The 72,089-nt window shown below is 38.5% G+C and overlaps 2 protein-coding genes across 7 annotated transcripts in view; both read right to left on the reverse strand.

Annotated features, from left to right (window-relative positions):
- Positions 1-16,546: 16,546 nt before the first annotated feature.
- Positions 16,547-55,191, reverse strand: LOC134205571 (RING finger protein unkempt). Of its 6 annotated transcripts, none has more exons than XM_062680922.1 (12): positions 55,052-55,191; positions 54,747-54,956; positions 40,179-40,598; positions 39,911-40,113; positions 35,341-35,501; positions 34,960-35,253; positions 34,536-34,650; positions 30,840-30,974; positions 30,513-30,780; positions 30,092-30,452; positions 18,259-18,414; positions 16,547-18,195 (listed from the first exon to the last, which is right to left on the reverse strand). In XM_062680922.1, the coding sequence occupies exons 1-12, from the start codon at positions 55,114-55,116 to the stop codon at positions 18,001-18,003; spliced, it is 2,583 nt and encodes an 860-aa protein (XP_062536906.1). In that variant the 5' UTR covers positions 55,117-55,191; the 3' UTR covers positions 16,547-18,000. The 6 variants fall into 6 exon arrangements, with proteins under 6 accessions (XP_062536906.1, XP_062536905.1, XP_062536908.1 ...); XM_062680921.1 differs by having other exon boundaries at positions 34,960-35,274; XM_062680924.1 differs by lacking the exon at positions 34,960-35,253 and having other exon boundaries at positions 30,840-30,923.
- Positions 55,192-63,650: 8,459 nt separating this feature from the next.
- Positions 63,651-72,089, reverse strand: part of LOC134205572 (alanine--glyoxylate aminotransferase 2-like) — a 22,285-nt gene continuing 13,846 nt past the window's right edge. Inside the window, exons 3-7 of the mRNA XM_062680925.1 lie at positions 70,948-71,182; positions 67,758-67,851; positions 67,402-67,604; positions 64,398-64,617; positions 63,651-64,338 (exon numbers count right to left, since the gene is read on the reverse strand). Coding sequence (XP_062536909.1) covers positions 63,820-64,338; positions 64,398-64,617; positions 67,402-67,604; positions 67,758-67,851; positions 70,948-71,182 — 1,271 coding nt within the window. The 3' untranslated portion in view covers positions 63,651-63,819. The remainder of the gene's footprint in view (positions 64,339-64,397; positions 64,618-67,401; positions 67,605-67,757; positions 67,852-70,947; positions 71,183-72,089) is intronic.

Raw genomic sequence — 72,089 nt, forward strand, 5'->3', positions numbered from 1 at the left:
AGATAATTCTTCTCTTTGATAACTATGGGGAATTTCCCCAGGAAATCTTCTCCTATAAATGACTCCTTTCGATATGACTTCAAAAAATTTCATTCTACAAGAATTACAGTGAAATTCTTTTCCAAGAATTCTTTGGGAGGAATTCAAACAACGAACTGTTAGGCAGAGTTGTAGATAAACCTTTGCACTAGAAGTCCACCATACAACACATTTTAACATTTAGTCTCTGGAATGAGTTATTGACAAACTACTAAATGACCGAACGCAGATTACTAAATGATCGATAACATCCTTGGCAATAAGTAGATATTATGCAACTTATTACATGTTTATTTAATACTTTTTTACTGCTATGGCATGGCAGCAACAGATAACTAATTTGTTTAGCATTCATCTTTTTTACGCTTCACGTGGCAACTATTGACTAACAAAAAAAGCTTTCCAAAACCATGACGAAAATAAAAATAAAATGGCTTATCACGAGTTTCAACCAAAAAGCTAGATTCAAATTCCACAATTAGTAATTTATTATGCACATAGAGATGATGTAGTAATTGTTTTATTCTTCTGAATTATTAAATGTGTTTCGTTATTCTAAACATCGTTTTCATTGTTTTAAATTTGAAAATCCTAATAGTGTTTATATTTCAATTATGTATATATATACTATTAATTATAACTGTATATTCTACTTTGCTTCTCTCTTTCCACATATACAATATAATTTTCTTCAATAATGTTTCTTTGTTTTGTTATTTCATTGATCACCGTTTGCGCTTCGGCCTAACGTGCCGTTTTATTTTTTGTTATCGTCATGAAAATGGTTGTGATTTGTAATACAATTCAATTTGTTATCATAATCTAGTATATGTTTCTTTTAAATTTGGTTGTTCATGAATCTTGTTTTTTTTTGCCTACACTTGATGTTCATCATACCAAAGTTATCTATTGGGTTTATATGATGATAAGAATTTAATAATATGCTAACTGTTATTGGTTTTAGTGATTTCTTTTCACCTTCACATAGAGAAATTGATTTGATTCTTGTCCGACGTAAAAAGCTATTGCTTTCATAAAATCCCACCATTTTAACCTAAACTTTACATCTTCCATTGCGTTATTATAGGAGTTTTGGTTTCCTATTAGATTTCACAATGTCATTGCAATTATGTATAAGTTTACTTCGGTTTTGTTTCAAGTAATATTTCTCTTTCATCTTAAATATTCAATTTATTAATCTCCTATGCTGATTTGTTCTTATACATCATTCTGTACATTCAACAAATATAGCGTCCGTGTTCAACTCTCCACGTTTATAGTTTTAAAACTGCCGATATTCACATTTATTATTCTTACTTCCCAGCTCGATAAATATTATTTGCATTTATTTTTTAAATCTTATATTGATTTTAAAGGTTTCAAAATAATTTGTTGTGCTACCTACCTATTACAAAATAAATTGAAAAGAATTGTGAATAGTAGTAGCAAAATGATCTCATCACTTGAAGTTGGTTTGGTTGGTTGGCATTTTACAGCTTGTAATTAGACTGAATATAGCAATGTTGCATTCATTAAGAATTCGACTGACGAAAACATATGAAAAACACAAAAGGTATTAAGAAGCCAAGAACAAATTATTGTACTTTAAAATTAAGATTTAACATAGCTTCAACGTTGGGGGTTAACCAAAAATTCTTACAATTCTGTATAATATCTTTACATATGCAAAGTAGTAGGGGTTTTATACAATTTATGTTTATGCAAATTGGCATCCGCTGTTTGGGTGTATGATAAGACAAGTATTGTTCAAATCATCAGACTGATCGAAACCTACTTTTGCTGTTGATACATCTGTAGTATTGGAATTTTAAAATTATTTATGTTTTACAATTGCACGAGTTTTAATTATTCAGTTTAAGTATTGCTTGGGTGGACAACAGACGTACTTGAAATATTCAGTTGTACCTAAGTCACATAGGTTAGGTAGAACCATCGAAAAAAAATCCTTGAATTGTTTTGCTAGCTATTTTCTATCGCTGGGATATGGAATGTGTTTGTATCATCGAAAATAAAACTTTTATTTCAAGAATCTACTTTGGTTCTGTCTCTCATGAAATACGAGGAGATATAGGGGAACGGTTCGGCACTTCATCCCATAGCTCCTATTTCCATCCCATCAAAAGCAAAGCAATAAAAAGGAATTTGATTTGTTTCATATTTTTGTGATTTTTTTCACCAGTGAGCACGCGTGTTAGCAAAAATAAGCGACAATATTGATGTTGTATTTCTTTGTTTTGCGATGAGATGAATATATGTTCAGTGAGATGGAAATCGGAACAGTTCCCCTATTTGAATCTAATTTAACCATCGGCCATATGATCCAATAAAAGTGACTTCATGCAACAAGTGATGCTATCATTTAATGTTAATACTATTGTAATTATTAACAAATAAGAGAACTGTTTGTAGGTGCTTGAAGATTTTTAAAAAATAGTAGCCTATGATTTAATGATTTTATACAAAACTACATTCTGTGAACAAGGAAAAGGAAGTAGAAAAAATAGTTTCATTGTGAAAAAATAACTGATAATTAAACACACTCAAAATTGATTTTCAAAAGTTTCTAACATTCGAAAATTTGTTGTCAAATATGTAAGTCAGTAATTAAAAAAAAAGATTTATTATAGTGCTTTTTGAATCTCTTTTCTACCATTGTCAAGGGCAGTATTTCTCATACTTTCACGAGTTTCATATTCTTCTTCTACAGCCTTCATTATTTAATTTCCAAAGAGTGGAGATATGATGCAAGATTATGCGCGAGTACTTTTCGATACCAGGGTGCAGCGATGTCACTATTGGGCCGTCCAGAAACCACGTGGTTACACAGGGGGAGTGGGTTTGAAAAATGACCACGATAAGCCACATGGGGGGGGGCGGGTGTTGCTCTCGAACCACGTGGTTTTTTTTAAAAACGAAAAACTTTTGGTGAATAACAATAGCGGTGTAAAAAAATATAAATCATCAAAATTTAATGATTTAATTATTAAACGCAAAGGGCCGATGCCCACGTAGCGTCTTTTCAACTCAGTGTTAAAAAGAATTTAGCATTAAGCATCGAGAAAACCCGGTAACGCAGCGTTGGTCGCAACGCCGATGCATATCTGAGTTATTTGACCAAATTAGCCTTAGATCCTATTTCCATAAAAAAATAAACGAAAAACAGGTTGCGTTTTAAGTCTCAATTTCCACAAAAAAAATTTGGGAAAGAAATATGAAAAAAAATTTTTTTTATATTCCGCCGCAAATGGTTTTTGGCATCACGCCGCCAACACTTTTGCATCAGCGGACTACAGCTACAATTTTGAAAACTGTTCATGTTTTTACAATAATTCAAGAAAAATCTTCAAAATAATTTCTTGTGGATATTCAGGAAAAATCCAGTAAAAAAATTTCCTGTAAAAACTTTGACCTTACTTCATACAATCCTGATAAAGTGCTAGCATTCAGAATGTTTTTTGAACAATTCTCTCTGGAAAATTTTGCTTGTAAATTTTGCTACAAATTGGTCATGAAAAAAAAACAAAACATCTCCAGTGTAAATGCCGAAAAAAATTCCATGTGAATTCTGTCTGAAAATTCAAAACAGTCTCGTGGGAAATACATATAATAATAATTTTCGGTGGAAAAAAATGTTCATATTTTCATATTTTTTTTACATTCTAATGAATTTCTTCGACAAGTTCTTCCGAATCTTCACCAGAAATTCTTTTTCATTTCCAAAATAAGTTTTACGAACATTTTAGGGAGTGCATTTCAAAATGTTCAGTCTCCAGTTAGCCTTACGAGCAAAGGCGTAGGATTGCCAATCCGGAGATGACGAGTTCAATTCTCGTTCCTGTCTAGGATGTTTTCGGGTTTCAAACATTGTCGACACCCTAGGTATAATGTATCCATCGTACTTGCTAGACAAGATATATAATCGTACAATGGCTGGCATTTAAAACTTTCAATTTATAACTGAGGAAATGCTAATAGAATAAGCTAAGTTGAAAAGCAGACCAACTTCCAGTTGGAATATAGAGCCATAGAAGAAGAAGAAGACTTAAATTTTTCAAGAAAACAATTCTCTGAATTTTCATGAGAAATTAAATAGCCAATGCCACATGAAACACTTTGATATTACCGTTGATTTTTTGTTTTTGGATTTTTGTTTTCAAATTTGGAATTTTGAAATGAATTTTTTTACGCTCTTTGTGAATTCTATCACATTTTTTAAATTTTCCAAATATTTTTTTTTTTTTTTATCATGTTTTTTTTTTAATTTGCTCCATAAATTCTTTCAAAATTTCATGGGAAATTCATTCTTCTTCGGAAAGTCATTTTGATTTCTTTGTAGGTTCAGCTAAACATTGCTTTAAATCTTTACCATGCAAAGAAGCACAAGAAATGATTTAAAAATTTTAAGGAATTTTCACATCAGAAAATCTTTAAAATTTTGATTTAATTTTCTAAGGAATTCCTATTGGAATTGCTTCTAAAGTACAATCTTCACAAGTACTACAAAAGCGCATTTTTTTCGTTTTTTTCGTCCACTTGTAAAAACATCGAAATATCCTTGGGAAATTCATTATTGGTGTTTTAGATGAACTTTTTTTCGATTTTCTACTGGAAAATCTTAAGAATTTCCATCGGAAATATGTTGGTATATTCCAAATAATTTCTTTTGGAAATTAAAAAAACTGCTGAAGATTTTTTGAAAACGAAAAAAAATTCCATTGGAAATTTAGAAGAATTTCCTTTGAAGATTCATTAAAGATGCCCAGGATTTTGAAAAAAATCTTTAGAGATACTGTAAAAAATTAAGCTGGATTTTTTTTAATTTAATACCGGAGATTCTTCGGAATTTGATGTTTATTGGAATTTTCATCGTAAATATGCATTTCGGATCCTTCTACGGATTCTTCTAGTTCTTCAAAATTTCTACGAACATTTTTCGGAACTCTTCAACAGAATTTCGGAAAAAAATGTCGTTGAAAATCTAAAGATTTTCCGGGGAGACCCCGAAGAATTTCTTATCAATATTCCGAAGGGCTTCCCTTGCTACTCCAGAATAATTATTCTTGAAAATTAGGCAGATCTTGGAATTTAAAATTAATCCAAGCAATAAATGTAGGCAATTATTTAGGATTAAGAAGCCTAGTTCTTATGATATTGAACAATTAGGCTAATTGATCGAAGAATTTAATAATGCACCTAATTAGAACATTTAGGTGCATTATTAAATTTTTCGATCAATAATGCACAAAATTCTAGTAGTGCGTATGAAAAAGGTTATGACATAGAGAAGTTTGCATTTAAAAAACCAACATGAAATTCTAAATAAAAGGCTTTTTAAATTCATAAAAGGGTCTTAGAACTAAGAAGAGTCCTGCGATATGAAAAAAGTGGCAGTGTTCCAGAAAAAAAACACTCCAATTCCTAAAACAATCTAGGGTAATAAATAGTGTTATAATAACGATTGAAATTGAATTTCAAAACAAATCTCAAACCTTTCAGGACGGATGGGTCATATATGCCCATCGTTTAAGATTGTCTATTAAATCACAAAAGAGAGCTAGACCACCATTTTCTTCAGTAAAATTGTTCATCTAGATATTGGCTTTACAGAAAAAAATATGGGAGCTCAAATTTGAATGACCCTGAAAACTCAGTTATCCGAAACCTTGGGAAGATTTCGATTCTAAGAGCATGTAAATGAAGTTGAAATGTTTGAATCATTCTGAACACTCAGATAAGATGGGTCATCCTAAACGTTAAGCCAGTGATTGCTCTCAAGTTCAACCCACGACTTCTCGGGTGACCAATCATGACAATTGTAATGTCCTCATCATCGGTATGTACCCAATCCGATGAAATAAGCATATGATCCTAATTTCCATTAACATGAGATCTAAGAGACAAGGTACCCAAAATTATCTTGAGTCAACATCAAGCTGCACAATGACTATGACTTTTTTGTAGGGCCTTAGAAGCACTGGGTTCACGGACTTGAATGATTAAGTAGTTCAAACATTACGACTTCCAGGACGTTTTTTAAAACCTAAAAGTTTTGTATAACCTAAGTCGAGTCAAGTACGAAAGACTGAAGACGACCTCACTGTTGAGGTCGAAATACGTATCTGTTAAGGTACAATCAAGTGGAGGAATTAAATGGGAAGGTACAAACTCGTCTTATGACAAGTAAAGACATTCCATTAAAAAGCTCAACATAATTTTTTTAACTAAAAAGTCTGTAGTAGCTTGTACAAATAACAATTGTCATATCAACCCAATGGACCTAATGGGATATTATATCATACATCATTCATAATTTGGTTAATTGGATAAATCGAATGATCCGAACTCCAAAATGATAATTGATCTATAATACATTAATTCTTCTATGAGTCGCTTATGAAAGGACCATTGACTGAAGCATATTCAAGATATGGAATAGAAGTTCATTGGGAAATTATTCGAAAGATATCAGAGTGACCGAGAAAATATGTTTAGTATGGCATCATTGGATTCCACGAGTCAATATCAAAATAAAATTTCAATGAAGAATTAGAAATTTTGAGAGATGAGCCAGCTCTAGATTATTTATTAGAGAAAAAATAGAAATTTTCCATAATAGAATTGGAAATTGCCAATAAAGAAATCAGGGTATGAGTATTAAATAAATATAGAATTACTGCAAATAATGCAAAATTTCCATAAACAGTTGAAAATTTTCCACAAAACAATAATAAACTTGTAAAAGCAAAAATTGCAATTATGTATTTAAAAAAATCACCAATAAAGAAATTAAAAAATATAGGGATATTTTGGAAAATTTCTAAACCATTACAAATTTTCTCGAAACTTTTATAACATATTCGCGAGTTCGCATTTTTTTGTATCCTCCTGTTGCATCGAAGGTATGCGAGTTCTAGATAACCTAATACCTGATACACATTACAACATGATAACATCATAAAAATTTTCGAAATAATGAAAATTTATAATTTCCATGCTGGGTTTTAGTTTAATTTTGAATCAGTTGAAATTGTCCATCTTCAAAATAGATCGGATTAACCATATGTTTTAGTTACAAAGGTTTTTTTTTATTAATTTTGTACTTGAAAAAAAAAACCACGTGGTCAAAGGGGGGGAGGGGGGGTCTGCCAAATGACCACGATAGACCACCAGGGGGGGGGGGTTGAAAATCTTCAAAAATATGACCACGTGGTTTCTGGATGGCCCCTATTTTCTTCACATAAGTTTATCGTAGCGCGGCAAGTTTAAGGACAAGCCTCCTAGAAATTCAAATTTAAATCTACTCGCGTTTTCAATGGCACACCACTCAATACAGTAGAAGCATAAGCTCTAGAATGCTAGTGGTGATGTAGTCATTAATTGAATTTTTCCGAAATTAGGTTTAATAGGCGAAACTACGTGGGCAGCAGGGACCATGTCCAAGGGCTTGACGATCCATCCCAGGCCATCTGCGAGTTGGGCTTGCCTAGAATGTGGTGGGGTTTGACAGTGGGCCCTGTAAAACTCTTATAAAAAGCTGCATGTATCCGCAAGTAGGCCCCACCAAAGCGACCGGAAGAGGCTCAAGAGATGTCAATGTAAGTTACCCACCACGAGTTTGCTTCGGTGGTGATTAAATCGAGGTGGTCGTGTACTTGGGCTCACTGGTTACCGCCGATAACGATACCAGCAGAGAAATTCGGAGAAGCATAATGGCAGGAAATCGTACGTGCTTTGGAGTACGCAAAACGCTCCGATCGAATAGAGTTCGCCGCCGTACCAAACTGACTATCTACAAAACGCTTATTGGACCGGTAGTTCTCTACGGACACGAGACCTGGACGATGCTCGTGGAGGACCAACGCGCACTGGGAGTTTTCGAAAGGAGTGCTGTGTACCATCTATGGTGGGATGCAGATGGCGGACGGTACGTGGAGGAGGCGAATGAACCACGAGTTGCATCAGCTGTTGGGAGAACCATCAATCGTTCACACCGCGAAAATCGGAAGTCTGCGGTGCTCCGGGCACGTTGTCAGAATGTCGGACAGTAATCCGGTGAACATGGTTCTCGACAACGATCCAACGGGAACAAGAAGGCGAGGTGCACAGCGGGCAAGGTGGATCGATCAGGTGGAGGACGATTTGCGGACCCTCCGCAAACTGCGTGGTTGGCGAAGTGCAGCCATGGACCGAGTTGAATGGAGACGACTTTTATGTATTGCACAGGCCACTCCGGCCTTAGTCTGGTAATAAATAAATAAATGTCGACGACCAAACTTTTGAAGCTGTGCCCCTATAACCATTTCCATCTGCATTATTTAGTATTGATGCAATATGCAATACCTATTTACTAAATATTTCCTTGTTTATTGTTAGAACTATAAATGTTTGCTCGTTTTCGGTAATTACCGTAATTACTATGTTATTTTAATATATCGCGACTATCAATTCAAAATACGCCCCAGACAACGCTAGTTTGGATTCTGATGATGAACTGCTCTAATTGAGTTATGTTTGATGTTTCATATCTAGTTAGAACTCATAAAGCGATGGATCATTCGGGACATGTTCTGTTTAATGATGCGACAGCTGCATCTTAAAGCTTTTGTTTTGTGTCGATGAAAGTTCAGTGAAGGATTCTATTGTTAAGAGTATTTGGTTCAGTATTTTGCGGGCTGCATATGGGAGCCCTGATGCCGTAGGATATTGCTGCCCTTGACACGCGCGGTGGGAATAGTGAATCGAATTTTCTCCATTATAAAGTTTCATGTTCCCAAATCACGCTTTTTATGTGAGTTTATAATTCGTTCGATTGCTAGGTACGATTACAATAGCTATTTTAACACCTAGAAAGCTTCCATTTCGTGTACTATTTAAGAGGACAGTAAACGAATGTTGAGGATAGTAAGTTTCAGTAAATGCTTATCGAAAATATATGACTTTTTTTTCTTGTTTATGGTTTTCTGTTGTTGGAATCTCGGCAATCACGTTTCTTTCTTTTCTACAATGTTTGTAACACTAGAAAAGTTGTGATTTTTTGTTACACGAATAATCCTGTTTTTTCTCTCAAAAAGTTCTTTTGGATTTGTGTAGGGATTTGTTAGGCTGCTTAACTACGGTTCTAGTATTTTATTTTCATTCGAAACACTAAACTGTTGTGAGTTTCCATACTGTAGCACAATCCAAATTAAAAAGAATATATTGATGGGATTTTTTAAATCTTTTTTCTCATTTTCGAATCAATGGTTGTTTTAAAATCTATACATTTCTTGACACGAAGACTTATTGTTGATTACTGAAGAGAAAATGAATTACGATAATAAAATAAAACAAATAGAAAAAAACTTTAGCAAGATACTTTACCTACATACAATTATTTAAAAAAAATCGAATTATATTATACTGTATACTATACACTTGCGTAAGGGCATTTTCAGTAATGAAGATAGTAGTACCACACACGCTGTTTAAGGATACTCCTCACGGAATCCAAATTCCAAAGTACTCGCGGTTTCAAGGGCACACCTCTCAAAACGGAAACAACGCACAACCACAGGGAAACAGGGACTAGCATGAACATAACTGGTTTCCATTGGCATGGTGTTCGTAGATTTCTTCGTCAAAATTTGCATATCGTCTATCATCAGTATAGAGGCCACCTGAGAGTCGCTAGAGATGTTAAGAAACATATTGTTCATACTTAGTATTGTCAATGCTAACTCAGTAACTTTTTTTTCTCACTGAAGTATGGATGCGACGCATTACCCGCGTCAACTCCGTAGCTCCATCATTGCAGAAGAATGAAGCAAGAAATCCAACAAAGTTCGCATTTCAGCAGAGATGCTCAAAGCTGACCCCATATTATCAGCGCAAATGTTGCAATATCTGGGAAACCGCAACTTTTCCGGCCAACTGGATATAAGGCGTTTTTGTGAAGGCCCCCAAAAGGGGATCTGACTCTGTGCGACAATTGGCGTGGCATCATGTTACTCTGCAGTGTTCTCAAAGTTATCCTAAATCGGATACAGAAAAAAATAGACATAACTCTACGATGGCAGCAGGCAAGATTTCGCCCCGGAAGATCTCTGTCTGGTATTCCTTGACTACGAAAAAGCTTTCGATCGCCTGAACCACGGAAATCTGTGGGGCGCCATTAGACGCAAGGGAGTTCCGAACAAAATCGTCGGCCTCATCGGAGCGCAGTACAGTGCTTTTACGTGCGGAGTCCTACATAACGGAGCTTTGTCTGACCCCATATCACTGGAGTGAGGCATGGATGTAGTCTATCTCCGCTACTGTTCTACATCGTAATCGACGAGATCACGGTGGGTGCGATTGACCGTGTACTAAACCGTGGGCTACTCTGGCAGCCTATTACTATGGAGCATCCTAGCGACTTCGATTTGGCTGATGCTATTGCTGTACTAGCACAACGGCGCTCTGATATGCAGTACAGAGTAAGCTGAACGACCTGGTCGAATGCTCCTCTACGTCAGGTCTTACCATCAATGTCAACAAGACCAAATCGTTGGATATCAACACGAACTCCAACTTTACGGTAGCCGGGCAAGCAGTGGAGAAGATCGAAAACTTTCAATATCTTGGCAGCCAGTTAGCGTCGGACGGTGGAACCACGATCAACATAGCAGTACGGATCAAGATGGGCTGGGACTGCTTTTGCAAGTTTACGTAATATATGGAGACCAAGTCGGATTAGTCAACGCACTAAATTTCGAATATTCAACTCTAACGTTAAATCTATATTGTTATACGCAGATGAGACTTGGTGTGTATGAGCAGAGATCACGGAGAAACTGCAAACGTTTTTTAATTCAGGTCTGGTGGCTTCACAAGTGGATCCCGAAAGCTGATCTTCATCGATTCTATCAAAAAACGATATCAACAGAAATTCGAGTGCGTAAATGGAGCTGGATCGGCCACTCATTTCGAAAGAGCGGAGACGAAATCTGCAAGCAAGCGTTGGACTGGAATCTGACAGGACGCAGTGGGATCATGGATCGGCCATGTAAGTCGCTAAAGCAAGCAGCCGCTCAGGACGAAATCTACCAGATTTTTTAGACTATACCGACCTAACAGCAGCCTTTGACAAATTAAATCACCGCATAGCTATTGCTAAACTGGATCGCCTCGGAATCAATGGTTCTCTTTTACGATGGTTTCAGTCGTATTTAACCGGTCGCAGCCGTACCGTGGTTATTGGAGATCATCAATCGAACCATTTTGCAGCTACCTCAGGCATTCCTCAGGGTAGTCACCTGGGACCACTGATATTTCTGATCTATTTCAACGACGCCATTCTGACAATCAAGGGACCACGGCTTTGCTACGCAGACGACCTCAAACTGTACCTCCGAATTTTTTCAATCGAAGACTGTCACTCTCTGCAACGCCAACTGGATGGCTTTGCAAGTTGGTGTGTGCTTAACCGAATGGATGTTAACCCATCTAAATGTTCGGTAATCTCTTTCACGCGGAAAAGAGAAACAATAATTCACAAGTATATCTTGTATAACACAGAACTTGAACGAGTCAATCAAGTTAAGGACCTGGAAGTTATTCTAGACTCAAAACTCACCTTTAAGCAGCATGTTTCCCACGTTGCCAGCAAAGCATAAAAGGTTTTGGGTTTCATCTTCAGGATTGCCAAAGAATTCACGGACATTTATTGTGTAAAGTCGTTGTACTGTTGCCTGACTCGTTCCGTTCTGGAGTACTGCTCGGTCGTCTGGTCTCCACATTATAATATCGACGCAGAAAGAATTGAATCCGCCCAGCGTCGTTTTCTGAGATTCGCATTGCGCAGATTACCAAATCCCCTTCCGTCTTCCAAGCTATGAAAGTCAGTTGACAGCCAGACATCATCAAAGTCGGACGCATTTCTATCATTTAACTCGATCTCGCTTTAAATATATCCCGTGGAAAATGTGTAGCGTGCGGAAGAATACATTGGTGGTGGACTTTAGTGTTCTCTCAGTACGCCCTGATGCTGGGAAAGTGAAGCTATTCCTGGAAAGCCAGTTGAAGCTCCATTATGATGATGTTTCGAGCATACAATTGCACAATAGCCGCAAATGTGTGCTTATTGAGATGAAAAATCAAGAAATTGTCACACGCTATCAATTAGAAAATAATTGGAAATGTAAAATGGTGTGTGCAGACAAGGAATTCCGCATAGCGGTTTATGCGGATTGTGAGGCAGTGACCGTGCGGTTGCATGATCTCCCCCCGTCTATGAGTAACAGTGCAATAAGTGATTTCATGCTGAAATATGGTGAGATAATCTCTATCAGAAACGAGGCATGGCGGCACTATTTTCCCGGAATTTCAAATGGTGTGCGAGTGTTGAGGATGAATCTGCTTCGCAATATCCCCTCGTACGTAACTATCGGGAACGAAACCACTATGGTAACTTATTTAAATCAACCAAAATCCTATCGTCAATGCCTTTTACCAGCCCATCCTGGTAAAAAGTGTCTGGAATCGCGAACTGCAAACGTTGATAATAACAAAACAGCTAGACTTATTCTACGAGTCGAGTGACGTGAGGTGAGTCGATTTTAGCAATTCTTACGTGAGGTGACCATGTTATTCAAATGGGGCTATACGACTCTTCTCACGTCATTCGAGCAATCTCACGTCACTCCACTCGTAGAATAAGCCCAAGCAGCTTCATCACCCGACGGGTTGTTCACTCAAACCGACTTTCCACCAATTAATGAAGCACCGAATCTATCATCCTCTCCCGTAAATGTACCTATTGCTGAAGAAAAACAATTACATGATGACGAATGGACTGATATCGAGGATAATACATCCAGCTCTTCAAATGAATACAACGAAGTCACACACAAGCGACGGCGGTCAAAGCGGCATATCGTAGACAATAAAAACCAAAAAACTGTGCTCTCACCAGTGGTCTCCAAGCACGGAATAGGAGAAAGCTGTTGTCGACAGACCGTCGAAACGAGACACTTTAGTATTAAATAATAATACCAAAAAAAGTGTTCGCAGAAAACTGTAAAATTAGATTGTCGGCTATGTAAAGCTGAATACGGCGCGTGAGCCTAAAATAAACTAGTTGAATAAAAAAAAAGCTATGAAAGCCGTTGCCGTTTGATTGACCTGGAATCCCTTTCCGTCCGCCGAAGCACAACGAGGGCATTACTGATAGCAGATCTACTTGCCCTTCTCTTCTGGAACAAATTAACTACCACGTGCATCATCGATCCCTTAGGAATAGTTCGATGTTCAGGGCTCCTATGCACCGTACGAACTACGGTATGTTCGGTTCTATCGGCGGTCTTCAAAGACTATTCAACAGAGCTGCATCTCTTTTTGATTTTAACTTGTCCCGTCAACTAATTCGCGAAAGGTTCAGTTCTTTTTTAGGAATAGTTGATAATGATACTTGACCATATAATGTAATCTCGCATTTTGTAATTAATTATAAGTAAGCATCATTGGGGCTAATACAGCCTGTTGATGTATCATATAAACAAACTTGTATACAACTGCGAGAAAACAAAATCAGATAGGCAGCCCCCTCATTTTGTGTTGCCGACCGCACAGCTGTGTAGAACAAGTTGAAATGCATCATCAGAACCAGTGCTCCCCGCGTTTGGAGCTTTTTAAAAGAAATTTATCATGAAATATAGCCTCCCGAATCAGTTCTTTATCATGGCAGCTTGCGAAAAAAGTCTCTCACGGTATGCTACATATCGTATATGTATACAGAGACGTTAAGTGAGAGACTTTGTAATTTTCTTTTGGATTCAAACCCTGACAATGTTTGTTCTCTCATGTGGCCCCAGTATCGTCTTGGTGTCGTGCCCGTAGAAAACTACCGGCCTAATTAGCGTTTTATAGAAGCCACTATTTGTATTGCGGGGTCCAAAGAACATACGATTTCCTGATACGGTTCGTCTCTGGATTTCTCTGATGTTCGGCGATCATCAATGAGCTCAAATACACGATCTCTTCAACCACCTCGGTTTCGTCACCACCGATTACATCGCCCTCTCAAGAGCCTCTTCCTAACATGTACTTCGTCTTCGCGTGTGACTAGTCTGTAACGCGTGACTAGTTCTGATGTAGGATTCCTCCATCTTCTCAAAGTTACGTGTTATAAAAGTGCTGTCTAATGAGCAGCTTGAAGTAGCTCGACGTTTCTCCTGTCCTGCTCGTTCTTTTTTGTCAAAAAATAGACATGAGCGGGATGGGAATAACTTAGAGCTACTTCAAACTGCTCATTGCACAGAACTAATATCATCAATGTCGTTGGCGAAACCTCTGGCATACGGCGAACACCTGGTCCGTGGAGCGTTCGCCCTTGAATCCCGCCTGGTCCTACTGCCCCACTAATTATCTCGCAATTGGTGCTAGTCGACGGCATCTGAAGCTCGGAAGAGTACCTTGTAGGCGGCGTTCGGCAATATAATTGCGCGGTAATTGCTACAATCCTTGTTACCCTTTCTTGTAGATGCGACACACGACGCACATTGCATCCCAAATAGCGGATCGTGTGACGTTAAATTCGCGTGGTAGGTTCTTCATTCTATTCGCATTTCCTCAGTTATTAATTAAAAGCTTTTCAATGCCCGCCAATCAATGCTTGAGTATGTATCTTGTGTGGCAAGTACAATGGATACAAGAAAGTTTCCAACCCGAAAACGTCCTAGAGTGGACCAAGAATCGAACTCGTGAAAAAAGTGTTCCACACTGCGGTTCACTTGCGAATGATACTTTCGAACGAATTCGATTCTCTCTAACCATTTCCCTGTTTTATTTTGCTGGCGTAAACGCACCCAACAAAAAAATTTGGCTGAATAAGCCATGAAGCTATTTGTTGAAGAAGCCTATTTTCGACGCAATAAGCGCTTTTTCAGCTTCAAATGTTTGTAGGGAAGTGTCCGAATGAGCATTTCGACGTAAGCAAGAATGCATACCCTAACGGCGTGGTATTGCATCGTGTTATGTGTTCATCAATGTGGAAATCGGGAAAAAATCTTAAGAGAAAATGATTAGGTATTGGAATCCATTGGAATGAAAAATTGGTAATCAGATTCTGAAGCATAACATTTCTTTTTTTTTTGTTCTTCGTCACGATATACAGCGTTTTACGGTGGAACCAGAGTCGAAGCGTGGATTCCCGGCGTCTCTTGGCGAAATATTTTTTGGGCGCCCCTCTCTTACTAAGGAAAATGTGCAATATTTTGCATTCCAATAACATCATATACAAATATCAGATGGTTGGAACAAGGAAATCCAACTCTGAAGTGGATCGATCGATGATCGAAATCGCTTTCGGATTCCGAATCAAGAAAAATCAAACTTTAGAATGGGTCTGTCAGTGGTTTAGAGGTAATGTTTTACTTTGTTGGGTCAATCCAACTTTAAAGTGGTCGGAATCGCCATCGGAAGCACTGCCACGAGGCAACGTGAGGCTATTAATGATAGCACATGCTGTTTGCATTACGGGTAATCTATGAGGGTCTTGAAAAATGATTACCAATGTAGTCAACAGTTTCGTCTTTTTCCTCATTGAACTCGTACCTATGAGTTTCTGGTTTGGTGGAATCGTGAATGCCGCCAGATCAAATGCGGATGATGATCATTTTTCGGATTAAGTAAAGTTTTTTTATGAAACGCGCAAATATATGTTAAATCTACACCATCCTTACCCTTACCCATAAGCCGATATATGTCATTGAAGCGAAACGTCTTTAAACATTTGATCAACAGACCTGTGACAGTAATTGTGTCCAAAAATGGGAACAATCGACAATTTTTGAATAACTCTTTAAATATGAGATTTTTAGATTTTTTCTTAGCTCCTTAGAGAAACCGAAATGGCGGTCAAAACTAAGACCAAACCATTCGATACAATTATTCGAGACAGAAGAAAAATAAGATTACTTTGAAAAAAATGACTTTTTATTCGGTTTATTACTATTTGGCCATGTAACATAAAATTGTTCTTTGTTTTATGCCGCAATTCTTGATTTCGGCGCCCCCCTGACGTCTGAGGCCCTTAGCGGGGGCAAACCTAGCAAACCGCACGCTACGGCGCACGGTGAAACGTATTAATAGGCGTACTTTTGCGTAAGGTGGAAGGTCTGCAGTTCTTGCTTCCTTAGCATAGCAATAAGATGGATGGCTAAGAAACAAGATTATCCTGAAGATGTCTGGATTTGAATCCTGGTCCGGTCCAGAAAAAAATTGTTGAGCTGGTTATTTTCTCGACTTTGCTGAGCATAAAATGAGAATTTGCCTTAGAAACCTTAATTTGGTTACCTGTGGAAGTGCCTAATGAACAATAAGCTGCAAGGTGACAATATCCCCATTAGGTATAATAAAGACAAAAAAGAAAAATAAGCCTTAAACCTCAGCTCGTAATCGGTGGTCTTCTTGAAAATAAAAAAATATAAAAAGGAACATATGTGAAATGAAATAAAACAAAATACACACATTACTGCTTCTGTGATGGTTATAATCATAAAATCATTCTAGATTTTAATTTCAACATAGTTTGATTCGTTAGAAAGGATAAATAATCAAAAACTCGGACCGTTACAATTCAGTTTTAAGATAACTTTTCAACTGGGAAATTTTTGGATCCGTACATGTACACTTACTATGCAGAGAATTTCAAATTGTAAATCTAAGAGCTTTGTGTAAACCTTGCTGTTCTCGCTTAAGTTTGACTCCTACCGATCAGCTTTCATTATTAGTCATTTAGTTGTCTACCTATCAAAAATAATAATATATCAGAATAATAATATTTGTTTAGTTCAAATTGTGTTCAGCCGTTCATAGTAATAGTGTTTGCTCTCTTTATGTAAAGAATAATAAGGAATACGTAAATTTATTCTAATGTTTCTGCCTAGCGTCGAGCACACTTCTTTCACTTTTCATCTGCCTAATATGAGTGTATGCATTTTTTTCCATCATGCTAGCCAGAAACTTTTTCAAAAATGCTAGAGGCAAATGAACAGAAACAAATTGGGTTATCCTAGCAGTTAAATAAGATCGCAAAAAAATAAATTATAAATACATATCCTCACTTTTGTTTTAATTTATTATATAAACGTCTCTCGTACCTACTGGTTCTCACTGTTTCTGCGCATAGTTCATTTTTATATTTGTTTCTATAATTTGTTGAAAGTAAAAAATGCAATCTTTCACATGGATAGCGAAATATTGTTCGCTTCTAAAAATTAAAAGCGAATAAATCGAATGTTGTCCCTTCTCTATTGTACAGAACAGATTGTTATATAAGTAAAAAAATCACTAGTCAATATAAGCTATAAATTATCTGAATACCTTCCATCTCAAGGTAGAAAGAAAAATATATCCCTGTGCTTGACGACGTGCTACCGTTCTGCTTTATTCGTTCCAACACTTGATTAAAGTTGGAAGCCTGACAGTTTAGAACGTATAAAATACTATAAAAGACGAAACTGATCTTGCTTTGTTTCTCTGTCGCCTCATGTATCAAACCATGCGCGTCTATTGAATGTTTTAAAGTGAACCTTTCGTCACTATCATCATGTAAATTACTTAATTTTGTCCTAAATGGTAGTCGCTGTTGTTCAATGTGGTCACAAAAATATCACTGTTTTTCATATTAGTTACCCAGAACTGTAAACATTATCAACATAAAAAAACTTTGACCAAAGTAAAACAAAACAGAAATACATTTAGGTTTTTGAATGTTCCAGGCGAATTCTGATCAAGTTTAGTCTTGATAAGTTGCGATTTGATGATGCTCGATGTGGGCGTACTAGCTTATGATCAGGGGGTAAATGTAACATAGTAGTTTCCACATGTATTTGTAACTATATCGAGGTGCGATTGTATTCATGCTCTAGCGTTGATTGACGCAGACAAGATCACAAAGTTTTGTGATCTCACTACTGCTATTTACGCTTGTGACGTAACTGGCGTCTGACAGTAAGGACATTCGCGCTGTGTAGCTGCGCAGGAATCACAGAGCACATAGTGATTGCACGGAACAAGTGTTACCGATCGGTTGTTTTCTTCACACTTCATGCACTTGGTAGCCGTTTCGAGGTAGAGTACCTTTTCTACCTCCTCGATTTCGGCGCGCAGCTTAGCCTGTCGAAGAAATGTATTCAATTAATTTTTGATCTAACAGTACATATCATTAGTTACGCTTACCTGTATATTCTTCAATTTTGGCAAAGGCAGTCCACGCAGATCACTAGCTCGATAGTTTGCCGTGCTGTTGCTACCAATATTCACTTGTTCTAACTTCTCTTTGAGGGCTTTGACATGTGATAGAGCTTCATCTCGTTGTTGTTCAGCCAGCACAGTCTTGAAAGAAACAAGTTAAAATACATAATTTATTCACTATTATTTTTCTTCTTCGTACACACTTTTAGAAGTAATTTTTAGCCATTTCGTTTATTTATAGACACACACGCCGTAACCAGCTTTACAGAGTCACAATCATGTTTTACCAATTCTGGTATCTTTTCTTCATTAGTATGAACATTGGCGGTTTGCGTCATTACTGAGATGATGCCGACAGACATACATACTTCTGTAGAAAGATGTGGAGTGCTTTAACGAAAGGTGCAATGCTACGTGTCAATAGAGCAGGATCGTTGCTCAAATGGCAAAGAGCATGGGATACCGCAGTCAAAGGTCGTTGGACCCTTATTCCGGATGTATCGTGTTGGATCAATAGAAAGCATGGTCATCAGATCAACTTCCATCTTATACAGCTGTTGCCTGAACATGTCTGTTTCAATTTGAACTTGGTTCGCCCACTTAGCTTGCTGTGCTGTGTATCTGTCGGGTCGGAAGCGAACACCATCTTTGTAGGGTTGCTGTCCGGCATTCTTGCCACATGCTCTGCCCATCGTACCCTTCCAGTTTTTATTTTTTGCACGTCAAACATCAAAGTGATTGACTGCTAGGCAGGGTTTGCAGAAATGGCTCTCAATAGATAACGAACAACGATAAAAAAGAGGCAAAAACTGTTCCAAATCATAACAAGCCATGACAACAAATTTATCAAACTTGTATACAAGTGCGAAAAAACAGAATCTGATAGGCAGCCCCCACAGAAAAATGGTGATTCTCGCTTTGTTTTCGCTTCTTTCCTGTTGGTTACTGCACAGCTGTGTAAAATAAGTTAAAATGCATCATCAGAACAAGTGCTTCCCGTATTTGGAGGTTTCTAAAAGAAATTTATCATGGGGTATAGCCTCCCGAATCAGTTCTCTATCATGACAGCTTGCGAAAAAAGTCTTTCGCGGTATGCTACATATCGTATATGTATACAAAGATGATGTCAGAGACTTGTTCTTTCTCTTTAGGATTCAATCCCTGCTGCTAGGACCTGTGTACGCGCAATTCCGTGAGAAAGTCAAGGGCAATAAATTTGAATTAAGTGTTAGGTACGTAGGTTTGTTTGTTTTGTTTTAAATGGTCGGGGTTTTGTCAATCCGCATCGAGCGCCCCACATGTGGGGTAAGTGAATAAATGATTTTAAAAGAGGATTTTTCAATATAAGAACACATTTTCTGTTCATATATATCATGCAAATGATAATTATACTGAATAGAGCATAACTGTGATCTGTTGTGAAAAAGCATCACAAAGTGCCTCCATTAAATGATGTTTATGTTTTTATGTTTTCTTTACTTGAATTTTTTGAGATCTAATATCTCATCTCCATTTGTGTCTAACACCACTTTCTATTTCAGGTTTATAGTAAGATAATAAACCTTGGCGATAATGCATCTTTGAAATATTCATCAAACCTGGAATCATATTGTTTTCATTAACAATCCATTTATGATTTCAGTAGGAGAGGCTACATTAACAAATAAATAAATTTTAAAAAATTCAACTAAATAAATCATAATTGTTGATATATTTGCAATACAAGATATATTAGTAGTGATTCTTGTATTTAAGCTAAGGTACACCGGGGCAAGTTGAAATGCGGGGTAAGTTGAAACGGAAGCTGTAATTCGGAAACGAAATGACCGAACGCCCTGATTATTTTTTACAACAAACTACTCCCCTGAACGCACCTTCTGACGGTGACCATTCCCAGAAGATTGCAGCTACAAAGAAACAATCCCTGCCTATGTTAATTTTTCGCCCTTTGCAAAATTTTAATCAACTTTTTGTCGTGCCAATAAAACAGGTCTCAAAATGATATCGGTCTCAAAAACCCATCGGGGCAAATAGAAATGTGTGATGCGGGGCAAGTTGAAACAAAGATTCAAAACGTCACCCTCGCATTTTTTTTCTAAAATTTATAAAAAGGTCCAAACTGCTGAAAACTAATTTAATAAATTTCCGCCCATCCCGTCATGATTGCAACCCGTCAGAGCCGCGCACATAGGATACGTTTGCGTTGGGTTTGACACATTTCTCATGGGAAAACTGTCAAACGCAACGCAAACGTATCCTATGTGCGGGCTCTTTCTACAATCTCGACTAAAAAGTAAAATGAAAAGGGGTCATGTTTTAACCGCATGATCTAGTTTTGACATTCTTAATCTACTTTTCCTCGTAGTGAACACTGGTTCTCAAAAAAATAAAACAAAGAGCTTGTAACTTAAAAGGACTTAAAAGACTTAAAAGGTAATTTAAAAAAATCTTAGTTGACGAGTGTAAAAACGATAAGTGTTATGTCTTGCCTCGCGTTTTATTAGTGACCTTGTAAGCATTTCGTTAACTCCGCCTTTCACCCTCCGCCCCCCTTTCTCCAGTCAAGGAGTTGATGAGATGAGAGTTGATACGCTGGTTAATTAATGTGAATTTATCACCAGTAGGAGGCAATCAATCTGATAAATTTCTAGCGTAGTGCGTTCTCTAGAATTTGGTCCCTGAAAATTACCGTTGTGAATTTGTTGTATACTGCCCTTATTCGCAGAAGTGTCCAATGTCAGTTTTCTCCGGCTTGAGTAATTTGCCGTTGATTTTTTCAAACATGTTTTGCATGAAGAAATACAAAAAAAAATGAAAAAATTGCGATTTTTCCATAAATAATGCATAATATTCTTCATTTGTATATATTGATATGAGACAATTGAATGGACCATATTTAAGTTTATTTTTGAGTAAAAGAGTATCAATATCTGGAATATGACTTTTATGCGAATAGATATCAAGATAAAGCAACACAATTTGGGATTTCTAAGAAGAAAATCAAAATCTTGAAAAAATTACATGTGACTTTTATGCGAATTTAGTCACCTTTACAACCTCGTGCATCTTGAGTATCACTGAGTGCATATATTGTGATTTTAATATGGAAAAATAGCTTATGTCTGTATGTAGCGCAGTGTTTCAACTTGCCCCGATACGTGGGGCTAGTTGGAACGATGCATATAAAAAGTAATTTCAGTATATAAAATATATATATAAAAAGTTTGGTGAGGTTGCTTATTTTTTATGTATTATCTTTGGCTCGAGCTAGCAAACACAGCAAACGGATTCAAAATTTATCAAAAAGCGATTTTTTTATAGCACTTCAAAGATCAACTTTGAAAAAACCATTTCAACTTGCCCCGGTGTACCTTATATAAATAACATTTTTTCACGAATTATTTATCAAACATGGATTATTTAAAACACTGACACGCTTGGCACTTCGGCAGGCTTGGCATTTACCGTGATGTGCCCTAATTTCACGCGCGCCCTAACTTCGCGCATTACAAAATCTTTTTTTTTTTTCAATTTTTAGGTACCAATCAAAATTGAAAAATCTGGAGGACTACAAAATATCAATGTTGTTAAATGTTTTTCACGAAACCATTTGAAAAACAAACTTGGTTTAGTACACCAAATCAAATTATTTTAGTTTGGTCCTCCCCTATCGACCGCCATATTTGCTTTGCTTAGCACAGAGACGATGAACATGACCCAAGTAAACAAATGATTTTACTGTACAAAAGTGACTACTTTTTGGAAATATTTGTATCCATTATGCTCTGTTGGATATGTTTATTCGTCATAACTATTGAAAAGTGTGAAATTTTATGTATTTTGTGTTTATTTAGACTTTCGCTTTGTGCGCGAAATTAGGCATATGAGAGTAATTAGGGTGCCTAATTTCGTTTATTTTTGTTGCGTAGTTTCATTTGCAACATAAAATGCAACATGCAATGAAACAAAAGCAATATAATGCACAGGACAGTTTTACACTGAATAGAACCCGAAGAGTTCACTTCCATACGCTTTTTAACTAATTTTCAGGCGGATAAACCACCGACATCGACTAATGTTGACTTGAAAAATATTATAGATTAGTGCCTGCAATAGCTATCAAATCCGATGTGTAAAATGATGCTAAACTTAAAAACTACAACAGCTTTTTCGATAAAGTATATAATATTGAAGATGTCTTATATGAAACACATATTTGAAGATGTCCTATGTAAGAGATAGCGGAATTTAAGACTTTCATACATGATGTCTCTAAAATTAAAACTTTTTTTAATACAGCAGCTAAACATTGTTCATACAATGCCTTTTTCTTGCTAAAATACGGTTTATATTTTAGAAAAAAACGACATTTTAGAAATTATGACTTGTGTCAACTAAAATTCATGAAGTAAAATCTAAGCAAAGCTCCAGAGGGTCGAAATATAGGGGCATACCATTTCGACTAAAGAATGGGTCACTGACGGCTGTCTGATACCGTTATCTGCATATTTTGAACAATGGATGCATGCTTCTTCGTCAACTGATTATATTTCATCAAACCAATAACGATATTCAATTCCAAACATGAGCGAAGTTAGGAACATTTTTGCGCGAAATTAGGAACTATCCTATTTTCATGCGCGAAATAAAGGAGCATACAACGGTCTCAGATTCATACCGCATTTTTTTTTAATGCAGCGAAGTTTGCAAGTAACATTTTTCTGAGAACCTAGAATCCTTCTACTACGTGATGCAGTAGCAAATGTTCCCAAATGGCCACTACATGTTTTTCAATGAACGTTTTAACTTTGTCAGATCCTAAGTGCGCGAAATTAGGGTACTTCACGGTACTCGCAAAATGAGCTCAATGAAAGTTCCTCAAAAATGAGCAACAAGACATCACGGTTATGATCAAAACATAAAAAAAGATGCTCTTTGTTGCGCGAAAAATGAGGAGCGGCTCTCTTTGAGAGAAGCCGTTTGTCTCAATGTGCCTCTTTGATGAGCATCATTTTTGTTGTTCTTTCCAACTGAACGTACAGAGGAATGAAAGCACACTTCTGTCATACCATCGCTACCCGCACAACAGCCTCACACATTCGCACCTGTATGAGACCAGCATGAGAATAGCGAACGTGTATTGCATCCATTGGCGGGTAGAAATGAATACCATTCTATCTTTACATTAATTATTTACTGCTACTGTAACAGGCAGCTTTATGTAGGCAATCCTACATTTATCTGGCTAGCAATTAGAATTTAATTTGAAAAGAGATTAGTGACGAAATTATCTAATATGAAAAAAAGGAAGGGGCTGGGAGCAATCCCTTGAGTGTCCTTGATCTCCTTTTATAAGAAAGAAGTAGTGGCATAAGGGCACCAAGCGAACAGCGACTCTAGTGTATATTAAAGAGGCTGCACTCATAACAAAGAGATGAAGTGTCAAAATTGGAACAGCGCATTTGCTGTCAAATCGGTTGTTCCAATTAGGGATCCTATATTAAGAGATGTGCGAATACTTTTCCAGACGATTTAGCAACGCTGTTACTTTCGTAAACAAACGCTGCCAGCACTTGCCGCAGTGAAAAATGTTTAGGCTTGCACATGACTTTACATTCGAAGACACTTTTTGATTATTTTGTCTATCCTCTAGCAGTGCATTTTCGCTAAAATTAAAGAGCAATACGAATGAACACGATATAAGACATCAACTAGACTACTTTTACTTACGAAAGCAAAACAAATTGTTTATTCGATAAAACTTTTCATAAAATCTATTTCACCAAAATCGTAATACCTTTCGATCTGCAACAATAACGATGTTCATTTGGCTCAGATTTTGACAGTTCTCAATGCTCGATTGGCTCAAGATGGCCGCTTTCGCATATCTCTGAATGTAGGATCCCTAGTTCCAATCGAGCACAAGGTTGTTAAAGGTAGGAGTATTGCGTCTCTTTGTTTTTAATCCAGGCTCGTTAGTGTATATCGTTTCGATCGAACAATACAAGATTTGTTCGACTGCTTGCATTTCAAAAAAAAATGTCAAGCTCTTCTACACGGTTAGAAAAAAGTACCTAATTTAAGGTACTTTTTTTCTCTTGCATCTCCCTCCATCTTCCCTTTGTTGTCATAAATTTTTATTTTTTATTTATTTATTTATTATCAGACTAAGGCCGGAGTGGCCTGTGCTGCACATAAATCTTCTCCATTCAGCTCGGTCCATGGCTGCACCTCGCCAACCACGCAGTCTTTATTTATTTATTTATTTATTTCATCTTTGGTTCAAAACCACACAGACTACAGTATCTTAATCCTATTTTTGAAGACAAGCTTACTAACATTATAATCAAACATATCACATACATCGTTAAACAATCTACAACATCTGTCAAGTGGTTTATTGTAACCGTAAGCAGTGCGGTGCGCCGGGGTCCAAAGCAATTGGGGATTGCGTAATCGGCGGCTAGGTGCGTGGAAATTGATTTCCCGGAGCACGCTACTGCAGTCAATGTTATCACGGATCATGTCAAAAATGTAAAGTCGTTGTAAATACGTTCGGCGTTTGGAGAGTGTTTGCAAGCCAATGAGCGCACATCTGTGCTCATACGGTGGCAGGTTATCGGGATTGGTCCATGGCAGCTGTCGTAATGCGAATCTGACGAAACGTTTCTGGATGCTTTCTATGCGTGATGCATGAATCGCATGGTAAGGAGCCCATATTTGAACTCCGTACTCAACAATGCTTCGGACCAATGAGCAGTATAATGTTTTCAGAGCATAAACATCATCGAATTGTGCAGAGTTGCGGCGCAGGAAGCCAAGCATAGTGTTGGCTTTGGAGATTGTCTTTGAGATGTGCTCGTTGAACCGAAGCTTACTGTCCAAGGTAAGGCCAAGATCCTTTATGGAGTTAACTCTCATAAGCGGTGACTGGTCCATCGAATAGTCAAATCTGATTGGTGAGTGAACACGGGAAAAAGTAATGATTCTGCATTTGGTGGCGTTGGCTTGCATTCCGTTTATCTGACACCACGATGATAAGCGCACAATGTCGGCTTGAAGTGCACAGCAATCTAAAGCTGACTTCACGACTCGGTAAATTTTCAGGTCATGCGTTGCGTTGCGTTGTAACGGAGTATTTCGTAGATTGCATACTGATAGTTGTCATGTATATTCTTTACCTTTATTACCCCAATTGCTTATGGATTTCCATTTGGGATTTAATGGAAATCCAATTGGGGGTCCAAAATGATAAAACATGAAAGCTATCATTGCCGACCACGCCCATCTTCTCCGTTACTAGGAAAGGGAAGGAAATGATGATATGACATCTACTTAACGAGAGGCCAGCGACTCACCGACGCCCTCATAGATGTCAAGGAATTGGATGGTGGGTAGGGTATGTGGTTTAGGAGTATCATTATAAGCAAATGATAGAAAATTTGTGGAAATACGTTGGGAGTGACTTTGCTAAGAAATTTATGTCACTCCATTATCCTTGCCGATGATTTTCCTCGGATGGGGCGAAGGTATTAGCCTTGCCCTGGCTAATAGCCTAGGTTTAAGCGCCTTTGCTCGCTCTCTGAAACGAAAAAAAAGCAAAAAGAAATTAAATTCCCCTTCCCCCCTGATATGATAATGATTTTGATCAACAAATGAATTCTAAGTGGATGAATAAATGATCAAACGGCTGCAAACAAGCCTCTATTGTCGTAGCAGAAGCAAATCCGCCTCAATACGACAGGCAGAAGCACATGTTTGTGATTCAAACGCGATCGACTGTTGTTCAATTTTGATACACATAGTTGGGTAGAGAGAAAAGATGTGAAATATTGCTAAAGTAGGATTCGATGGATACGGGGAATTGACTCATATGCCACCGTTATTAGCTGGTTATGGGACAGCTTTCTCGCAAGGGCAGCTGTTGTATAATTGGTAATACGTCCGTGTTCTTAATTCAATAAAAGAAGTGACAGAATATGTACAAAAAGACAGCTTGATGTTAAATCGTAGTGATGATAGGTTTGTAAAAACGTAATTACTTTTGCTTACCTTTCCCGTAATATGCAATTTTGCGTTCCATACATACCAGATCCAGTAGAATTATATCTGGAAATCAACCTACTAGGTATCTGCGAAAAGCACCACCCGTCATCGACAGCTCCGAGAGAAAACGGCGACGGCGACTGGATTTCGGGCTGCATTTGACACGTGTCGGAGTAATTTTGATGCCATCGTTCCTTAAAAATAGTTTCAATCCTTTTCGTCCTACCTCCAAACGATTTCAATTTATCCAGCTCGACCGTTATTCTTGACAGAGTTGTTCTCTTCAGATAATCACCCGCCTTGATCTCTGATGCGCAGGCATTCAGTTTAGTATCAAAAATCTTGAAATTTTTTGAGAGTTTGGAGAGTTTTTGTTTGGCTGCTGTAGATCGACAAACGATCTTTTTCAATGTGCCGGAAACTCCAAATACGCCTATTGAAAAAAAAATCACTTCCACGAGGAAAAAAAATGGCGGACGGAAATTTTTCGTGTCCGTTCACACCGCGCGACTACTTCGATCATTTTTCGACTCGGTAAATTTTCAGGTCATCCGCAAAAAGCAGCTTGCACGAGTGTAGCTGATCGCAAACGTCGTTGATAAATAGCGCAAAAATTAAAGGTCCTAGGTGACTCCCTTGTGGAACGCCAGACGGAATCTCGAATTCATCGGAACTGGCGTCACGAACCTTGACGAAGGCTTTTCTTGAAGTCAAGTACGAATGAATCCAGTTGACGATCCACGACGGTAGACCAAGACGGTTCAGTTTCAAAATAGCAAGATCATGCGGAACTTTATCAAATGCTTTCGAAAAGTCAATATACACAGCATCTACTTGTTGCCGCTTCTCGATGCATCCAATAACACTATTGGTAAAGCTCATCATCTTCGGAGGGTCCGCAAATCGTCCTCCACCTGATCGATCCACCTTGCCCGCTGTGCACCTCGCCTTCTTGTTCCCGTCGGATCGTTGTCGAGAACCATTTTCACCGGATTACTGTCCGACATTCTGGCTACGTGCCCGGCCCACCGCAGTCTTCCGATTTTCGCGGTTTGAACGATGGATGGTTGTTGTCATAAAATGAAGAGCAAAACCACTCAACAAGGGCATTAAAGTGTGGAAACCCAACGTTGAGTAATCTCATGTTTACAAAAGTTGAGTAAAATTTACCTAACTTTTGCTCAGCTTCTATTAAAAATTAAGTACATTTTACTTAATATTAACCTCGGAGGTGAACTAGCCTTGGGCTAAAAACCTCTTTAATAAAGATTATAATAATAATAACTTATTATTAAGTACATTTTACTTAATATTAAGTAAATTTTACTCAATTTCAAGTGAAAATTACATAATTTTGGGTTCCCACACTGAACCCCCGATTCGAGTAAAAAGTACTTAATATTAAGTACTTTTTTCTAACCGTGTAAGGGAATGTCTTCATTAGCATAAATCAAGTTTAGTGCTATTCCATTTACATAGTGATGAACTTTGTTTAAACTCTAAAATAGCTTTAATAAAGATCATAAATAAAAAATAAATAAATATTCCAATTACAACAACGTGTAGAAATTAAATGGAACAATCCTAAACTCGCCTTATGTCAGTGATTGAATTGTTTTCTAAACAAATACGATAAATACAATAACCTACAACTGGCTACCGTGAGATTAGCCAACTAATTATCATAAATGTATTCGCCACCATCAATCCCGTCCTTCGAAAAGAGGCTCATGAGCAACTTTTTCCTCACTTCATTGAGTCAAATCATTCAGTTATCATTGAGAAATGTATTTATTTCGAGCTACCCAAAAAAAATGAAACGTAAAAGTACCAAAGAGAAGAGCAAAGATTCGTGTGACGAAAGCATTGAGCATTTTTTTCTTCTTCTCCTGATTCGCTCTGAGGAGCATTCCATCCCTGCTTTGGGTTCCTGATTTAGTATTACCACGTATCACTGTAACAATCAAACGCCTTCGAATGAGTTCGAATTGGTATCATTTGCCCATATACGCCTAATAGAAATTATTTGTGCTTGGAAAAATAGAGAAATGCATTCAGTGTCGGAAAATTTTCACTTGCCCATGGTAAAAAAACAGGCAAAGCAATAAAATATTTTTTTCAAAATGTTTGTGGTTGGAATTCAGAACTAAGGTACAGTGGGGCAAGTGGGTAAAGGAAATCGTATATTTATGTTATAACAAATCATCTATCCAATCTTTATATACCTGCGACCAAGATTTTTGAAAAATACTTTAAGGATACAAAATATTTAGAAGTACCCCACTTGTGGGGTAAGTGAAAAAATAATTTTAGAAAAGGATTTTTCGATATAAGAACACATTTTCTGTTCATATATTTCATGCAAACGATAATTATACTGAATAGAGCATAATTGTGTTTTGTTGTGATGCTTTTTGATACTTCAAGAAAGTCAAAGGGTACTAAAGTGCCTCCATTAAATGATTTTTATTTTTTTGTTTTCTTTACTTGAACTTTTTGAAATCTAACATTTCATCTCCATTTGTGTCCAACATTCCTTTTGTTTCAGGTTTAAAGTAAGATAATGAACCTTGGCGATAGTGTTGTTTTGTGTATGCAGCGAAATTATCTTTGAAATAATAATCAAACCTGGAATCATCAGTGTTGTGCTTCATTAACAATCCACTTAGGATTTCAGAAGAAGAGTCTACATTAGCAAATGGCTAAGTCTTCTAAATCTCGACTAAATAAATCATAGTTGTTAATATATTTGCAATTGCAGTGATTCTTGTATTTAAGCTCTATAAATACCTTTTTTTCACGAATTATTTATCAAACATGGATTTTTTTTTATACACTGATACGCTTTGCACTTTCGGTTCTGGATTTAGTATTACCGTATTACTAAGTGTCACTCTAATTACCAGAAGCCTTCGAATGAGTTTAAATTGGTATCATTTGTTTATATACGCTCAAAAGAAATTATTTGTGTTTGAAAAAATAGAGAAATGCATTCAATATCGTAAAATTTTCACTTGTTCCACCCGTGGTAAAAAACAGGCAAAGTCATAAAATATTTTTTTCAAAATGTTTGTTGTTCATATCAAAGTTTTTGTGGCTGGTATTCAAGACTACATAGAAAGCCAACTTATCAATGCACTAATTTTGAATGTGTCATGAAAATCAACATAAAAAATATTCGTATTTATTGACACGCAAAACAACTTGTGCAAAAGATAAACATGGCAGCTTAATAAACTTTTACTCTCGCATGTTGAAATGGTTCATTATTTCATGTTTCACGTATTCAACACAATGATTTGAATGGCCTTGTATGATTGTGAAATGAAATTGAACAATTCTGTGCTTCAATAATGAAATATTTGCGTTTTTTTCATTTACTCCATTTACCCACTTACCCCACTGTACCTTACAAAGAAAACCAACTTATCAATGCACTAATTGAATGTGTTATGGAAACCAACATAAAAAATATTTGTATTTATTGACACGCAAAACAACTTGTGCAAAAGATAAACTTGAAAGGTTAATAAACTTTTACTCTCGCATGTTGAAATGGTTCATTATTTCATGTTTCACTTATTCAACGCATTGATTTGAATGGCCTTGTATGATTGTGAAGTAAAATTGAATAATTCTGTACTTCATCAGTGAAATACTTGCGCTTTTTTCACTTACCCCATTAACCCCACTGTACCTTACTGTATCTATACCTTGAATTGATGTAAAGCTAAATAAAACTGTTGTAGGTGAAAATAAAAAAAAAACTCACCTTTCTATTGCTTTCCTCCATCTGAGCTTTCCACGCTTCACAAGCATTTGTCGCTTGCATGACTTGCTCTTCCCAGTTGATCATTTGTGCATTTTTATTGGCTAGTTCATCACGTAACCGTTCCATACCGGATGCCACCAGTGGCGACATTGAGTATGCATGATTGGCATTGGAACTCTTGGCCGCTGCGGCAATGGCTGCAACTGCTGCAGCCTGTTGCTGCTGTTGAACTTGTTGTTGCTGTTGTTGCTGCTGCTGTTGTGCCACCGCGGCTGCCGCCTGTTGCATATGATTATCGAATAACAGGTTTGTATTATTGTTGCTTAGTTCATTGTTAAGTGAGTTGAGTTCCGATATTCGACTAGAAAGGAAAACTTACTTTAGCTGTCCATCCAGACTTAATTTATTACATCAAAATTACCTAAGTTCCGGACTAGCTGATAGACCACCGTCGCCACCGGTCAACACTGGCGAGATTATGTGAGACTGAAAGAATAGACTATCGGTGTTACTGTGACCGAAGGATGTGGCTAGTTTCGGTGCCGAACTACTGCCAATGTGATGTGATTGGCTATTTCCAAACATGGAGTCATTCATGCCAAAAAGATTTGAATGCGATGAGGGACTGAAGTTGTTACCCAACGAACTACCAGGAATGTTAACCGGTGCAGATGTACCTTGAAGAAGACCTATAGAAAACAGTTTGAAATATTACAATTGAAATACACGAGTCGTCATCAATACTAACCAGATATGGAGTTCCCCATTGGAGAACCCGGAATATTGACCGGTGCAGAACTGCTTGCTAGCAAACCAGAAGATGCTATTCCAGCTGAAATTGAATTGTCTAGTCCATGAATGGTATCACGTCGCGTCATATCATCTTTGTGATTTAATTTTTGTGTTGGTAATTATTTGTGGCGAACGTGAAATATGGACGTAAACGAAAGGAAATGAAAAATGAAGTAAGGTTCAATGTATAGGGATATTTTTTGTATATTTGAAAAGTTTTAACATCTATAAAATAGATAATGAAATTCTTGAAATCTGTTCACAGACCGAACCAGCTACCTTTGTTTAGAACTTCCTGAACCGACATTTTTCGGCTTTGATGTATTCAATATAATTAATGTTAACTTTGAAAAAATCGAAAACAAAAAGGCAAAAAAGTACTGCAGTGTGAACCGGTCTAAAAATTGTCCTATTTAATAATGCTATTTGGCATAACGATTAAAATGTTTAAAGGCCATTTGGCATAAAGACCATTTGGCATAACTTGTTAGGTATCTCCTCGGGGCCATTTGGCATAATGACCATTTGACATAATCCTCGAAAAATGTATTAAATACAATGGTCCGTTTGGCAAAACTACCATTTGGCACAAAAAAGGTTAATCGTAGGAATATATGATTTCCGTTTTTAGAAGTACGTATTTACCTAGAATAAGGCAAAAGAGTAGATGTTCCTTCTTTTAAAGTACGCATTCGCCCGGAATAAGGCAAATGAGCAGATGACTCCTTCTTTAAAAGTATGCATTTGCCCGGGATGAAGCAAAAGAATAGATGACTCCTTCTTTAAAAGTACGCATTTGCCCGGAATAATGCAAAAGAGTAGATGACTCTTTCTTTGATAGTATGCGTTTTCCCGAAAAAAGGCAAAAAAGTAAATGACTCATTTTTTATAAGTACGCATTTGCCCTGGATAATGCAAGAGTAGATGGCTCCTCCTTTAAAAGTACGCATTTGGCCGGGATAAGGAAAAAGAGTAGATGACTCCTTTAAAACAACGCATTTGCCCGGAATAAGGCAAAAAAGTAGATGATCCCTTTTTTTTGCACGGCAAAAGAGTAAATGACCCCTTCTTCAAAAGTACGCCTTTTCCGGACAGAATACTAGATGACCCATTTTTCTAAAGAACGCAAAAGTCGAAGCGTATATGATTTCTTTTCTACGCATACGATCGGAATAAGATAAATGAGCTGATGATTCCATCTTTTAAAGCACTCGATTTCTCCTTATAACGAGAAAGCATGCATGCATTTGGTTGGAAGAATTCTAATGAGTAGATCATTCCTCCATTCGAAGCACGCATTTGAAAAAAAAAAACTTTAAAAGATCACTTTTTCACATTTTCAGGAATAAGGCAAATTAGCACATTATTTCTTCATTTAAATCCATTCATATTAAAATTTATTTAATTAGGCGAAAAAGTAATTCACTCCTTTAAATATGCCCAGAATAAGGCAATAATACAGATGTAAATTGGGCTTCTTCCCAGAGTTTTATAATTCTTTTAATTTTTATGCTAAATGGACGTTAGGCCAAATGGCCATAAAATCATTATGACTTCCATAATGGCCCCTGGCTATTCAACTCGTTATGCCAAATGGCACTATGCCAATCGGACTTATGCCAAACGGCATTATGCAAAATGGAATTATGCTATTTGGGGTAGCCCCGTTGCAGAACGGGTTGACCACCACACTGATTTAGAACTATCTAGGCTACGAAATGTCAACAGGTGGTTACCTGCTGTAAGGTACTGAATGTCAGGAGTGTGGTGCAAGCGAATGGGAGCTGGGGATATTACAAGTACCCCCACAGAGTAAGGGACCGAATGTATGGCCGAGCACACAGACACAAGTATGCTTCGCATGGTACGTGTGGTCAGTGTCACTGCTTAGGCAGTAGTGTGATCCGGCTGTCAGTGACGGAATGAGTGAAGTCTCGCTAGGTCTGGCAGGAGTGTCGGGGGGTTGATCATTCTACTGCACCTCAGAAATAGGATACGTGAAAGTGTCTCCCTCGTAGCTGATGTAGGAGTGGCATAGGAGGCACCAATCCAGGGTCGCCTCCGGCTTGGTGAACAAGTGGTATCACTCCGTTGCAGGACGAATGATTACCACACTGATTGAGGACCAACTGGGATACTGGGATGAGATATGCCAATTCGGAATACTTCCAAGGTACCTGCCTTCTACTTGTTGGTGTTCTCGCGGCTCAGGAGGGTGAGCTTTGAGGTACATGTGGTGCCAGTGTGTTTTTGTACACAGGTGGTGCATAGGGAGTACATGGAGAGGTAAGGCTCAAGAAACATTGACCGAAGAAAAAGGCTTTCTGAATGATGTACCACCGGCGGTGTGTCGTCTGTCTCTTTCCGTCATTCGAAGAATTGTGATTGTATTAATGCAACACCGGACAATATCACAAACACTCTTTGAAAATATGGATTTATGTAGTGGTTTGTTGCCAATTTTCCTTCCTCCTTAAGGCGCATACGTGCACTTGTGTACGTCATGTGTCGTTTTGGGAGAAGTACGTTTAGTACTGCCTATCCTCCAGAAGTAATACTGTAAGGTAGCCCAGGAGGATCATGTTTTTAGAAGAGAGGGTAACTCAAGCAACCTTCCGTTACTTGAGTGGGTTTGTGGGACGGCCTTCCGTCAACCCCACTCCTTGCGTGATAATTTCATTTAAACTTTGTTGTACTAGAAAGGCAAAAATGGTGTTTCAAACCATGGTTGGACCCTAAAAAGCCAAACGATTGTATCGAAAAAGGCTGAGGGAGGCAATAGTAAACATTACCGATTATTATGTTTTTTTATTAATATTTTTTTATACTTTACTGTATGTACTTTATTTATACTGTAAAAATGAGTAAACAAAAAAAATATTAGTTGGACAAACGATCAACCATTGCGTGCAGATAAGTGAACGCACCAGTACGTAATTCTCTGCGGTACATAATTCGTGCTTAACTATTACAGTCACAATTTTAAGGCGGACGAAAAAAAAACAAACGATACACCGTCGGGGGTGATTCGATCGAAAATCTCTTTTCTTCATACAATTTTCCTTGCACCTTATACTATGTTCGCAATACCGCCTGAAAAACATGTTATCCGAATTCTCCACAAAAGAAAGCTCATCAAGATAGCCGAATAACATGTTACAAGTATTATACTATGTTCGAACTAGGACCTTGTAACATGTTATTCAGCTATCTTGATGAGCTTTATTTTGTCGATAATTTGAATAACATGTTATTCAGGCCGTAGTGCGAACACAGTATTAAGGCGATAGCTGGACATCGCCCAGGATAGAGATCTTTCAAGACAGCCCTTTGCACCACTCGGGGTGTACAGGACCCACAAGTTGTAATATTTAACAGTTATGGGTAATAGTAATAGTCCCATATGCCAAAAAATATTAATGATAGATTGTAAAGATGAATAATGTCAAACATGAATGTTAATTATTCCTCCACACTACATCTCTCCGAAAAGTAAAGGAGAAATGCGTAATAAATTTATGATTTGTGGGTTTGACTTCAAAGTAGGTACTACGTGAGTGAGGATGGCAGACCGATTAATTTCAAGACTTTCAACCAATTTAATAAAATTTTGAATTATTGAAAAATAACGCGTGAATGCATAAATACTTACAAACTCCTCCATCCAACGAAGATGCTATATTCCTAAGATTGAATGTTAGACACATTCGTTTCCGTTGCTCCTTTTCCATTGGGCTCATTGTAAGATCGTTGTCAATCGCCATCATCTGAAAATTATGAAAGAAAAATGTATTAAACAGTTATTTAAATTATATGTGCACATTGATATTGGGCAAGAGATTTAACCGGCTCGGATTATAACTTCCAATTAAACTACCAGAGCAACATAAGTTACTGCACAGAACTGATCTAATTTTATGACGTTGCACTGAGCATGCATTTAACGGATTACAAACTGTACTTTGTTTCATACTAAGAATTTCAGAATTTTGTTTGAATTCATTACTGGCAATGAGACGATTTCTAATTCGAAGATATGCAACAAAGTTGTCCACTAGTTCCAGTTGTTCTCCCACCTGTGCCCGAATCTCCGGTGTAAAGTCCGGAAAACTATTCGATAGCAGTGAGCTAGCAGCGGTACCGCCATTGCTGAACAGCGTTGATTGTAAGCTACCGAGACTATTGTTGGCTTGATTGCTGACGCTACCACTGCCATTGCAGTTGGCGGATGTTACGATGCCTAGGAGACTACTATTATTATGCTTTTGCTGTAGCTGTGAACCTGGTGCTTTGTTGTGGGAACTATGATTAGAGCCGATACTGCTGGTGCTTGCCGATTCACTACTTTCTGCGCTACCATTCTGCAGCAGCTGGAAGAACGATTGAAAATTCTGCGGTTCAAGTTCAAATGGTAGATTCTCCTGCCGTCCTCCGTCCAGATAGCTTAGTACACTCACCGCTAGCTCGTGTTTGTCCTTCTTACTGAGGGAACAACCAAGTCCACCTCCTCCACCTCCCCCACCACTATCGGGAGGCAAAACCGAAGAAATCATATCGCTAAGGGCAAGTGCTTGGCTATCTAGATCGCGGGACGATAATTCTTCAGTTAGGACATAAGCTGCGGAAAGAAGAAAATAAATATATGATTAGGTTTTCAGCAAGCACAAAACTTAATGTTTTTAAACGGGTCACAATGTATCTGAGATAGCTATATAAAATGAAACATATGAGAAATTTGGATGGTAGGTACCTAATTAAAAAAAAAATGTATTTTGGAATGCCTTTATTTTTTTTACCAAATTTCTGAAGAGAGGAATAAAAACCTAGATTGATCCACATAGTCAAAATTCAGCATTTGCTCTCGTGTTTTGCTAGGACACAAACATCTGTGGATGGAATCACTGTTTTTGGTTTAACTTCCAAATACAGTGAATGATCGTCTTTAAACGAAAATAGTATCTCCCTAGGAAAAATTATTGCATTCAAATCGCATGTATAAAAAGTGTAGCAATAAAATGTACACATACGGAGAAACATTTTCTCAGTAATTGGGAAAGTTTGTTTTTTTATCTCCGAACATGACTCAATCGTTATTGATTTATTGGCATTTATCGGTGAGTACAACATCTAAAGCTTAAAGTAAAGAGGGAGCGCAACAATGAAGAACAGCATTGTTGAAATCGCTGCTATTTTGCCTAACGTCCACCCAGAAACTCACCATGCTATTTTCCAAGCCGTTATAGCCTTCGACAGCGTCCTAAATCTCGAGCTTAAACACATGAGCACCATTCTTTGAGCACTCTTCGTTGATCTTCAATCAGTGTCCTGGAAGTCTGCTAAAGTCATTCCCATCCGGAAGCCTGAGAAGGATTCTAACTCTCCGAAAAGTTATATCCCCATCAGCCTTCTCTCAAGGTTATCCAAGCTGTTTGAAAAGGTGATTCAAAGCCGGTTACTTGAATCTACCGAGCACCCCAACATTTTGCTCGAAGAACAGTTTGGTTTTCGACGCGGTCGATCAACTCGATCTCGAGAAGGCATTTAACAATGTACGGCATGATCGCCTGGCGTACAAACTACAACGCTACAATCTTCCCAGCTACCTGGTGAAAATCATCAACAATTATCTGTTTGCAAGGACATTCCGGGTCTCAATCAGCGGAGCGAGTTCCTATGCGCACAACATCGTCGCAGTATCCTCGGGCCCCTTGCTTTTTGGTATGCCAGAACCTCCAGAAGGCGGCATTCTGTCTCTGTTCACAGATGACACCTCCAACGTCTACCAAGGTTAATGATCAGAGCGCTAGTGGCAAAACCCCAACGAGGCCTGGATAACCCGACAGAGTACCTCATCAGCTGGAAGATCTGTATCAACGCGGCAAAGACCCAGGTCATTGTTTTCTCCCACTCTAAATACCCTAAACATGTTCCGCCTGGGCACTGAAAAAGCATCCACAAGGTCACGACTGTGGAATGGGCCAATGAGGCCGACTACCTTGGCTTGACCCTCGACAGCAAGATTTTTTTTCCGGCAACAGGTTGACGGTTACAAAATGTATCGTTTTGTAGAAGCTACTGTACCCTTAGATCAACCCTTGGTCGTCATTGTCCCTGAAAAACAAGCTTGCTGTCTACAAGCAAATCATCCTCCCTGTGATCGAGAGCTGGGAGAGCTGCGCAAAAAACTCATCATCTGAAACTCCAACGAATTCAAAATAAGTTCCTCAGGATGATCCTCCACACTCTTCCCAGGACACGAACTTCTGGCCGGCATCAGAACATAACACGAGCGCTTTGGTGACTGTAAATATCGGTTTGGATCCGATGCTTACTCTCGGATCAGGGAGCTATTAGGGCGCTTATACCCAATCAGACTATTAAATTGTAATGTAAATATGTAGATAGGTTATCAAATTATTAGTTTTTATGTTAAGTTAGAAGCCAAACCAATGCCTGATTAGGCTTATTTGTAGTAGGTATTTTGCAATATGAAATATGAAATTGAAGTTACAAAAATGAAGGACCCTAGGGCCAAACACTTGACTTGTACCGTGAAGTATCCTAATTTCGCGCACTTAAGATCTGACAAAGTTAAAACATTCATTAAAAAACATATAGTGGCCATTTGAAAACATTTGCTACTGCATCAAGTAGTAGAAGGATTCTAGGTTCTCAAAAAAATGTTACTTGCAAATTTTGCTGCTATTTAAAAAAAATTGGAGTATGAATCTGAGACTGTTGTATGCTCCTTATTTCGCGCAAGAAAATAGGATAGTTCCTAATTTCGCGCAAAAGTGTTCCTAACTTCGCTCATGTTTGGAATTGAATATGATGAAATATAATCAATTGACCAATAGAAGCATGCATCCATTATTCAAAATATGCAAATAACGGTATCAGACAGCCGTCAGTGACCCATTCTTTACTCGGAATGGTATGTACCTATGTTTCGACCCTGGAGATTTGCTTAGATTTTATTTCATGAATTTTAGTTGACACAAGTCATAATTCATATAATATCGTTTTCTTCTGAAATATAAACCATATTTTAAGAAAAAAGGCATTGTATGAGCAATGTTTAGCCGGTGTATAAAAAAAAAAGTTTAAATTTTCGAGACGTCATGAAAGAAAGTCTTAAATTCCCCTATCTCTTACATAGGACATCTTCAAATATTTGTTTTATACAAAACATCTTCAATATTATATACATTATCGAAAAAGCTGCTGTAGTTTTATCTTAAGTTTAGCATCATTTTACACATCGCACATTTTAGCATCATTTTACACATCGGATTCTATAAGATTTTTCAAGTCAACATTAGTCGATGTCGGTGGTTATCCGCCTAAAAATTAGATAAAAAGCGTATGGGAATGAACTCTTCGGGTTCTATTCAGTGTAAAACTGTCCTGTGCATCATATTGCTTTTGTTTCATTAGAATGTTGCAAATGAAACTACGCAAAAACAGTAAACGAAATTAGGCACCATAATATCATATCTACCTAATTTCGCACAGAAAGCGAAAGTCTAAATAATTACAAAATACATAAAATTTCACACTTTTCAATAGTAATGACGAATAAACATATCCAACAAGGCATAATGGATACAAATATTTCCGAGAAGTAGTCAGTTTTGTACAGTAAAATCATTTGTTTACTTGGGTCATGTTCCTCGTCGCTGTGCTAAGCACAAGCAAATATGGCGGTCGATGGGAGGACCAAATTAAAATAATTTTATTTGGTGTACTAAACCAAATTCGTTTTTCAAATTCTTTCGTGAAAAACATTCAAAAACAATAATATTTTGTTATCCTCCAGATTTTTCAATTTTGACTGGACCCTAAAAATTGGAAAAAATAAATGATTTTATAATGCGCGAAATTAGGGAACATCACGGTAAATATGAAAATATATTTTACTAGTAAGCTGACGATTTCCAGTATTTTGGGGTTTGTTTCTGTAGAGATAGTGTAATATGTATAAAAGAAAAATTATTTCTTTTATACATATTACGTTATTTCTACCGTGTCCTTTGCTGCTCCCAAATGCGCCCAAAGTTCATCCGGTATCCGTCCATCTTGCATAGGAAATTTTTGTTCTTGTTCCCGTAATAAAATATGCGTTCAGGCCGACTATTGGAAAATTCAACGCCCACAAGCTGACAAACGAGAACGGCCTACGACTAATTGATTTCGCCGCCTCCAAGAATAAGGTCATTCACAGCACCTACTTCCCACACAGCTTTCCGTTTCGGTACACCTGGTGATCACCACTACAGACAGAATCACAAATCGAACACGTTCTGATTGATGGACGGGACTTCGGGATTAATGGACGTCAGGACGTATCGTGGCGCTAACATCCACTCTTACTACACTATCTGGTGATGATTAAACTGCATTCGCGCAGCATCTCGAGGCAGCGTTGCCAGAAGATGGTGAACTTGATGGGACCCCTCCGGAGGACTGCTGAAGTACAGTTAAAGCAGCCATCAACGACGCAGCGAAGAGCAACACCGAGTATGAGGGACGAAGTCGGCGGAACGATGGTGTTGGCATTGCACAAAACAATGCGTGTGGTAGAGTTGGTTTTAAAAATAGATTGCGAGAGTTCGGCTATGTGCCTGGTGTTGGAAATTTGTTCTCATCAGTAGCCTTCTGAGCTGCGGAGGACGATGGAGTTCCTTCGTAGCTTAACAGGAAAAGCACCTGTCTAGCGTACTGGTTTCGTGGGATCCCCACCGAAGGAAGTGGTTACCCTCCAATACATTTTTCGAACCAAATTTCACATGTTGTGCAACTGCACAAATCAAGTTTCAGACATAGTAATTATTTTCCACTACAGGAATACCCGGAATATACACAATTAGCTTTGATTGTACCGAAATGGAAGCTACCAAATTGTATACCAAAAATGCCCATTGAACCATTCCTGCCAAACGAACAATAATTAACATAATTTAATACTACTTCTGTCAGATGCATTGCGACTATTTTAGTATTCAATTATAAAAAATAGACACTTACGTTCTACATGCGCGAAAGCGCAGAAAACGGATCGAGGACAATATCCAGCCTGCTGAACATCGTTACATTTAGTGGATTTATATATCTCTGGATGAAACTGTTGCTCAGTACGGGTATGGCAGTACTGACAATTGTCACCAGCTTCGCAATTTGCAGGTTCACCCCATTCTTCTCCATGTTTTACGCTAGGACATGGAGTGGATCTGAAAATTGAATAAAAAATAACTGGTGAACCATTTCCGTAGAACATGCATCAAATTCAGTTTACCTATACTTATATTTCCTAGGACTGCGTCTTTTGTCCTTGCTGTTGTGGTATTGCGGACAGGCGTATCCTTGCCGGCAGAGCCTTGGGGGCCTCTTGCATGGTTCTGTTTTATAATTAGCTAGTACATAATTCGTGTCTTGCCATTTTGGATCTTCATTCATCAGATTTCTCTCTTTGTCCAGAACATTGGGTCCGTTCATCGATTCGCCGCTTGCTTCAGCGGCCTGCATGGCTTCCAGCTCTTTGATGTCGTACACTGGCGGGCGCTGATCATGTATGCCATGGGCAAATGCACAGTGATGCCCATTCTTGACACAATATCCACGAGCATCAGTATCATGAACACACATGCATGTTTTATAGTAACGTAGGTGGTATCGCCTCTCGGTGTCCCCAGCCGTACGGTGCAAAAATGGACAACTGTAAAGACAATTTAAAAATGTGATTAGCAGGTGAATAAAGGTGGTTGGGGTATTAATGCATAAGGTACATTATATTAGGGTACTTTGTATTAGGTATTGAGAGATTCAAACATTTATTTTCCCTGGTATTTATTTATTTATTTATTTAGGAGCAGATAAAAGCCCATTTAAATAGAGCTAACTTAGGCTGTCTCTCAAATGGGTGCAAAACCTCGTCATTTTTTTTCATCAACGGAATACAAATACATAAATTCAAAATGATGTTCTTTCTAACTAATTAACAAATGACATAAACTACACTTACACTATTATAGTACAGTAATTAATACATTGGGAGACAATTTTAACAAGTTTATTCGTTTCCCCTAAATATATCACTAAACTAAATAAAATATTGAAAGAGTGTAAAACACTAGGACAATCTACATGGGATTGCAGCATATCTGCAACAAAACAGGCCTTTATGATATTCCGACGGTCTTCTAGAAGCTGGAGATCAATCAACATGCATCTATCTTCATATCTGGGAAGGTGGATTGGATCCTTCCAAGGGATATGACGGGAGCATAACAAACAAATTTATACTATATGGATTCAATTTGTGAGTTCCATTTGCGTAATAAGGGGCCCATATGACAACTGAATATTCAAGTGTGGAACGAAGTAATGAACAGAACAAAGTTTTCAGACTGTGAATATCTTTGAAGTATTTAGTCGTGCGAAAAATGAAACCTAAGGTCTTAGGGGCCATCTACAAAGTACGTCACGCTTCCATAGGGATGGGGTTTCGAGTAGCGTGACGAGTCATACAAATATTGTAGAGGTTTAATACAAAAACTGTGACAAAGGGGGGAGGCGGTTGGAAATCGCCAATTTTCGCGTGACGTACTTTATGGATCTTCCTTTAGAAGGACGAAACCCTATTTAAAGATTCACCCTCTATCCAGTAATCAAAAAGGACAGTAGAGTGCTTTCTTGTAAATGATATATAACCGAGCATTTAGATGGGTTCAAACGCATACGATTGATGGTGCACCAGTTTTTAAGTTTTCGATCTTTTTTTGCAGAGTAGCAGCATCCTGGAGACTGCTTACTTCGAAGAAACGTTTAAAATCATCAGCGTATGAAGATTTTCGGTATTTAAGTTGGAAGTTAATATGTATCTTTAAAGTAAAGTAAAAATAGGAAATGTCCAATATGACTACCCTGTGGAACGCCAGAACTATAATACCGTGCTCGCACCTAGCTTTGCGCAGCTCCTAACTTTGCGCATGTTGCGGTTATTTTTGTTATAGATTGCGTTGAATGTTAACAGTACATGCATTTTGCCGCTGTTAAATGTTGAAATTTGTACTGAAAACAGTGAAAATTCCAAAATGGCGCGTTCTTAGCACAAATGACAAGTGACGGTCTACCCGAGAACCTGTATTTTTTGTAAAATTTTGCATTCGGTGACAACTGACATGGATTCAATAATTATAATATTGTTGAAGCCATCTCAGGAGAATTTGGTTTGTTATTTATATTTTTAGTTAAAATATATTATACGCAATGTTAGGAACCATTTTTCAATACAGTGTACCTAATTTGGGCATAACTCGTATTTCTTCGATATTTTCAACATTTATGATGTACCTCATCTGGAGATGAGCCAGCCTCGGGCTGAAAGTCTCCCTAATAAAGACACACAAAAAATGTACCTCATCGTAATAGGGTCGGCGCAAAAAAAAACTTTTGTTAGCCGTGGTCAACGTACATAAATGAGGCTGTACTGGTGTATGTACACACGTGAAAACAGGTGAAAACATACTAAGTATGTCAAATCATTAGAAAATTATGCCAGGCATCCTCATTTTCTCAAATATGCTCATATATGTCTACAAATGGAATGAACATATTTTGTAATATTAGTAATAGTAGTAATTTACTATTTTACTAAAATGAAATTTGGATGAAAATTGTGTGATAGACGCTTGCTTCGTGTAAAATTTTTCAAGTTATGTGCGCAAAGTTAGGCATAATGAGGGGTCTGCTTTGAAGTTCAATTTACTATTTATTTCAAATTTTTGTCCCAAATATAATTCTCAAACAATATTATGATACAGTAATATCCCGATTTTATCACCCCCTGGTGAATTTTGGGGTGATAAAACAGGGTATGTGACAAAATTGGAAAAAAAATCCATTTTTTTTCTTCATTCCACAAATAGGAAATATTCTGTAAACAATTTCGACAAGAAGTAATGGGTACCGTTCACGCATTTGGCCTTTCCAAGGCATAAAGGAAAGGCCAAATGCGTGAACGGTACCCATTACTTCTTGTCGAAATTGTTTACAGAATATTTCCCAGGTACTCAGAAGTCGTTCGTAATAAACTACAGGCGGTGAAAGTTATTTCATGAAAATCAATGTTGTTTGTGGTATTATTAACGAAGATAAAAAGAAAGACAAAACTTTTTGGGGTGACAAAATCGGGCCGTGATAAAATCGGGGGTAGACGAAATCGGGGAGTGACAAAATCGGGTCAACACTGTAATACTACACCATGGAAACTATTTCAGGTGGATAGCTACTTTCTGTAAGCTGCACGAGTTGATTAAATTTTGCATTTCCTTAACTGCGCAAAGTATGGTGCGTGCACGGTAAATAGGTGATCGAGAGTATGAGGTTTGTTAGAAAAGTGCGCCATTCTCTCAGACATACCCAAGTATGTGTTCTTGAAATTAGATTGTTGTAAAAATATAGTTATGGTCGACGAGCTCATATATCGCGTTGTGCCCTTATTCCAATTAACGCGTTTTTTTGTTCACGCAAGACAAAATCAGTAAAAAAGAAACTATATAAAAGCAACTAAAGCATATATAGGATATATACTTGTATATAGCTATGCTATGCATAAAATGAAATTAAGAAAGCAGCGCCATTTCTAGATATTACCAGTGTGAATTTGAACACACTGGTAATAGCTAATCGGGGCAATATGGGCCACCTAAGGAAATCGTTTCGAAAAGTGCTGAAAAGCTCTAAAAATCACCATTCAAATGTAGTTGACTTATACTGAGGAGTGTTTTCCTTTATATTACGTTAATGAATGATGAAAAATGCGTTTGGAAATTGTTGGAATGCAGTTTTGAAAATGTATCGATTTCAATGTGTGTTCCCGACTATACGGGGCAATATGAACGTTCCAAAACGTTTGGGAGAGAAAAGTATGGCAAAATGGAAGAATATGATACGCCTACAACAATTTAGAGTATTCCATACCAAATAAAATTAATAAACCGCACAACAGCGGACCGAACCGATTTGCCACTCTTCACCGTTTGAACAGCCACATTTCAATTGATCAATGGTCTTTTTTTTTCTATTTCGATCGCAGTAATGCGGTGTTGCAATTTTTCCTCAGAATGAATCTTACATACTATATAATAACAAGCGGGGAAATTCTCACAAAAAAATAAAATATTTGACACTTTAATTCTTTTTTACTATCAGATGCAGAAAACAAAACCAGTGACAACCTTAGACAACCAGACACAGCATTAGCTTAGCTTAGCTTAGACTGACTGTACATATCAATGGTTGCTACTCCGTGATTGATCAGAACTGGTGCAAATTGCACTACGATCCAAGTGAATAGTGGTTGGATTTACCAACTATTCTCGAAGTGCACGTTTCAGCAGCTCGCAAATGTTGATCAATAACGGCGCCGGCCAAGTCCTTACAGTCAGTTGGGAAAGGTAGGGAATGTGAGTGTGTGGTAATTGTTGCTACTAGAGACCGAGAATACCTCTGCATCTCCACAATTACCACGGGAAGGAAGTAATGTTAGTTGGATGGGATAATCAGTAACATAGATCAGGATTCACCATGGAAAATGATGTGACCTATGCAACTTCTACACAGCAGTATTAGCATTTCCTTAATTTGTTTAATTGTTCATTCTTCGCGAAAATAAACAATCAATCGCTCAAAGTGAGCGATTGTTCATTTGAATTTCGGATTAGACGCCCGCGTCATCATTCCTTTAATGTAAGAAGAGTAAAAAAGAAACGGGATTAAAATTGAAGATAATTGATAGTAATCGGAAAGCTAATGTCATTCAGCAACCCTTATTTTATCTCTGTTTGAGGTTAAATAAGAATGTAAATTTACGTTCATTTTACATGTCTTTTATTTTGCATTACCTACGCGCGCGTGTGTGTGTCGCTTGCCGTGACCAGTATATCGTAATCAGGATCTCACTGCTATTAATTCTGATGTGCCGGTTGGCACTCGTGATGAGCTTGTGCGCTTTGAGTGGGACACGGTGACTTCCCAGTCTATATAAAATCGCACCTGGTGCAATACAAGATGCTAAATTGGAGACGATATACATACATGTTGTGTGAAGAAGTACCCCTATCGCCTGTACTTCAGCATGCTACACGACACCATATACGTTCATGTGTTGACTGGGTTTGATAGGGCCTGCTTATAGGCACATGCAGCTTTTTGTAGAGGTTTGACAGAGCCCATTGTCAAACCCCACCACATCCTAGGCAGGCCCCCTAACTCGCAGTGGCAATGTAGAGGGGTCGTCAAGCCCTTGGACATAGTCCCTGCTGCCCCTCCTTAGACAACCAGACACAGCATTAGATGAAAAAAATCACAGACAACAGACGTTGAAAGTTTTGATTTTTTTTTAATCTTCTTCTTTGGCATTACATCCCCCACTGGGCAGTGGTGGAAATACTCGCTTCACGAGTAAGAAAAGAGTGTAATTGGGCCTACAAAAAATGCCACACTCGCGCGAACATGCTGCCTGCATTTTTCTGGCGCTTGCTTTGTTCGCGAGTAAGGGCAGAGCAAAGACAAAAAGCAGGGCAATAGTTTGTTCGGGAGTAAAAATCACGGTCTCGAGTATTTGTGATTACTTCGAATACAATGGATAAATTTCACTTGTGATAAACACAATAACTATAAACAAAGGTGTTCTTGCTCGAACACCTCGAACATCCGTGATAAACATGTTCCGAAGTTGTTTTATGACATTTTGCAAATTAACCCGAATGACTCGCGAAGCTTCACGAACATTTTTCGGGGTTCGTTTTTCTGTTTTCTCTGCGAGTAGTAGGTAGGCAAGGAAACGGCAAAGCAAGTGTTCGCGAGTGTTTCGTATTGCCTACTTCTCGTTTTGTGGTCAAGGTTCACAGATTTCCACCACTGCCACTGGGACATCGCCGCCTTGCAGCTTAGTGTTCATTAAGCACTTCCACAGTTATTAACTGCGAGGTTTCTAAGCCAAGTTACCATTTCTGCTTTTGTATATCATGAGGCTAGCACGATGATACTTTTATGTCCAGGGAAGTCGAGACAATTTCCAAACCGAAAATTGCCTAGACCGGCACCGGGAATCGAATCCAGCCACCCTCAGCATGGTCTTGCTTTGTAGCCGCGCATCTTACCGCACGGCTAAGGAGGGCCCCATTTTGTTTAATGCATGAATTAAACAACCGTTTATATTAAAAAACGCTTGCCACGGGCGCTACTGCGTCCACAAATAAACTAATAGATGTCTTGTATTTTGCAACTGAAATTTGAACTTGTTCGCATATTAAGGTCTGATATCTTGCTCTGTGCAGGTATGCCCATATTGCCCCATAGAGACTGGTTTTGGAAAAAAAAGTTTTATGATAAATTCAGATTTGTATCAGTACAAACATGTGTGCACAATATTCAATGATTGTGATGCATTTTTGACCTTATTTTAAATCTTGCCTATGCTGCAAAAATTTACATTTACTGGTGCATTTTCATGTTAGAATTGAATTTTAATGATGTTTTCACGTTGAGGCTAGTGCTTCAATTTCGGGAAACGATTTCCCGGGATTCCCGTTTCGCGCGATGTACAAATTATGCTAAAATGTGTTGTATTTGATTCAAATCCCGAACAGACTTATGTTCCGAAAACTCGTTTTTGTTTATAGATATGTCTGAAATATTTTATTTGAATATTTTATGAGCTTCTTCCAAATTATTATGAGCCATGAGAACTCTGGACATGTAAGAGCCTATTCAGATTGGGTTATTTATGACTTTGTTAAGTGAGAGGGTATCCAATTATTACGAAGTGTTCAGACTGCAGCAAGATAATATATCTTGACGTTTCCATGTTTGCTCATTTGCACGCTAATACAGGGTTGAATTCAAGGAGAGTTTTAAAATTTAATTTGCGAAATCAAGCATTTGTGTGGCGACAATCGAACATTTTTTTCTGAACAAAGTTTCTACGAAAAAAAATATAAAAAAAAATATGAAAAGGGATTTTCGAAGAATATTTGAAGCTCTCATTAAGGATAATGATAATTCATTAGTTGGATGCGCCGTTCTTCGGGGAATCAGACTATTCCTCAATTTATTTTTAAGTTTAAAAAGTATTTTGATTCTGTACTATGATCGAACGGAGATTTGATAGAAAAATTTAGATACACTGACTCCACAATCATGGGTCACGCACTAATATGAGTCATTTCCATTTGACCTACATGCAAAATGGAGTGACCAACTATTGTTACAAAGTGACCCATATATGTGGGATCAGTGTACTTTTGGGAATTCTCACAAATAAATAAAAAAAAGGACGATTGGACCAATTTTCAAGAAATATTATCGAACTAAAATGTATTTCCACCAGTATCTCCATGTATGAAGGGCAACTCAGCAATTTAATTTTTTTCAAAAATGGAAACTGAACCATTGCGTTCTACTCGACAATCAATGATACAGCTTCTAACAAAATCGAATCGTGTGAATGTGATATAATTTAAACTGGATTTTGGATGAATTAATGCTTAAATACTTCATGTTAATTCCAGAGAGCATCTGTTTTTTAAACAATTCATTTTGAATAAGTGGAGAATAAATAATTATCATCATTATTTTTCATCATATAAAATGCTTTCCTCAAAACCATCACAATCCGAGTTATTCTTCAGCGCTCAGAAGATTTCCATCTAACATGCATTCGACCCTGCTGCGACAGAAAGAGCATGACTGTCAACTACGAAACGAAATGAAAACAGAGAGAATTTTCTCTCTGGCAAAGAGAGCGTGACGCTTGTCAGTTTTGTTTTGTTGAATTTCTCCCTGCATCCCAGTTAGAACGAAAGCTCTCTCGTAATAATTGTTCGTAATAAATTCTTCATGACTCTTTTTAGCGGGTATCTTTTGACAGCGCAAAATGTATGGAATATTACGTAAATAATGACATCATAAAGCGTATTTACCCTGAAACGCCAATTATTATGTCATTAATGGCGTAATCTGAACAGGCTATAAGAGTATAAAAGTAAACAGATTTTAGGTCTTTAATGTAAGGTTATTACAACTATCTAACAACAAAAACTCGCCGTAATGTTATGCGTTTTTGATGCTCTTCGAAATTCAAAACATAGTTTGATTGAAAAAAAATCCTACGTCAAAAACGCCGATATTTCAATGATGCAGCACAGAATTATTCAACTTCGCTTCACAATCATACAAGGCTATTCAAATCAATGCTTTGAATAAGTGAAACATGAAACAGTGAACCATATCAACATGCGAGAATAAATGTTTATTAACCTGCCAAGTTTATCTTTTGCACAAGTTGTTTAGCGTTTCAATACACACGAAAAAAATTTATGTTGTTTTTCAAAACACGTTCAATACTGATAAGTTGGTTTTCTCTGTAGTTTTGTATTCCAGCAAAAAAAATTGATATAAATATCAAGAATTTTGAGAAAAAAATATTTTATGATATTTCCTGTTTTTTACCGCGGGTGGGGAAAGTGCAATTTTTCCGACACTGAATGCATTTTTCTTTTTTTTTTTAAACACAATTAATTACTATTGAGCGTAAATGATCAAATGTTACGAATTTAAATCCATTCGAAGGCTTTTAGTTATTAGAGTAATCCGTGGTAATACAGGAACCGAGAGTGCAAAGCGTGGCAGTGTTTTAAGTAATCCATGTTTGATAAATAATTAGTTAAAAAATGGTATTTTGTGTTTTGGTGCTAAGCATGAGCATGATGACCGTGCATTTCGTATTTGTTACTACGTGATTGACCAGAACAATCGCAATTGCACAAGGAACCATTGGATGTGATTTGCTTTCCATCCTCAATGTGCACAATCCGAGAGCTCTAGTTTTTAAAAGGTTGATAACGGCGCTGGCCACGTCCTCACGGTCCATCGGGGATGAAAAGGAATTAATTGCTAGAACATGAGAAATATATGGAAAGGTACAAAGTAGGAGGAATGGAACGGGCCTGGGTCGACCTTCTGCGTATAGGCCTTTTCATGAGACGTTTAAAAACAGCTGATTTTACCGTCAATTGACAGTTCTTCTATGAAAGTGACAGCTTCGGGGTTGCACGCCTGTTCAGCGGTTGTAAACAAGTGCAGTCTCGGCAGTGTCACATGAAAAGGCCTATGAGGCAGAAGTGGTAGCCATATGACCACCAAGGCCGTTTTGTACCAAATGGTTATCATTTCACTCCAAAAACAAACTTTTCATAGAAGACTCGGGGACCTATAGCGTTATATATCAATCGACATGGCTCGATGAACAGAGTAGAAGTCTGTTTGTCCTTGAAGGATGAAATAAGAAACATTAACATAGGTAACATATTGAACAATAGAAAAAACAATGTTTACTATACTATACACAACAGCATAGTGACGTATCAATCATAAGTAACATGAAATTCGGAATAAAAATAACTAGAAATTTCAAATGATTTCTATACGTTAACCTTGAGATAATATACTGCACGATACAGCAGAACGAACATGATTCATATTAGCCATTGCATTACTTCGGGAAAGAATAGCTAGAATTTGAAATATGTTTTAAAATCAAAAGGTGTAGATTCTTTGAGGTACTTCAAAACCTTGTGCGATTTTCCAGAGAGATTCGAAAATCCTTGAAGAACTCTCTAATAAAAGGTATTGGTATAGACGTCTGTGAGATCTGCGTTTTTTTTTTTGGACAAATTGGACCGAATAAGAATAAGAGTGGGGCGTCATGGACATTTTGTCAAATCAATGGTTTTTCGAAACCATTCTGGGTCCCAAACAACTGTGGAGAATTTGGGCTCAATTGGTTGCTTCCTCGCTTTCTGCATCAGGTTTGATTTGAGAAAATCATCTTCTAGAACAAAGTAATGCTTATTTTATGAGAGGTGAAACTTATGATTTTTGATCATTTGCTTTCAGAAAATAAAACAATGAGTACTACGCTATACTCCATTGCACAGTGACGTCATCACATTGTCTATCTCTTTTCCATATGTTGAAAATTAGAAAACAACAGGACCAGTACTTGTCAAATTTGGTAGGTAGCGGTCCTGTTGTTTTATAGTTTATATCAAGTGGGAAAAGTTTAGCAAAGATTCGTGCCCTGTCAAAAATGCTCAAATGACAAACTTAAAAGCACATCTACAAAAAAACATGTAAATAAATAAATAATCAACGTATTTTAATTGAATTATAAAGTCATACTACGTGATATAAAATTATATTTTACACAGATACTAGAAGAAAAACCATTTTTTTTGGGAAGATAGCAGCTTCACATTATTAACGGTTTAAAAGCGTTTCTTAATTCGGGACCGCTTTGCGATTTGGGCGTAACTTATTTTGTAAACAAACATTGTTTTATGAGTTCCGTTGAATGTGGGTGTTTTTCTCCAAAACTAATTCCCTTATCTGATAGAGGAAAGCTTATTCTGTCGAATACATACCGTGATTCTGTCAGGAAATGCTTGCTTTAGCGGGAATTCGCCTTCCAATGTTTGTTTACAAAATAAGTTACGCCCAAATCGCAAATCGGTCGAAATTTATCAATTAACTAACTTTACATTCATTTAGATCTAAGATACGCTGATATGCAGTATCTAAATAAGTTTAAAAATAATACGAGAATTTGTATTCACTCAAAGAATATTCTACTTTTCTATAAGAAACTGTTAAGGAACATCAAATAATGTGATGTGTATGATTGACAGTATCTCCATTCTCCATATTCACCAATTTGGTCAAAAATGGAAAAGATTATCTTGATTGCTTTCAAAATCTAGTTAGAATAAGCATAGTATTTGACCTTTAAATTTGATACGGCTCATAATACCTCATCTTTTTCGTTCAAGCGACTTTACTACCAAATAGATTGAATTCAGTTCCGAATTACAAAGTTAAAATCAATTACGCACTTTAAAAAAAAGTCCATTTAAATAAATTAATTTATATCAATAGCTCCGATTTTAGTATTTATATATTCGAACCTACTACGTGGGTATACAAAAAATAAGTCGCAATTGAGAGCACCGAAAAGAAAAAAAATGCAACAAGCAAAAAGACGTAAGCTCTACAAACATTATTTTGGAAGCTATCTGCTTTCTTTGTTTTTGTCTGCTTTTTGCGTAGTTGGAAAGCTTTTTTGTCAATGAATAAAATCCCATAAACAACTTCCAACACGCAAGCACCAACATCTATCCATACAGGTATGCCCGGATTGTGTCAGACGAATACGAATAAGAAAATATTATGACCGCGGAGATGCACGCGCTATCTACACATAACGCCACCAAGCATACAGATACTCTCAAAATTGTGTGTATATCGTGCTCGAATATAAATAGGCCCACTGTTCTTGCTTACTCGATATTCAAGGGATCGCCGACTAGAAGAGGCTTTAAAATTAAACCATTTGATGAAATGGAATCTTTTTACGACTTAGGCTTTTTGCAAACTAATTGCTTTACACCTCATACCTAGTGGACTCTTAAGTTAGTGTTCTAAATGCACTTCCATAATTATTTATTGAAAATTTGTTATACCAACCATAATATTCATGAATTCTTGCTTAACTTTTCAAAAGGACCGAAGTAACATTTTTTTCATGAATTAATTTTAAAATTGTAGTCAACAGACCAATATGATCCTTTTTGATTGCAGTACTCAAATTAACTCATGAAAAATAAATTACTAAAGTTCTTTTGAAAAGTTAAGCGAGTAATCTCAATATAACAATACTAACATAAATTATATCTAGACCAACATTTGAAAAGGGCGTAACAGCCAAAATTTATTCTTTCTGATTCTTCGTCTACATATATAGCTATATATGTGGACAAAGAATCGGAAGGAATAAATTTTGGCTGTTACGCCCTTTTCAAATGTTGGTCTAGATATAAGGGTTTTCTGAGATTTCAGATCGAATTAATTGTATACTAAAACCGTTCACGCCAAAAGCCTTATTTTCCTTGAAATTTAAATTTTCATTTCATGAAAGGTGTTCATTTAATTCTGAGAGCAGCTGTACATTATGTTAGTCATGCACTCTCACTTTTCAAGTTTATAGATCATTCGTTTACAAACCAACCACTGATCTGGTTTGTTTGAGGACAATCAGACACGCACATTGTTATACATTATCGATATTAAAAAAAGTATGTATGTATTATTGCACGCATACATACATGATGTTTACACTTGCGCACTTCAAGAAAATTGTGTAACAAAACTTTTCGATCGGACAAAGAATCATAAACAACAACATAATTTGTTTATCCCTTCTTGTCGCGACCAACATAAACAAGAAATTCAATATTGTCGCTTGACGGAAGTAACATAAACTTATATTGATCCACCTAGCAATGATGTCTTTCTTGTATAAATGTCATTATAGAGATCAAAATAACACTTCACGGAGATCGATTCAAGCATGTCCATCTTTTGCTGCGCTAAAACCCACCACCTCAAACTTCAACGGGTCCAAAACAAATTCCTGAGGATGATCCTCAACACCCCTCCCAGGACAAGAACATCCGAGGTCCACCGTCTGGCCGGAATAAAAACCTTACATGAACGCTTTGGTGAGTGTAAAGAAAGTTTAGGGTCCGTTGCTTGCATTCGGATCAGGCTCCAATTAGGGCGCTAGTTCCAATCTAGGTTATCAAATTTCTTATTGTAAATATTAGTGTACATAGTAGTTAGGTTATCAAATTTAAAAAAACACACCAGCGCCTCCTAAAGGCCGTCATGATATATCATATTAACACTTAAATAACAATGTAAAAATAAAAATTTAAAATTGAAGTTGGAGGGCCAAGCCGGCCGAGCACTGTACATGTAAAAAATAATTGTAGAACAGAAAATGAAACAATAAAGAAGAATTTTACTACTACTATGTCCATCTTTTGTTTACATTCATTTCATACATCAGCGGTAATGTGTAATGTGTCAATGATATTTTTTATTGTGGGGGAGGGGGGATGTTTGTGGGTGCTAAAAAACAATGGTACACATACAGACATCACTTCCGTTCATTAAGCTAAGTCGATTGGTATATAACAGTATGTGTTTCCGGGCCTCCTATCAAAAGTACGTTTTCCAGTGCACCTTGTGTACGAGAAAGGCAAAACTTGTGCTTTAAGGCACGTTTCAAAAAAAACTGCAGGGTTAAGGATAAGGTGCTTTCCAAATCTAATCTAATAAAAATAATTTTTTTTTGTCTTTATTTTTGAGATTTTCAGCCCGCGGCTGGCTCATCTCATGAGATAATATTTCACAACAATTAAATATAATGCATTCTGAATAATATTTATTACTAGGTTGTCCAATTTTAAAACTACACAATAAAAACAAAAGTTAGATTTGATTGTAATTTGATCAGGGTTTGCCGAATTCGCTCTCAATTGATGATTATAGGCAGTCATAGAGAGGCATTATGAGTTATAAATCATTAACAGCCACAGTAATAAGCTTATCTTAACCTGATATGGAAAAAATAGAATCGAAAAGGGAATCCCCACCGACAAGCAAGGATAAACCGCTTTGTTCTCGTGTATTATGTTCTAATGTCTAATGCACTTAGGGCCAATTTCTTCACCTTCGCTTAACTCTTAAGCGGTGCTTACCCATACGTTTAAACCTGGTTTAAGGCTTAAGCGGAGGTGAAGAAATTGACCCTTAGTGTTAATAAACTAAAATTCAAATCCTAATCATTGAGCTCTCATGAGTCATGAGCAAGCTAATACGGTTACAGTTTTGCAGAAAGAGCATCACAATGCATAACGGCCCAACTAGTTGTAAGATTTTCATACGACCAACCTTGCGAATGCTTCATAGGAATTGAACTATGAAAATCGTAGAATCTTATTTCGGTCAAATCTATCTTTTTATTGGATATCCAACAAGACAATTTCTTGATTGTGTGAACACACGCCTCATAATCACGACGTCCATGGTTGAAAACTGATTTACACTTTTTTTTAACAAACTAAAAATATTTCATAAATGCATGAAATGCATTCCATTAGGAGTGTTGTAGCGAAATTTCAAAAAAATAATCTTATGATGGTCTTAATATTAGGACCAGTTTTCTCAGTGTAGTTTTACGATCACTTGTTTGCTAAAACTAAAATTTGCCCAAACAAGTGAAAACTAATTAAACGTCAATTAATAAGCTGGATATGTGATGTTTTTAGCATTCCTGATATAGGCATGAAAACATCGAGACATTACACTTTTTTAGTCAGAAACAGAAACGCCATACCACTACTAGTAGTCCCACTATTGGCCATTTTACCCTATGTTTATAATCCATCACAAGGAATACCTACAGATTTTGTAACACTGAACATTTCCAAAGCAATTCTTGTTGTAGTATCACAACGTAGACGTTGCTAGTTCTCACTCCTGAAGATGGTATTCCAAAAAAAATATTGTCCACCAAATTGTTTGTTTTTATACCCACTGTGAACAAACACTACTGCCCTTCAATTACCACATTCACAGCACCCAGCGGTTGGATTGAAGTAATTCCAGTTTACGAGCCCAAACACAAAGCAACCACCACTATCATGTTCGCCAACACAACACAACACCGACGAAATATTATGCAAGGGTGATAGAACGAGCGCGCACTATGTAAAAATAAAAATATTTTGGTTGCTCCGACTTGCTCTGGTGCACGCAAACAAAGTAATCGGTGATGGCATTTTGGGGCTCCTCTAAGGTGCTGTTACTCCAGGCGGGAGATATAGATACGAAGGCAGAACCCTTTCTTCCAAGCTATCCACGGAGTACGCGAAAATTTCGATTTTCCGGTACTTACTCATCTCCGTCCGGGCAGATTCCGGTAGTTTCGTCGTACTTGGTGCAGTAATTATCGGCACTGTAGTTAAATGAACCATCCCGTCTACGCACTGGCCGACGGCGTCTCTGATTCATAAAATGCCAATTGAAGCACACGAATGGTCGATGCTGATTGCATTTGTGCTGCAGAAACGATGGACACTGTTCCACACGAAATTCTTTCAAGTATCTGCAACGGGAAATCCACTTGTTGTATATCATTGCACGCAGCGTAATTTGCGCAACAAGATTAAACATAATTTGACTACAATATTTATTACTTACGTGTAATGATTTGGCTTTTCCGTCTGGGTGCTAAGCAAAGCTGCCTTCGGGTCTGACGACGCCATTTTATGGTTTGTTTATTCCAGCTTCCTTGCAAAGCCGCATGATGACGCTGCGGTGCGTTATGGTGTTTTTGACACAAGTTAAACGTCTGAAGACGTCTTATATGTCAATATTTTTATAGGAAAACGTCATATTAGCCTGGTTCGTTTGATTTAATAATTAATTTTGTTAAACGTGCACTACTAAAAATCCACACATATTTATTGGCAAAAATCAATAGATTTAACTTATGATGATATCAGCGCACACATAACCATTCTCCACGCGAACTACTAATAAAATATATATCCAAAAAACTTTATGTGTGGTCTCGAATTAGCAATTATTTAATTTATGTGTGGTTCTATATCGATTACCCAAGTAACAATTTTGGTGCTAAAAGCTTCAACTTCTAGCCTTTGGCTGTATAATATTTGAATAAAAGCAGCCAATGCTGAATAAAAGAAAAGCCTCCGCAAATAATCCCTTAAACTTCAACTCGACTATTATCCAAATATCTATCAGCTAGTCAGTGTGCTGAATATATTTAATCTTTTATCGTTTATGCAGCTTTCATATAGTTATAAAACAGCTCTGTCTGAATTAGCAACAAAGCTTATCGGTTAAGAGCTCATGTATGTAACTGAGTTGCTTGTTAGCAACTTCCTATATTACGGTGGGTAGCATTCACAATGAAATCGTTTTCGCTGTTGTTATAGCACTAACAATATAGCGTAATGGCGCTATAAATGAACTAACGAAGCTTTCACGCTCCTTCTGTATCTTTGAAGATTACACAACGTTTAAGGCTCTATAAACCGTAATCAATTCGATAATGACGATGATTTTATTCGAATCCGCACTAATACTAATAAAGTTTTGAACTAAATTCAATATTTTGGGGCTATTTGCCGACTTACCTCCATCATAGCATATTCATTGCATTTTCATATTAATTTTTCACTTATCTAAATTATCAATTACTGAGGAATTGCTGAAAAAACGCTGAAAACTGCCTTTTTTCCTGGGCCGGCATTCGTATTTTTTCGAACGCATACTAACTCCGAACGTTCGGAGCAAACACATACACACGCACTTGATTTTTCACTTGATCTTTTTCCACTGTTTCCTTGATTTAATCACTCCTAAAACATATTCACTAACTGAGTTTCACCTTTTTATTCAATCTTGACTACCGATTAATTTACTTCACGTCCAAAAACTGTCAAAAACTGCTTTCCGAAAATCGAAGTGAGAGACAATTAGACGACCGTATTGTAAATGCAATAAAATGCGGAAGACTCAAATTCACTAGCGCAATAAGTGAAATGGTGAGAACAAAATCTACGCGATGCAACTTCATTCAATCCGAACAATACAACGTATACGCCAGCCAGCACGCAAACAAAGGTGTGCATACAAAAGAAAATAATCATCTCCTCTCCGTTGCCAGATTTATTTATTGAAAAAAGTCATTGTTGTTTGTCGGACTGAACAAATATACCAGAAATAAATATTTAAACATGTTATGTAAGCTTCTGTTGCATTCCAAGTGGTGAATAAATGTTTTTAAACCGATAAATACCCATATAATTGATACATCGCGAACATGTGTTATGATATAGAATAAACATTTCGTCAAGTCTGGCAACATTATGCATCAGCTGGCATATTTTAACACCCCATTTCCACCCACCCCAGTTGTAAACAAAATTTATCTATTGCTGCTGCACTTTTCCGTACCAATTGCCTCACTATTACAAACAAGCGATACAGTCATTAATTTTCAAAATATTGTGATGGAGTCTTGAGCCTTAAGTAAACCTTATACTGCTTCTTTTAATAGCTTATCAGTATGGAATGTCAAAACCGCAATGTTTACATTTGATTTTTGTTGCCGGAGCTGTGTATGAGCTTTTGGTTTCTGTAATGCAGCTACAAAGGTATTTACCTGCTCTTATAGCAACTGACAAAGCGCTATCATTAATGCTAGCAGATAGCGTAAGCAAACAAGCCATTTAGAAGCGATATTTCTGTTGACGGCTACTGTTAAACGATTAGCAGCAGAGTAGCATCTATACAGGTGAGAAAATGTTGCCTAAAAACAATTTCAGCGATTCATGATGCATAAAAGTTAGCCAACAGAACATGCTGATAGATGTTTGAATAATGGCTGAAATAATGCTGAAAGCATAATTTTTAAGCTTATGCGCTGAAAGCAGCATGTAGGCCTCTTTCTAACGTTTATACAGCATGAATCTGAAAATAGCGTTAGTAAAACAACGTATAGGGTATGCGAAGAAGCACATCCATAATTTTCTTTGTTATTTACATATGTCTAAGTGACGGTGATGATAGAGCAGCGGCCATTGAATCAGGAGATCAGGAGTTCGAATCTAGGTAGCAACAAAATTGATATTTGAGTTTCCACAAAAAACACATTGAATAAACTCTAAAACTTACTCTCCTCTCAAATAATATTTAATCAAATTGAATTCAGTGGCTGTATAAAACTTATTTAACAGATTTAAAAAATCTGAATAAGCGCTATTGAAGCGAATTATATTACTAAATGGTTTAGTAAAGATTGAGAAAAAAATGTGTAACATGCTGTAAAGTAGTTGTGCAGACACGACAAAACAGCTGAATAGATTCGCCAGATTTGCTGGTAAAAGCATTGAATAGAAGTTCTTGATCATATGTATAGCACACATATTCAGCTTGAAGCCGTATAGATGAGTTGAAATAACATTTACATTGACATTAAATGTTAGTTGGGTATATTAGGGTGGAGCTATTGCAAAAATTTATAACTTCGGTAGGATAGTGCGTGGGCTGCTTCGGCAGAAGAGTGAGTTGAGTAATGTGCTTGTGCTGAGTTAGAAGTGTCGTAGTGATGCAGTATGGAGCGGGAATCTGCTCAACAGACATCCTGGGTTGTCCAGGAAGTGCGGGGTTAAGGGCCACCTCCAACAGCAACGAGGGAGGCAGGACTGCATCCCCGACCCGCTAAACCGTTTCCATTGCCGCCAAGCCCATCGTCCCTTCGGAACAACCAGAAAGTAATGCTTCAAAGGGGGGCCAGTGCACAACGCACCCTCGAGGTTAGCTGCGTGTCCTTGCAGCCAGCATCGAACATCGTGACTCGCTTTTTTAGAAGAACACCATGGTAAATATCGTGCCAGCGCATTGCCGGCTTTCCAGGTGGCCTTACCACGCCCTATGTCCTCGGAAGGTGGGAAGGGTCGACTTCGCGCCAGCTTCCCTCTGCACGACTGGTATCAAGAATGATGATGCCGCGTGCACCCCAAATTGACCTCTTTGCGATAGGGCCTATTCGCCAACACACAGCGGTGCCTACGCCTGCCCCAGCCTTGACGAGGACCCCTTTCCGTCCTCGGGCTCAGAACCCGCCCGGTTGACCGACGCCGCGAAAGCGACGATATCATGTTGTTCTTCGCGCGGCCACTTGGTCGATAAAAGGATCGAGTTCGACCACAGGGCACCGGTATGAAGCCGACTCCGAACCCTTGGACAACCTCTTATTTGCGCCTGAACTAGCCATTCCTCGAGTCCACGCGCCACCTTCTGTGTAGATCCGAGACGATTTGGACGATAGCCGATAAACGGCGTTTCAGCCAACTTCATCTTTACACATCCTCCGAACTAGGTTGTCCGGGGTAGTGTCCAGACCACATGTGGCAGCATGTGGTCACACATTGCGCGAAAACGTGTGCAAACGAACAACACGTGTTCCGCCGTTTCTTCTAAACCTGCGCACACCGGACACTCGGGCGAGGCCGAGTGTCCGAACCGGTGTAGGTACTGTCTGAAGCAACCATGGCCTGTAAGGACCTGGGTCAGGTGGAAAGTGATTTCTCCATGGCGCCTCTTGACCCATGTACCTATTTCTGGTATCAACCTATGTGTCCATCTACCCTTAGTGGAACTGTCCCACGCATGCTGCCATTTGACCATTGATTCTAACCTGACAGTCCTACTGATGCCGCTCGTGCCGCGCATTTCGAAGCACTCTATGTCTTCACCGATAACGATGTCAATAGGCATCATACCGGTGATGACGCAAAGTGCATCGTGCGACACAGTACGGTACGCGCTCGCAACTCTTAGGCACATGAGCCTATACGTACTTTCTAACTTTGTTCTGTTGCAGTTAATACACAGGGCCGTGCAGAGCGACGCTAGCCATCCGGGACAATGTCACTATAGCTGTGGAGGCCCGCTTGCAGGCGTAATTGACGTGGCTACCAAAGGTGAGCTTATCGTCGATCATTTCCCCCAAGAGTTTGATGGAGCGTTCAGAAGTGACCGCGCAGTTGCCTGCCCTTATCACCGCTTGTTGCTCCGACTTTCGGTTGTTAACAACAACCACCTCAGTCTTGTGATGAGCCAGTTCTAACTTCCTGGAACTCATCCACTCCTCCACAATTGCGATCGAGTGGGCTGCAGTCAACTCCACCTCTTCGATCGATTCGCCGTAGACCTCCAGCGTAATATTGTCAGCGAAGCCGACGATTACCACGCCCACCGGGAACTTCAACCTCAAGACACCGTCGTACATGACGTTCCTGACGTTCCATAACACCGGACCCAGTATGGAACCTTGCGGAACCCCTGAGGTTATGTCAACGCGCTTCCGACCCGCCTCCGTGTCGTATACCAGTACTCGATTCTGGAAGTAGCTTCTGAGAACCTTGTACAGGTACTCGGGAATTCCAAGACGCAGGAGCGCATCTGCAATAGCTGCCCAACTAGCACTATTGAATGCATTCCTCACGTCGAGAGTCACTACTGCACAATAGCGAACTCCCCTCCTCTTACGCTGGATAGCTATCTCCGCGGATTTGGTAACCGACAAGATAGCGTCTACGGTCGACTTACCCTTTCGGAAGCCAAACTGATTACTCGACGATAGACCATCCGCACCCTCCGTGCGTATCAACAACCTGTTGAGGATGATCTTCTCGAGCACCTTCTCCGCCGTATCAAGCAGGCATATTGGTCTATATGCCGACGGATCCCCCGGTGGTTTTCCCGCCTTTTGCAATAGGACCAAGCTCTGCCTTTTCCATGCTTCAGGGAAGACTCCCTCGTCCAGGCATCTCTGCATGACAGATCTGAACATCTCGGGAGCCTCAGCAATGGCCGCTTTGATGGCCAGGTTCGGAATACCATCCGGTCCTGGCACCTTACCTACACTAAGGGACTGTGCAATCCCCGCAAAGGGAGGCCAGGGAATTGGGTCGTGACGTGGGAAGAGCCCCGCGATGATCCTCTACAGCATCTCTGGAGATCGCTCTGTAGGGGCTATCGCCCCACGTGTCTTGGCCATTACGACCCTATAGGCGTCACCCCATGGATTCGCGTTGGCACTTTGACACAGGCCCTCGAAGCTGGCTTTTTTGCTTGATCTAATCTCAGTCTTCAGAGCGGCTCTAGCAGCCAAAAACGCCACCCGTCGTTCAACACGCTCCTTTTCTGTGCGTGCTCGCTGCATCCGCCTCCTTGCACGTACGCAGGCGCGGCGCAGGTTCGCAATTGCTTGAGTCCACCAGTAAGCCGGTGGGCTCCCATTCCTAGGGTGGACTTTCCTAGGCATGGTGGCATCGCATGCACGCGACAGTACTGTTACCAGCTGCTCGCAGCTCAGACCGAGAGTATTATTGTGCTCGCGGCGGAGCGCTTCCTTAAACACGTGTGTATATGTGTGTGGGTGCTGCGGATAGAACCGCTTTTCTGCTCTCAAGCCAGTAGAGGGATATTTTGAAATCAATCCCATAAGCAAAATTATGTTGCAGTTACTTGGCTGTCAAACATCTCCCGCTCTTCGAATTTCTCTTTCCATGCTGCATGAAGGCGTACAAATGCGCGAGAACCTACGTGACTTTACGATGGTTTACATACATTCCTGCTCCAATCAACTGCTGAATCTCGGGAAATCTCGTAACGAATGCTTTTTAGTTGCATTCCTACTAGTTTTCCCCTCGAAATATAATGTGAATATATTTGTTACAAAGAATGAAAAACTCAAACTAAGCTTATTTTTTTGTTTTCCTCAAATAATAACAATACTTCTCAATATTAGATCTAAAACGAACATAACCACAATCTTCAATGTTTGGCTCCGGCACAATAGAAAATTTTGGTTTCAGTTTGACAACCAAATCCATTCTTTCCGCACCACCCAGAGCACGGGTGTGAGTCCAGTGTGTAAAGGCATTCTCGTGTGAAAAAGTGTATAGGCCTGAATTAGCAGATTTCGCGGAGAACTAAACTTTGGCTTGATCCAGATCCTAACAGGCCACCGATGCGTCAGGTGATATATGCAGAGGTTCGGAAATATGTGGGCTTATTCTACGAGTCGAGTGACGTGAGGTGAGTCGATTTTAGCAATTCTCACGTGAGGTGACCATGTTATTCAAATGGGGCTATACGACTCTTCTCACGTCATTCGTGCAATCGCACGTCACTCGTAGAATAAGCCCAATGACTTCGCCCGCCTATCCACGATGTCCAGACGTGACAAAAATGGTTGAGCACAATCTGGTCATATGTCCCTGGTTCGGGGGGAAGAAGAGATTTGGGATGTTGGAAGCATGCGGAATGAACTTTCTTTTCTTCTTTCTTTTTATTGGCATTACATCCCCACACTGGGACAGAGCCGCCTCGCAGCTTAGTGTTCATTAAGCACTTCCACAGTTATTAACTGCGAGGTTTCTAAGCCAAGTTACCATTTTTGCATTAGTATATCATGAGGCTAACACGATGATACTTTTATGCTCAGGGAAGTCGAGACAATTTCCAATCCGAAAATTGCCTAGACCGGCACCGGGAATCGAACCCAGTCACCCTCAGCATGGTCTTCTTTGTAGCCGCGCGTCTTACCGCACGGCGAAGGAGGGCCCTCGAATGGACATTACCACCGATAACATCGTTGAAAGTATGTGCCAGAATGCAGAATAGTGAGAGTGCTGGCGCAAGAATGTCGACGTAGATAGTCGACATCCTACAACGAGGTGGGTACACGGAGCAGCAGCAAGCCGCCATTGAAGAAAATAAGCCATGATCGTCAGAGTACAGATATAGATGTGTGAACGGGAACCCAAGCGTCTGTTGCCAAGATCGCAATTGTCGTCAACTTGTGGCGGGCCTGTGTAGCCTCAGAACGTAGCGTCACGCACCACGTAGATGTGGTGCTGAATGACACGAGGGATGGAATTGATGATGCAATAAAATCATTCTGAGGCGCGTAGCCTCAGAACGTAGCGTCACGCACCACGTGGATGTGGTGCTGAATGACACGAGGGAAGGAATTGATGATGCAACACCACTCTCCCACTGCAAGCCGAGAACACCTCTGCACTGGCCACGAGTTCATGCGTAATTTTATTGGAGTCTGGGGGTTAAGTTCTATGGCAGAGGTTTGTCTTGGTTAACGGGTTGCCAATGTGTTAGTAATGAAAGGGTGGTATGTTCTAATTGGATGCCGAAACGAACTTTCGCCCATTGCGAATTATTAGTTGCCTTCTAGAACTAGTCAAGTTGTAGGTACACCCGATTCTTTTTTTTACACGGGGGATGCGTTCCGTGTAAAAAAGTTTCCAGTTCAAAATTCGAAAATCCGTGAAAAAAAAGTTTTATGATTTCTCGACGAATCATGTAAAATGAAGCAACTTTCCAAAAATTTTGTATGGGATTTTTTTACACGGCCGTGTAAAAACAGAATCGGGTGTGTAGGATAAAAGATGGAAGTAGTATGAAAGCCCATTTACAGTTTCAACGATTGCTAGAACATTATACATATGGAAAGATACACTGTAGGAGTAATGGAACGGACCTGGGATTGAACTCACGACCCCTTGCGCATGACGCAGAAATGGTAGCCGTATGACCACCAAACCCGTTTCAATTCCATTGAAAATATACTTCTTCAACTGAAAAACTAGCTTATTCAGCTTAAATTGTTTTTGGGAATGAAGCCTAATCACTCAAAAGTGCACGAACTATGGAGCAAAAGGGCTTAAAATCAAGCTACACATCGAAGAAACACTGTAAAGGTTCCCCCAAACACACGCGATGCGACAGTCGCGACGCGATTCTGTCGCCGTTGGTATGGAAGCGTAAATAGAACATTGCCTGCAGCGACCCAACGATAGAATCGCGGCGACTAGTTGTCGCCGTCGCGGCGATGAAATCGCTTAGGTCTGGGGGAGCCTTAAAGCGTGTTGTGTTAGAACGAGTACATAAAGTACTGCTATTCCTCAGAAGTAATACTGAAAGGCAGTCCCGGCAGTGCAGAAAACATTTCTGTCTTGTGAAAAACAAATAAATGAACTATGAACCAAACTATAATTTTGTTCTCAAATAATTTGACAATGAAGTAGAACAAAATCAATCTACTTACTATTATACTTAATATCTGCGTTAAAATGTGTATGGCGCTTGAAAATGGCACCCATCTTACCCCGTGACCCATCTTGCTTGACCTCACCCTACATATAAACGTGATATCTATTGCTAAATAAAACACATCATGTGATTATTAATATGGTAATTTAATAAAATGAAGAAAATTTCCTTCAGGGTATAATTTTACGTGGAAGTAGTAAGCCTACCTATTTTTAAACAAATAAGTATATTAAGTTACAGATGGAAACAGAAATCTGAAAGTTTGAGAAAACTATTTAATACATTATGCGTTTTCTTCAAACTGATTTGATCAACTTTTCGCGCTTTTCACTAATCGTTTTATTCGCAAGACTGCAAAGCCCTCCCGTTGCTGGCACTGGTATTGTTAAAACCGAACGTACTTCAGAGCCGTGTGACTTTTCCAGGTTCTCCAAATACGTCAAGCATTCGCGGAAGCCATATAAGAATTCGTCAGCATTTTCAGCGTTGAACACCATGGGCGGCTTTAGCTTGATCACGTTGTTATTGGGGCCGTCACTACTCACGAGAATTTTGTGCGTATTTTTCATTCTGTCTACAACGTCTTTGGCCATCTTGGTTGCTGGAGTTCTTTCTTTTTGGTTAGTGACCAACTCAATTCCGATAAATAAACCCGTTCCACGAACATCACCAACTACATCGTACTCGAAACGTAAAGATCGAGACTGCTCAAGAAGATATTTTCCCACGGTTAGGGCATTTTCTTGGAGATTCTCTTCATCGATAACACGCATTACAGCGTTGGCAATAGCGCAAGACACAGGATTTCCACCGTACTGTTGAAGGAATTGATGTAAATGGATTAGAAGATATTATAATTATTCACCAACCATACCGTATTGAAATAACACACTCCAGTGGAAGCGAAACTTTCTGCAATTTCCGGCGTTGTGACGACAGCACCAACCGGGTGACCGTTGCCCATCGGTTTGGCAACGGTTACAATGTCTGGAACAACATTATGCGGTTCAAATGCCCAATAATGGGTTCCGATACGGCCGAAGCCGACTTGCACCTCGTCAGCAATTGTGATGCCACCAGCGTCACGGATTATTCTGAAACGTTGTGGAAAATTAGAACTCAGATTTTGCATCATGAGGTTAAATAGGAAGAATAATGGATTTATACTTAAATTATACTGAATGTATACAGAAGTACTTAAAGAGAAATTCTTTAAATTTTTTCTTCCGAATTTAATGTATTGGCAAAAGCAAACCCCAACAAAACGACAGATTATCGCTCAAAGAACAAATCTTATATTAGGTATAAATCCACCTAAACAGACCTGATACGACGCCCCCGGCGAAAGAGCTCGATGCAATCGGCTAGGACGACAAATAAAGGATCACGATTGGAAGCTTGCGACATAAGGAAGAACGAGACTGTGAGAAATTGCCCAACTAACATTTAATGTAAATGTAAATGTTATTTCAACTCGTCTATACGGCTTCAAGCTGAATATGTGTGCTATACATATGATCAAGAACTTCTATTCAATGCTTTTACCAGCAAATCTGGCGAATCTATCCAGCTGTTTTTGACGTGTCTGCACAACTACTTACAGCATGTTACACAATTTTTTCTCAATCTTTACTAAACCATTTAGTAATATAATTCGCTTCAATGGCGCTTATTCAGATTTTTTGAATCTGTTAAATAAGTTTTATACAGCCACTGAATTCAATTATTATTATTATTATTTGAGAGGAGAGTAAATTTCGGAGTTTATTCAATGTTTTTTTTTGTGAAAACTCAAATATCAATTTTGTTGCTACCTAGATTCGAACACCTGATCTCCTGATTCAATGGCCGCTGCTCTGTCACCACCGTCACTTTGACATATGTAAATAACAAAGAAAATTATGGATGTGCTTTTTCGCATACCCTATAGGTTGTTTTACTAACGATTTTTCAGATATTTTCAGATTCATGCTGTATAAACGTTAGAAAGAGGCCTACATGCTGCTTTCAGCACATAAGCTTAAAAATTATGCTTTCAGCATTATTTCAGCCATTATTCAAACATCTATCAGCATGTTCTGTTGGCTAACTTTTATGCACCATCAATCGCTGAAATTGTTTTTAGGCAACATTTTCTCGATCTGTATAGATGCTACTCTGCTGCTAATCGTTTAACAATAGCCGTCAACAGAAATATCGCTTCTAAATGGCTTGTTTTCTTATGCTACTGCTAGCATTAATGACAGCGCTTTGTCAGTTGCTATAAGAGCAGGTGAATATCTTTGTAGCTGCATTACAGAAATCAATAGCTCATACACAGCTCCGGCACCAAAAATCAAATGTAAACATTGCGGTTTTGACGTTCCATACCGATAAGTTATTAAAAGAAGCAGTATAAGGTTTACTTAAACGTTGTGTAATCTTCAAAGATACAGAAGTTGCCTAAAAGCTTCGTTAGTTCATTTATAGCGCCATTACGCTATATTGTTAGTGCTATAACAACAGTGAAAACGTTTTCATTGTGAATGCTACTCACCGTAATATGGGAAGTTGCTAACAAGCAACTCAGTTACATATACATGAGCTCTTAACCGATAAGCTTTGTTGCTAATTCAGCCAGAGCTATTTTATGACTATATAAAAGCTGCATAAACGATAAAAGATTAAATATATTCGGCACACTGACTAGCTGATATATATTTGGGTAATAGTCGAGTTGAAGTTTAAGGGATTATTTGCGGAGGCTTTTCTTTTATTCCGCATTGGCTGCTTTTATTCAAATATTATACAGCCAAAGGCTAGAAGTTGAAGCTTTTAGCACCAAAATTGTTAGTTGGGTGGTATGAGGTGATCCAGAGGTGGCTGCAGCACTACGAAGAACATCTGAAAGACGATATCGCAGATATCGATTGTGGAATGGTGACAAACCTAAGAGAGCCCATTGCCAGGACATACGTTTTCTAGCTCCCGATCTTCAGAAAATCCAGGAGATTGGCCGGATGAACAACAAAGTACCTAGGGTTGACAAACTTTTAGGATAGCTATTGAAACACGTATTGACCAATATTTGGGAGGATGATGTTCAAGGACACTCTTGAGTTTCTTTGAAACGCCCATAGGATTACTACAGCTACTATAATAACAGTGCCGTCTAGTGTCAAAATTGGAACAGAATCATCTAGCAGTTCCATACAAATACGCGTTCCAAACGAGCAGGAGACCTGTCGAACGTGGAACATGGCGGTACTCTTCTTATAGGACTCTAAAGATTACTACAAGGTGATGGTCTTCCGTGAATGCTATTTAACATCGCGTAAGAGGGGTTAATACGAAGGTCAGGAATTGACACGAGTGATACAATTTTCACAAGGTTCGTCGACGACATTGATGCTACGGCACGAAACTTCGAGAAGACTAGCCATAGACTAGCACGTTGAAGACAAGTACATGATAAGAAGAGGCTCAACAGAGGACAACGTAAGCCACCCACCACGAGTTTGTATCTTTGAGAAGACGGTGTATGAAGAGTACCACGAATGAACCACGAGTTACATAAACTGTTGAAGGAACCATCCATCGTTCACACCACGAAAATCGTCTGCGGTGGACCGGACACGTAACCAAAATGTAGTCAATAACCCGTTAAAAATGGATCTCGAGTCTCGACATCGATCCGACGGGCACAAGAAGGCGAGGTGCGCTGCGAGCAAGGTAGATCGATCATGTGAAAAAAGATTTGCGTAGACTATGTTGTTGACAACGTGTAACCATGGACTGGGCCGAATAAAGGCTTGTGAACTGCAGAAGCCACTCCGGCCTTAGTCTGAGTGAATAAATAATAATATTACGGATTTATTGATTAAAAAGCTGATACTTACTTGTACACTTTCTTGAAATAATCCTTCGGTGGGATGATTTGCCCACCACAGCTTTGCAAACTTTCGGCGATGAAGGCTGCGATGCCGCTCCGACTATTTTCCACAAGACGAGCCACCTCATCGGCGTACAACTGACCCATATCCGTATCCTCGGGATAGTCGCAATCACGGTGCTTTCCTCGATAGACATCCGGGCAAGGAGCCTTGAGGAAAACGGAAGCATTTCATAGTTTTCTTTGGCGCATGCCTTTGTTGATTAGCACTTTTTTGTAGTGCAAACACTTGACACACGAGGGTGGTACGATGATTCAAAGATGGAAATGTAATTGGTTGCTATTACAACCACATATACTTACTACGTGAACAAAATCTGGTTGCGGATCACCCCCGGGTTGATTAAATTTGTAAGGAGAAATCTCCATCACCGCTGACACATGACCATGATAGGCACTGCAAAAATGCATACAATTAGATTAATTATTGGATTATTTCGCAAATTTAATATTCTTTTAGTGCTAAAAGCCGACATAATATAACTACCCATACCCAACAAAATTAATATACACAAATTCTACGCGGAGGCACACTCAGTGTTTCTAATAAGCATTATGTCCGTCCCTCTGCGATTCAATGCGTATTAATTCTGCTTCTGAGGTTGCCTGACTATATGCGTTAAATGCTAAGGCATTATGTTGCCAATACCTTGGTAGCCAAATGACGTCAGACGGCGGTACCAAGATCGACATAGGCGCACGGATCAAGAAAGCAAGGGCTGCCTTTGCGAGTTTAAGAAATATCTAGAAAACAGGCAGATAAGTGAACGCACCAAAATACGAATTTACAACTCTAACGTGAAATCTGTGCTGTTATACGCTAGCGAAACATGGTGTGTATCAGTGGAGAACATTCAACGGCTGCAGGTGTTCATCAACAGATGCCTGCGGTATATAATTCGAGCCTGGTGGCCTCACAACCGAATCTCAAACAACGAGCTCCATCGTCGTTGTCACCAGAGGCCGATAGCAACAGAAATTCGGGATCGGAAGTGGGGCTGGGTCGGCCACACTCTACGTAGGGGCGGAAACGAAATCTGTAAACAAGCATTAAACTGAAACCCAGCGGGACATCGCAGCAGAGGCAGATCCAGAGGCTCATGGCGGCGAATGCTCAATAAAGAAATAAAAGAAGTCTACCGAAATCTAACCTGGCAACAGGTTAAAGCGATAGCCGTGCAACGCTCAGGATGGAGATCTTTCAGATTAACGATTTCCAAGAGGCCCTTTTTTGGTTTTCGTTTACTACAAAAAAGCTTTGGATCGAAAGGGTGTGCCTGAGAAAACCATCGGCCTCATCAAAGCGCAATACGAAGTCTTCTAGAGCAGAGTGCTGCACAACGAGGTCTTGTATGGACTTATTTGGGTCGTATCTAGAAAAGGCAAGGATGTTTTCTATCACCGTTACTGTTCCTCATTGTAATCGACACGATTCTGGGAGAGGGTCAATTGGGTCCTAAAGCCCTACCTCGTTTATGGTTGCAAACGATAGTGCATCGGTCAAGAATACTTGAACCGTTGTTATAAAAATTCTAGTAAAATTCTAAATCAGTAAAAATAATATTTTTGTGTTTAAGACATTTTAAGGCAAATTTTGGGCTGTGCAACATTTCAGAACGAATGAACCATCAGCCCAAAACGTCAGCCCCACATATTAACTGTCAAAGGTTGAGTCAAGTGCCCTGCGGTGTTTTGCTAGTGCGTTTGAATCCGTACGTCAAACAAGACCGAAAATTAAACAATGTTCTTTTTGATTTTTGAGTCGAAAGAAAAACTGACATGTTCAGGATGATTACCTTCATCGTTCCCTAAAAAAAAAAATCGAATATCGATTCTTCATTTTAGGACCCAATTGACCGTGGACCGAGCTCCTGCTTCGGTGTAACCAGTGCTTGGGGCCTTCCTAATCCGTGTGGTAAGATGCGTGGCTACATAGCAAGACCATGCTGAATTCCGGCTCAGGTCTAGGAAATTTTTGGGTTGGAAATTTTCTCAACTTTCCTGGACACAAAAGTATCGTCGTGTTAGCCTCATGATATACGAATGCAAAAATGGTAACTCGGCTTAGAAACCTCGCAGTTATAACTGTGGAAGTGCTTAATGAACAGTAAGCAGGGAGGCGGCAATGTCTCAGTGGGAGACGAAGAAGTAGTTGGGCTAGAAGTACAACATCATCAACTAATTTGAAGTAATTTAATATAGGTAGGTAGGTATACCAAATGGTCATTCAAATGATCCTTGGTTATAGGTTACCATGGCAACCAACGGTTTGGTTCACTGTCAATAGAATTTCGTCTATTACGATGAGGATCAGTAGCGGTGCTAGAAAATATCCTTGCCTCACACCAGCTAATGGTACTAATGAGTAACATGCTTAATCTACCTAATATATGTAGGAAAGTAGAAAATTTATATTATCAATTATCCTTATCCAGCAAATGTTTTTTAATCGATAACAAAATACTGAAGAAATTTTCAAGAAGGAATCGAAATGGAGTAAATAGAAGCAGAAATTATTACCTTGAAATGGCAGACGAAATTGTGATCTTTGTAATTTCCGCTAAGCCGCTCTTCATGACATCAAAGCTTCAGATGTATTGATATGATATTTTTCGCATTATGCAACGTACACACCATTCAAGCAGTTTGACGAACATTGACTCTGCCCCAAAAAAACGCTTCGGTTGCTGCTTTGTTTGAACGTGTGTGAAGTTGTTCGAACAACCATTTGACAGTTGGCGGCTCGGTTGGAAAAAATTAAAACGGTTTGATTTTGGTTTGAGTTGTCGGGGGTGGAGTCAAGCTTCGCCGAACATGTTTGAGCATTTGTAGTGAAGTTGCACAAACCCCCATATATTTTTTGATGGTTGGTGCTCAAGTTGGCGCTTCGTTCGTTCGTGTGTGATATTGGTCGAATAAATTGATTGTTCGTGTCGCTGTTGGTGAAATTTGATGGATGTTTGAATAAACGAGAGGTGGAGTCAATGTTGGTCAAACTGCTTGACCGTGTGTACGTTCCATTAGATATACAAACACAAAGGGCTTGTTAAAACGATGAAGGGGCGATTGTCACTGTACCGCGTTTGACAGACGTAGATACAATATATACTTTTCGGCATACTGGTGCAAAACAATTACTCCTTGTTTGCCACTGTAATAATTTCTGAAGCAGGCAACTCATTCGGCAAATACACTAGCCGACCGATAACTGTAACATGTTTACGATAGTATCAACCAGTCTAAGGTGTAACCACGTGGTTAAAAGACTATTATTCTTCCATTTACTTCCACTATTAACTCATTGTAACCACGTGTTACATCACGCCTCTGAATTTTGTTGCCATGTGTTATTAAAGGGGCGGGCGACTCACTGCACTGTTTCAAGGGAAATAAAAAATTACACTTCTTCTACTTCTACTTAGCCTACTATCCGGTGAAAAAAATTCCGATGTTTGAGACTACTTTAAAATTAGGCAGATTATATTCTACTTACTGGTCCAAGGTGATAATCTCCTGTCGCTTTGTATGTTGGCGCGCCAATCGTAAGGCCAAATCGTTAGCTTCAGAGCCAGAATTGACAAAGTAGCATACTGACAGATTTCCCGGCATTTTCGAGGCCAAAGTTTGCGCACACTTAACCAATTCATCGTGTAAAAAGCGATTGTTGGTGGACAGAGTAGCAATCTGGCGGGCACCGGCTTCCACCACTTTTGGATGACAGTGGCCAACTGTAAAGAACAAATAAAAAGAAATTAGAAATTAAAAATGGAAATTTTGTTTGATAAGACCACTTTTTGTTGAAGGTTGGGCAAGTCTAATGTTATGTGTACAATGTTTATAATCCTTTATCAGCTGTGTAAATATATTATCGTTTATTCTATGTAAAATGTAAATAAATAGAAGTAATAAATTGACTACCGCAGAAAGCAAATCGCTTGGGGGGGGGGGGGGCCCGTAGAGTAGTTGTCTACACGTCTGACTCTGAATCAGATGGTCATGGGTTCGATTCCCACCCCCTCCACAGCCCTTATACAGGGAAAAGTCAACATGACTATAAAAGAAAGTAAAAGTCTACGGACATAAAAAGAAAAATAACAACAAGTCTTATATGACAGAATTTCAAATAAGAATGTAAAAGGTCGATAAAGCAGATCACGATTTGTAAACTCCACGGAGTATAAATAGAAATAGGTTGGACATATGGCCTGCGATGCCAGTCCAGTTAGGTGGGTGTGTGCGCAAAAGAAAAGCACCACCCAAACCAGAAAGAAGAAGAAGAGGAGAAATCGCTTGTGTTCTCTCGTCCACTTTACGCGTACGAAATACCCCAGGAGTGTATACACTCTATAGATCGGTTCCGCTGAGTACCGTGGGTAACCTCCGAGATGCATTTCCAAACTCTTGAGCTATATGCTGATACTGGAAACAGCAATACAGTTCTATTAGCATTTCCATAGTCATTAGAAAATTGAAATTGTTTCCATGCCTTAGAGCATCATTATCGGTCGCGAGCATTTTAATCACCCGCGCAGCGCTTTCATTTTAGTTTCGTCACTCGTTTCCGTATCAGTCACTATTTTCGGCTCTCAATTTGGTTGCTGTATTCCGTACCGGTGACGTTTGACAGTTGACAGT

This window comes from Armigeres subalbatus, chromosome 1, assembly GCF_024139115.2.
Source record: "Armigeres subalbatus isolate Guangzhou_Male chromosome 1, GZ_Asu_2, whole genome shotgun sequence".
Taxonomy (NCBI): Eukaryota; Metazoa; Arthropoda; class Insecta; order Diptera; family Culicidae; genus Armigeres; species Armigeres subalbatus.

Coding starts and splice junctions, on each gene's coding strand:
- LOC134205571 (XM_062680919.1), bottom strand. CDS start 55,116: ATGGCGTCGTCAGACCCGAAGGCAGCTTTGCTTAGCACCCAGACGGAA. Junction 30,453..30,512: donor TCAGCTAGTCCGGAACTTAG/GTAATTTTGATG, acceptor TTTCCTTTCTAG/TCGAATATCGGAACTCAACT. Junction 18,415..30,091: donor TGGAGGAAAGCAATAGAAAG/GTGAGTTTTTTT, acceptor GTTTCTTTCAAG/ACTGTGCTGGCTGAACAACA.